This window comes from Castanea sativa, chromosome 6 (genome assembly GCF_040712315.1).
Source record: "Castanea sativa cultivar Marrone di Chiusa Pesio chromosome 6, ASM4071231v1".
NCBI lineage: Eukaryota > Viridiplantae > Streptophyta > Magnoliopsida > Fagales > Fagaceae > Castanea > Castanea sativa.
Window position 1 is genome coordinate 42,836,486 of NC_134018.1, and position 60,948 is coordinate 42,897,433.

Genomic DNA, 60,948 nt, shown 5'->3' on the forward strand with positions numbered 1-60,948 from the left:
ATTTGTAAGTTTCAATTTTCAATTATATCCCTTATAAGTTTTTGCAATTACTCAGTTTTCCTTTAAAAAAATATATGTTGGATAGATATTTGACAAATTTAAAATAAATGAATATTTATTTGTAATACGAGTTAAACAGGTTGTGTTAAGTAGATCATTTCGAGTTGACACAAATAAATTGGCGTGTTAAACGTGTTTATTGCGGGTTACGTGGGTTGACCCGCTTATGACACGTTTCTTATAGTGTCAATTTCAGGTCGACCCATTTATGACCCAAATCCATTAAGGTCCAACCCTAACCCGCAAAAACCTGTGTCAGGTTCGCGTCGTGTTTGTGGATTGGGTCAAACATTGACACTCCTAAATTCGAGTTACAGAATTAACAACATATTATAATTATTTCTAAAAAAACATCGTATTTTATATATTATGCCAATTTTTAATGACATAAATAACACTAAATACACTTTTTTAGATTGTAAAATATTTATAATATAAATCATTGGAACACATCTATTTTCAAATAAAGAGGTTTTGGTATACAACCGTAAATGTTCACTCTGAAGGCCCATTTTCGTAGCTTATGGGCCACAATGTTTCTAGATCAATTAACCCAGCGTTTCAATAACAACAACAGACGGCAGTGCTTCCTTCTTGACACGACTCAAGAGTAAGGGGGGGCCATCTTATTGCGTCTAAAAACGGCGTGTCGTAATGTAATGACACCTAACTCCACTACAACAAACCACAACCAATTGACAAAAAAGCCAGATAGCAATTACTACTCTTTCTCTTTCTTCAGTCTTTCACACTCAAAAGGAAAGAGGAAAAAAACACAATAGTCAACCTCAAGATTCCCCACAAGGATGCCACGTGTCACTTGATGGTACATCTCACAAATATCTTCTTGGCATCTTTCTACCACTCTCTCTCTCTCTTCTGCCTTACTTTTTGTCTTTGATTGCTAGTCTTACCTTCTTTGGCTTTCCCTTCTCTTCCATCCAAGAGGTACGCTCAATTTCTGTAAAAATATTTTGATTGTTAATTTTTATGCATATGGTGGTGAAGATTATTGTTTGCTCATCTGGGTATTCTTGTTTCAACATGTTTTTTAAATTTTTCCTGAACATATTCTAAAACTTCCGTGCAAATCAAACGGTTATGATATTTGTTCTTTAGAGCTCTGTTATCTGTGTATACAAAGTTATGAACTTTAGACTCAGTCTGGAAGCTGAGTAATAATAATAATAATATAAGTTTCAATCTTATGTTTTTGGATGATTTTTGGCTTTATACAGTTGTACTGTTGTACAACTGCGAGCCAATCCTTGTAACTTAGCTGGTTGGCATCGCTTAGTAGCTTAACTGGTTCGCATCATTTAGTATTGACATCCCGGGTTTAAATCCTCCCACCCCAACTTCTACTGAATTATCCAAAGAAAAAAAAAAAAACCAGCAACAAAGCTTTTGTTCCAAAAAGTTTGTGGTTGTCTATGAATAATTGTTCTTTTTTAATCTTAGGTTAAAAACAAAAGTTTCACCTTACTACTTTGTTGTACTCAAAATTATTGTTCTTAACTGCTTATGACTTATTTTAAGCTGATCATGTGCAACATAGTCGCTTTTATGAAACAAATATTGAAATTCATGTTCTAATAGATTACCAAGTTGTTCCAAAAGCTTAAACTGTTAAAAAATAGTCAATACATGGGATTTTTAATTTTTCAAATGGGAGATAGAGTGAAGATAAGGTTTGAACTCAGGACCATCCACTTTGATATTATGGTAAATTACCAATTACCCTAAAAATATAAGCTATTAGGAAATGATGAATTTAATTGTTTAACCATAATTCTAAGATGTGCCACCAAACAGAGCTTAAGATGTGTAGTAAAACGTGACAAAGCATTATTGTTGATTTACTGGTAAACCCTTTTGCTGAAATAATTGCTTATTTAGAGTTTACGAATATTGTTATTTGTGCATAAAAAGTCTTACAGACAAATAGATGTGATAGAACAATTACACTCATTGATGGTGTGTACTGTAATTTAAATATAATTGTAGCAAAATTTAAACCATTTCCCTTGCTTAATCTGCAAGTTAGGTAATGGTGTACTGCATAGATTGTTATCGACTTTAATTGAATCATGTTGTGGCAGGAATCTTGACATTAACAATGAAGATTGCCAAGGGCAAAGTGTCGACGAGGAAGGACAAAAAGGAAGTATCACTGCCAGTTGAGGAGAGGTACTTCTGTTAGCATTAGATTTTGTATGCAGTCAATGTTTTTCTTTTAAATAACTTCATTATTCTAAGTGCAAATTTTTGTCTAATTTTGCAGTATAAGCTTTAAGTCTTTAAGTTCAATTGTTGATTAGGAAGTATTAAAAACATCCTTGTTTCATTTAAGAACCGGGTGTGGTGTTTTTTTAGTGAATCCTAGTGTCATACTGTCATGTATATGTATCCCTTTTTCAGAAAGGTTGGAAAGCGAAAGGCAGCACTTAAGGCTGATAAGAGTCGCTCGAAATGGACCAAGAAAGCAAAATTGGGCAAAAAGGACCCTGACAAACCAAAACGGCCTCCTAGTGCCTTCTTTGTTTTTCTGTAAGTCTCTCCTGATCTCTCCAATGGTTTTGTTATTGTTTCTAAAGACTCACAAAAAATATACTATGGAATCTCTGTAGAGAAGAGTTCAGAAAGACTTACAAGGAAGAGCATCCCAATGTGAAGGCTGTTTCAGCTGTAAGCAATTTACCTAATAGTATGTGTCCATTCTATTTTAAAGTATTGTTACTAATCTAGTTACTGGATACTGTAATTGAAGGTGGGAAAAGCTGGGGGAGAGAAGTGGAAATCCTTGACTAAAGCAGTAAGTACTAGATTGTTTTTGTTGGAAAGTACTTAAACTGGTCAAAATGAATTGAGGACCATAAGTTGTGCAACCACCTCCTAAGCTGGTTACTTTTAACTTTGAAAACCTATGGATTCTGTTTGTAAAGGTGCTGCATTAACCTTGCACTGTTGCTTCCACTGGATCTGGCTTTGCACCAAGCACATGTTCGATGACTTTGGAACTTTGATGGCGTGGCCCAGCCAATGCCAGTCTGGTGTAGACTACAGGTGCCCTAAGCATTTGGTATTGCTTAGGGCCTGAAGAAAGGACTGAATGGTGGAATTTGACATATGCATCTCTTGATTGATGTGGCAAGTTGGAAATTTAGCACATATATGAATTAGTTGATATAACTAGTTATGCAAAGGGTATATTAAATTTGTTAGTGCTGTAAGTTCTATTCTCCATTTTTCAGCTTGATTCGTGGCTACAGAACTGTAGATACTGTCTGCATTTCTCAACTGATTTTTAAGTGGACTGGATTTTGGCAGGAGAAAGCCCCATATGAATCTAAAGCGGCACAAAGGAAGGTAGATTACGAGAAGCTTATAAAAGCATACAACAAAAAACAGGTGAATTGTTTGGTCTTTCTCTTTTGGTAGAATGAAATGTCTCATCCTTTGTGGCTTTCTTTAGTCTCTTGTCTCAATCTTCAACTTAGGAAAGCGTGGTTGATGACGAAGATGAAGAGTCTGACAGGTCAAATTCTGTAGTGAATGATGAAGATGATGAGGAAACTGGGGAGGTAATCTCTCTAAGCTATGGATCCATGCATTGTCAGTTGCATATATAGCGTGTTGTTCAAGTCTTGCATGTGCAGTGGTTTTCGTCTAATAGTAAAATAATTCTTCTCATCTTCATAATTTATAATCATCACCTTAAATTTTTGCTGTTTAATTAGACATAGAATCTTCACCTTAAAGTCATTAATTTACTTGGGAACAAAAGCTGTCCAATTTTTAAGGTATCTTGAACCTTGATGCGCAATGCTGTAGATTTTGCTCAGAGTCCCACAAAATGGAACATGTTTGTTTAACCTTTTCAAAAATAAATAAATAAATAAATTACTGTAAAATGTTTCAATGTCATCAATTATTCTAGATGAGACCTTGCTCTGGAACTCATTGTTCTTCCTATTGTTTACCAAATTATTACCGCTGCCCTATGTACCCTTTTTGGGGGGGGGGGGGGGGGGGGGGGGGCTGTGCTTGCCTAGCCCCACTTTCCCTTAAAATTGCCTCAAGTTTTAAGAATTATCAAATAATTAGCTCTACTGAAATATAAGGCAATCACCTTCTGCCTGTGTGGAGGCTTATGAACTTGTGAACTTCTTTGGCCCATTATTGGCAAACAAATGCATTTGGTGTGTAGTAGCACATAACACACACACACACACACACACACACACACATATTGATTATGTCATACCTAATGCCTGTATATTCTCCTTCCATTTCTTCTTGTTTATGTTTTCATTTGATTTTGTATTGGTGGCTCTTACTTATGTAAAGGGTGAAGAAGATGATGATGAGGACGATGACTGAATCAGGCATGCTTTGGAGTTCCAATGCACAAGTTCTGGACTTTGTGCGATTGTACATTTGGTCTATGTTATATTTGGTTGGTTTTCCTGAAATTGAGATTGCAGCTCTTACAAGCTGCTAAGTAGTATATGTTACTTGGAAGTTTGTTTCCATTACTAAGTACTAACGATAAGTGGTTCTTGTATTGTATCCATGTTCGTCATCTGTTTCTTATATCTGGTAGTTATAATTTGTCATAGCTTATATATATGTTAAAGCTATGAAATGATTACGACTTTACAAGAGCTCAATAACTTTCAAGATCCTTTTTCAAAAAAATGTATTTATATATATATATATTAAAAATGTTTTCCTAATTTTAAATTTAAGCAGGCCTGAGCCAGTGAAATCAAAGCTCATCGCCACATGAATCTAACTTTCTTTTCATTGTTCACTATTTTCAACCATTTTATTTGTAAAAAATGGTTTTAGCTGCTAGAGAATTACGTGAACAGCATGCATCTCTTGATGAATGCGTTTGGATAGGAGGCTGCGTCCACGTCTGGCCAGTTTTTTTTTTTTTTTTTTTTTTTTTCCACGCGCATGTGTCACTGTTCATTGGCCATGAACAGTGATTTTAGGCCAATGAACAGTACTTTTTGGGATGAACAGTAATTTTTACACATTAAAAAATTATTTTTGTACAGTATTTTCAGTTTTCAGTTTTCAGTTTTCAGCAATAAGTTCTATCCAAACGGACTCGATATGTAGGTTATTTTAATGTCAGAGTAACGTTCAGATTAAAATTGAATAGAGTTCCAATTTTGTTCAACTTAATCAAGCATAACACAACGAGTGCATCATCATTTTATTGGAGTGGTTTGTCTTGCACAAGCACAGAACTCAAAGCACAAATGGATAGATTCTTATGTACTAGAATAGAAAACTATTGCATATTTCATGTACTACCATTGAAGAAATGCAGGGACTGAATTCTGCTGTCATGTCAATTTGTAATGTGAAATTGAAACCAGTAATGCCTCCACAGGTTGAGAATATTGAGAAATGACAATACTACCGTGAAAACTAGCATTCTATTTTCTGCCCAACTGTAAAAATCGTCATTCCTATTTTTGTTTGATCGTGAAATTCATCATTCAAATAAATACACAACAAAGATGTGTATCGCTAGAAGTAGGCACAAGTATTGTTCCTTTTGCTGTTTAAATAGTTCGACTGGGTCATGGGAAGTCCATATAACCCATAAAACATGCTCAAGGTACTAAACCCATCTTAGATTCAGTGTGGGTCTTTCCTTGTGAAACAAATGAAAACTTCAAATTCTGACCCTCCCAAAAATAAGAAGGTATCTCGTGTAATCAAATATAAATACATATTTCTTTTATGAATCTTAAATAATTGTGGGATTTACAGTTTATACGCTGTGAGAGAAATGATGTATATATTGAATGTAAAAGACAATTATTACTCAAATACAAGCAAACAATGCCCAGAAAGTTCACCAAAAAGGAAACCGAAATCGTACAAGACCCTTAAATATAAGATTGGCACTAATCAAATGGCCTAGTATACTTTTTATCTTCAAATTAATTATCCAATATAGCCACTCATGATGCCAGATATTTCTAGCTCCCTGATTTACTAAAAAAAACAATTAGCATTTGATCATCTGAGCTTTTGTTATGGTTGAAAATTTCCATGATTATCCCATGTAGAGGGTTATAAAAAAGAAGAGAGAAAAATTATAATAGGTTGGCATTCAATTTGGATACAAGTTTCATGTGGTCCAGTCCTGAGAAAACTATTCATAGTGAACTCTTATCAATGTCCATGTTTTTGGATCATGGGCTACTGTTAAAAGTTGATCTTCATACAGGGGCGGCTGCACATACATTTCAGGGGGTTCAAATGAACCCCCTGACTTGAAAATTATATATATATATATATATATATAATATTTTTTTGCTAATTTAATTTACTCTTAAAAATATTTTTGCACATCTTGTTCTAAATCTTACACACCCTGATCATATATCAGTTTATCCCACAATCAAACAACAACTTAGTGTATTATTTATGTATGAATGAGTGTAATTGTGTGAGTTAATAATTATATAGTGCATGTGGAGTTGAGTTTTTTCATTTAGTTTAAAATATTTTTATAAAAAATGACAAATATATATCCACAATTTCATAAAAACAAAAATATTATACAAACTTAACAATATAAAATGGTCATACTTACATTGATAATAGATAATAAAAACTGATAATAAACTATCATGAGATGATTTCAAAATATGAAAACTTGTAAAAAGAAATTGTAAAATTTCATGTATTTGTGTGTTTTTTTTTTTTTTGACAACTCAATATATTCAAGTTCTTTTTTTTTAATTAAATTTTTGTTTAATTTAAGTTTCTTAATGACCCCCTACAAAAAATTCATAAAACCGCCGATGTATTCATAGTCCTTATACAGTTATTAAAAGGGCAACCACTTTTGAAGCCATTATTATAATTTAGTTATAGGGCACAATCCAAGCGTTATGAAAGTCTGATCAACAAATAGGCTGTAAAGAAAACAATGATGAGATTAAGAAGAAAAGAAAAAGGAGGGGGTTTTAGCAAAATGGTCATGTGGGAAGCTTAAGAAACCATGATATCACACGTGCCAATGTCGAAACATGTCGCCGGAAAGCGAGAATGTGATGGCCACATGGTCGAGTGGGACAAGCCAAAGTGGACAACAAGTGCCATCATCATCAATCAAAAAGCTAAAGTTAAAGAGAAAGAAAGAAAAGACTCCCACAATCCCAACATATATAAAAAACCTATCTTTAATTTTTTTTTTTTCTTCTGTGTTCTTATGCTAATCATGATTTAACATATTATTTCACTCTTTATCATTGTATCGCATAATCTCCAACATTAATCATTCCCAATGTCAGTTCCAACAACATTGATGGGCCTCTGTTATTAGTAATGAATTAATGAAATATCTTTTGGTGCACTTCTTCATGTCGAAGATTATTACTGTCCTAGCCATTCAAGCGTGCACGTGCGGCAGGGTGAACAGCCCTTTTTCATGGACTGCTGCTGGGTTTAGGGTGGGTTTAAATAAATTGTTGCAAAATGATATTTTGTGTTTAAAATGAGCGCTTGTATAAAAAATCATGAGTTATTATTGAAAAACAGAGTTTTGAGATTTTAAAAATACCTTTTTAGATTCCCAAAACGCTTAACTAAATGGACTGTTAGTCAATAAATGGTACTTGATTAACGAAACTTTGATGTAATATTGTTAACTTTAAAAATGCATTTTACACATTCTTTGAAGTCACTTTTAAATTCTTCTTTTTAACTTTCTAATACGTGTTTAATTTTTAAAACCTGCAATTCATACCATTAATTGTTACAACAATGTTAATTTTATGTCCAAAAATTTGTTTCATTCTTTGAATGAATTAACGGGTTAATAGTTGAGGGTATAAATTGCAAGTTTTGAAAGTCAATGGACTAACTTATAAGTGATCTTTTTTTTTTTTTAAATAGTTTTAACCTATAGCGTTCGATTCTAATAATTGCTCATTATCATCAGACAACAAAATACTCTTACTAACTGAATTAACTAGAATTCACAATTTATAAGTGATCATTAATATAAAAGGGTGTAATGCATTCTAACTTATTGTTAATGGTAAACCCTATATAGTTATAAATTATAATAACCTATGTATCATATATGTAAAATTTGAATACTTCAATTTTTCTACTTCTATTTTAGTTTGAAGGCAGAATAGGAAAAGGAAAAAGTGAGACAGTGCATATGTAGTTGTCATTTTGTCTTGTCTAAAAGAAAATTTGCATGTACCATACTTGCAGAGTAAATCATATGTTTTAGTTCATTTTTCACCCCTTTTCCTTATCAAAATAGCACCTTGCTGGCCATCGAAATAAAGCGAAGCATTTGGAGTCTGAACCTTGTAATGGGAAAGTGGTTGCAAAATGCAAACTGAGGTACTAGGCAGTACTGTTGAAGACACCAACAACAGTAGCATTGTTGAAGAGATGTGATAAGCATAATATTTATTGAAACATTAGCCAAAGAAAAAGGACATGTCGACAATCGATGATTCCTAAAACCTACTCAGCTACTCTGTTTACATATAATTGGCTAGCTTTTGGCCCCTGAATATACAACAAAAAAGTACTCAAAAGAAAAAATAGTAGATCGAAACCGCGTTTTTACTTTTTTCTGTTTCAACCTATCCTTGTCAAGCAAAAAGAGGATTGGGTTGATTATTTTTAGGAAATTAAGCTTAGAAACCAACTAAGTCGATTAGTGAATGATTAGTGAAGGTAAACATAAAACATCCTATGAATTTGCCCCAAGAATTGGTTTAGGCCTTGAGGAGAGGTTTTATTTTTTATTTTTTTTTTATTTGCTTCATGTGATTCACCCATTCAGTAAGAGATTTCTAATAACGTTATTATTTTATGAAAATACATGTGAGTGAAAGAAATGTATAAAAATACGTGTAATGTTATTTAAACACTAAAAACTGTTGTTTAAACAACAATATCAAACACCCCAATATCTCGAGTTTAAATATGTTAACAAACAAAATCTCAAAACAACTCCTAATAAATTTCTCATACATTTAGAGAATTTGATTCGTAATATCTCGAGTTTAAACATGTTAACAAACAAAATCACAAAACAACTCCTAAGAAATTTCTCACATGCCTAGAGAATTAGTCAAATACTCTAATAATGCTAGACACTCACATTAAACCCCCCAAAAAAAAGTGCTTACAATATTCAAACAAATTATGAGACATTAGAGGACAAGAAAGAAGAATTTTAAGTGGGTTTTTGTCTAATTAGACTTGATTGGAGACAAAGCAACCAAACCGCTAAATATTCTAAAGAAAATTGGCCAGCATTTCCCATCAAACTTGTCACAAACCACCTTTAAAGAGAGTTTCCACACCATCAATACTTAATTGAGCTCTAGGTAGGATTTCGCTATGATGCCTTTCCAATAAGAACGTCTCCCACATTTTTGGTACTATGCTTGAAGAATCTCATATAATGATATAAACGTTGCCTAAGCTCTTTTTTTTTTTTTTTTTTTTTCATTTCATTTTTAGTGAATCGACAATCTATTCCGTTGTACCAATAATTCCTTTTCAGTAAGTATACCCTTGAAAGTTGAAACTCGTATAATAAAGGAGAGGTTAACCTCAGGAAAAATATAGTTTTATACTTAAAATTATATATATATATATATATATATATTTGTAATTCAATCACTGAAATTATGAAAAATGAGACTATAGGCACTTACATAATTTTAGAAAGAAAAAAAATTCAATAATCCATGCACATTTTGCAACTTTCTGATAAAAGTTTAGTCTTAAACTTTATCATAAAAAGAATTTTTTTTATTAGTGATAGATTATGAATATTTCTGATTTTCAAATCTTTTTTTCAAAGTAGCCTCTTTTTAATAATCTTTCTTGGTCAGCAACTAATAAATTAAATATAAAGGCCCTGCAAGAGGCCTGGCTTTGAATTCAAATATAATCCAGCCCAATCTTTGACCCCTGACGTACCTACTTGGCATATTGCTAGAGCCTAAAATTCTAAAACCATACATGAACCGGCCCCCCAAAATCAGTTTTTTTTTTTATAAAGAAAAGATAAACAGATATATTCTTTTATAAAAATACTACAAACCATCATTGATTAGAATTACAAAGGTTAGGAATTATTATTTATTTTCACAGCCGGCTTGGGACAGATTCATCATGTCTAAGTCCAAATTTTAAGTAAGAGTTTAAAAAAAAAAAATATATATATATATATATATATTATAATTACATTTTTCTTCTTCTTTTAAATGTAAATTTACTAATTATTTTTTTTGTGGTTAGGTTTTACTAGCATCTTCTTTTCAATTGATAAACAACTAATTGGACTAATCTTCTTGTATAATAATCAGTCTAAACTATGATTTTATCAATCTTAATTTTTAACATATTTCTTTATGCAAAAACAACTCTAACAAGTAATGTAGGTAAAATTCTATAAGGAATACATGCTTAAAATATAGTCTTTTATATAATCAATAATTGCTCTTACAGTTTTGAACAACATCGTAGTTATTTTCATTATTATTTTTATGTTGTAGGGATGACAACAAGGTGGGACAAAATCAGATAGAGGCATTTTTTCATCCCAATTAGGTGGATATTTCTTGGATGAAATAGAGATAAGAGAGAAAGCTGAGGGACATCGATGAGAGTGAATGAGACAATTTTGTTTGGGAGATGATACATACATACATACATATATATATATATATATATATATATATATATATATCAAACTATAGGGTGGAGGAACACGTTAGGGCATGTCCATCTTTGAGGCAGGAAAACCCCGCATATGGAGGAACAAGGTAGGACAGGTTGAGCAGGGCATGGGATTTTCGCCCTTCCTACTATGTTTTATTATTCTATTACATTCTAATTCTTTTTTATTTATGAATTTGCTTTTCATATGTAATTTTTTCATTTAGATTTTCTATTATATATCTTTTATATTACTAGTAACAAATTTATCAAAAAATACTATTTGAGATTCAATTAAATTTCATATTCTTTTGTTTTCCTTTAAGTTTGTCATGGCTAGATTGATATTTTTAGTATAAATTTATAATAACGTATTTAAAAATAAAATAAATGCTATCTTGAATATTAAATTATCATTTGACAATAATAAAACAACATTTAAATTGTATAGTAACATAAACTAATTTATCAAATACAATATTGCAACTTCACTTAACAATATAATCACCAATAGCCTTGACCTACTTAAGCAAAAGTAGTTTCAAAAAAAAAAAAAGATTAATCAATACTAACCAAATTCAACATTCTATTGTCTTATATGGCATCTCACCATTTGGCCAAATCACTCTTGAACCTCATGTTTGGATCAAGGGGGAGAGAATATGAGAGGAGAAGGAAAGGTGACCATATAGTTTACTAAATTTTAAGTATATTTTGGCTACTTTCCCTTCTACCCTCCAGTCCTTGCCCTCCATCTCCTTCCACCCCAAACTTACCCAAACTTATTATACACAAATCTTATATTTTTTCATCACAAATCTCCCATTAATTATAATAGTTCTCAAAATTAAGAATCCAATAATTGAAAGTCAATTTATGTATTATTGCAGCAAAGAATGGAATATTGTTGAATTTATTGCCACACATACTCTCACATTGTTGCACCACCCACACCACCCTCATGGTTTGCACACACAAATCATAAAGGAGAGTGTTATAGACTTATAGTTATCACCAATTTTACTACAAATTATATACAAATGATGTGATAATAAATGTAATTGATATCACTTCAACAAAAAAATGAATGAATTTCTTAATTACTTTTTAATGATTGGCAAGGCTTTAGCTGGTAAAATTTATGTAATAAAAATTGTAATATTTCCTACATAGCCCTTTTTTTTTTTGATAGGTATGAAATTATTATTAAAGACAAAATGGGAGGAACCGGCTCATCAACTTCCTTACAAAAGACCCATTGAGGGATGGAAGAGATGAGCTGAGGTCCCCAATTTGAAGAAAAAGAAGCCCAATGAGCTAGCATATGGGCAAGTTCATTACAAGAACGATAACAAAAAGAAAATTTTACAACCAAGAAGCAAGGGATTATGCTGTGAATATAAGTGATGATCAACAAAATTATCCAAGGGGGATTAGCTAATGAGCAAGTAATAGAATCAATGACAACCTTTGCATTGCCTTCAAAAATCTCAAATTTACAGCCCAGGTTTAAGGCAGTGAAAATGGCCAAGAGGGCAGCTTTGGCTTCGCCCCAGGCAGGGGATTGAGGAGGTTCTTTGGCAGTACAAACAAAAATAATTTGACCATTGGGATCGAGACCTACAGCAGAGATGAAGGAGGCATGTGGGGTAATGGCAGCATCAAAATTGAACTTGATCCAACCATGTGAAGGGGGAGACCATTAAGCAGAGGACGTAGAAGACTTAGACAACCAGGCATTGGAATGAGATTTATAGGCTTGATTAATTTCATTAGCAAGCTGCAATAGCCTGTGATCGCCTTTGGTGGATTTCCTACATCACCTACTCATAAATGAATATGAGATTATCCTATTTATGGTGTTGCCCTTTTGACTATCCAATACATTTTTTTTTTTTTTGCTGAATAAAAAAGAGGGTCTCTAGTGTGGATTCATTGATCCTGTGCCATGTGACGGCAATAGGTAATACCACGTGTACCACATAATCATTGTTAAAGCTATCTTTCGAACTGCTCTTCTCTAGGTGCTGAGATAAGGACTCTTACCATTAAGCCACACTATCGTATGGTAGACTATCCAATACATGATATGATATCTCATACATATATGCATGTTTTCCTTTACAATATATAAACCCACGTAATAGATCCCATATTTTGTGACAGTGGGAATATATTTACCCTGTTCATAATAGGCATGATTCAATTTTAATATGCTTCTATAAATATTTTTTAAAATTTATTGAATAATATGTTTCTACTTGCATTGAAAAGAAGACAAATGTGACATGTGCAGTTGGTTTAGGACCCATTTGGACCCTGCATTTGGAAGGGGCGAAAGAGGACTAGAGGAGGGAATATTAGGAATAGGAAGGAAAAAATGGATAAGAGGGAAGGGAAAATGGGTAGAAGAGAAGGTAAAAGCAACTAGCCTGGGCCCACTTTTGTGATCCGACCATATTGGGGCGGAACCAGAGAGAGGCACTGTAATGAAAAAGTTTTACAAGTACTCTTGACTTTTTGTGGTGGACAAAATTACGTTTCTACCACTATACTTCATTCATTCTTTCTACTACAGGGGCATAAAAATAAATTAACGTATCTTTCATATCTTTCTCTTTGTAAACCAGACAAAAGAAATATAACAATATTCCTTCTATTTCTTTTTTTTTTTCCTATTTTCAAATATGTTAGGATCTTAGTGTGTTGGCTAATTTTTTTCATGTAATTAAAAGTTTTAATGCATTGTATCTTGTATTTTTGTGGATTAAAAGTGTATTGAGTTAGTGAGGTGGAGTGTTGTAAGTGCTGAAGTTGAAGCTGCTAGTTGCATAATTTCACTCTTTCAAATTTAGAGTTGTCAGGTGAGTTGTCAAAATTTGAAAATCAATTGGAGGCGTAGCTTGGCCCACTATTCACCTCTCTCTTCACTTGTACAAAAATTTTCTCACCTGAGAGATTTTAGTTATATTTTTCTCTATTTTTTCAACTCATAACCCACTATATATACTCTCATTTTCCAAAAATTTGAGACATCCAATTCCCATATGAAATTTTAAAGAGAACTCATAAACCCTAGAGCGAAACCTAGACTTACATCTCTATCTTCTCCCTTTCTCAATTGCCAAACTTAAGAGAGGAGATTAAACCCATCACACCTAGCTTTTCCTCTAAGTTGTGAGTGTAGATTGGAGCTTTATGAAGCATTAGAGCCACGACGCCACAACCAAGAAGACTTGGAGATTGTAATTGGAGCTCAATTGCAAATCCAAAACTAGAGTGAAGAAAAGACTTGCAAACCGTTGCTATAAGTTGCTAGCAACGGTTTGGAGGGATCAAGCATATTGTTTGTGTCTTAACTTGGAAGGTTTTGTATGTAAAGGATATTGCAACTATCTATTCAAGTGGGTCAATTTTGGCAATGAGGGTTTTAAGCTCGGTACTTGGGTTTTCCTTTTCGGTAACACATTCATGTGTTGTGGTTGTACTTTGATTGCATGTGTGGGTTAATTATATATTATGTTTTTGGCATGCCTTTAATCCATGATTATATTAATTGGTTAACCACTTTGATAATTGGACTTAATTGTTAAGTCAGCCTAATATCAACTAAACAGTAATTAGAATTAAAATTTGGCAATACTAGCTAGTATGGTAGATCTCTCTCTCTCTCTCTCTCTCTCTCTCTCTCGCTATATATATATATATATATATATATATATGAGAGAGAGAGAATTTTATTTTCTCATTCTTTATCATTTCTTTTCCTTTCCCTTGCAACCAAACACGGTGGTTCGTGACTTGGTTAGATATCAATTGTTAGATTTCCAACTTTGTTCATATGTCACAAACTCAATACATCACCTGTCAGAGGAGGCAAGACGAATCAAACAATATTACAGATTCAATCAAAATCTAAGGTTGAGTCCGACCTTGATTTTGGACCAAGTAGGAGAGGGTGGTTTTAACTTGTTTTCAATCACTTTCGCTTGGAGAGCTAGACGCCAAAAATCCAAGAAACAACCATAAGCCCCCAGACAAATGCTCTAAAAGATTTGCATGTGAACTTGCTACAATCTAAAGACTTATCAGACCCCAATAATGTTACTTCTTGCTACCACACACAAAAATACACACACATTTTGCCACAATTTTTGTTTTACGTGACAAATTGTGCCCTTTGGTGATTCCACCTAAATTTTTTTCTCAACTGCCCACTATTTGTTATATAGAACAGTGAGAACATTTGCATAAGTTTATGCAAAAAATTTTATCTATTTTAATTCAAAAATCTACTTGTTATATTTTATATATTCACTATTTATCCCATATCAAATTATCTATTTTATACTATATTTTATTAAAATATCAAATATTTTTAATTTTTTTAATTTTTTTTTCACACAAATTAAACAACTACAATCAACTATTTTTTTTCATCTTCGAAATACATAAAATTCATACAGTTATTATAACAAATTTTTAAATTTACAGCATCAAATACAACTAAATTTAATTATTTTTAAGTAAAATCATATAAATTTTACACTTTTTTTTTTATTATACATCCATTTGTATTGAGCGCTAATATAATGTTTACATGAAATACTAGCATTATTGACAGACCCCACTAGAAAAAACACAAGTAGCTGTAGCTCTTCTCTCAGAGTCGGTGTCGCTGTCATATTATTAATGGGGTAATGGTACCACACGTGCACATCTGATAGGACATAGGACCCATTCGTGTGAGTGAGAGAGCAGAGTAGCACAAGGCAAGGCATGCAGGAGGCGAGCAGAGAAAGACATAGGGAAGTGTACACACTAAAATCTTGTAGTATCCCAGCAGAGTGTTCAGTGCACACGTGTGCTACAGACCTCGTGTTTAGTAGCAGACCAAGTTGACTAATTCGTACGTCACTATTCCTGCATTTAGTCATGAATGAACTGTGTTTACCATGAAAGGATGCCCTGGCATCCCCGGACCCCAAATCCCAATTGCTCGTGAGGTCACAAGTGTGAAGAGCAGAGAATTTCGTACATGTAAAATTTAATAGCATGATCCAAAATTGTTTTCAATTTTTCACTTAAAAAATAAAACAAAAGAGAGGGGGAGTTAATCTTGGAGATGTTACCACCGTACACTCTTGGTACAATGATTAAGTGTTTGTGAGGTGTGGGGGCAAAGGTCAGGGTTTAAGTTTATAAGAGGAAATTTTACATACATATACACTTAGATTATGTTAGAGTAGAATATATATATATATATATATATATATTTATATAAAGGGTTGGATTTAACTTATACTTAGTGTAACTCTAAGTAATATTGTATTACTCAATAACTTATTATAGAATTCATATTTTGAAATCCTACTATTAAATTATATGTTCTTAACATTCATGCTAATTCTATGTCAATTGGATGTTATTTACCATGTGATCCGTAAACTCATTTTTTATGTATTATTTTAAACTGCAAAAACTTGAATTTAAACAATTAATTGATGACATGACTATTAATCTTTGATCACCTTGAAATTTTGCAAGCATGGAGAATATATGAAGATAATGTAATCTAATGGTGGATTTATCAAAATTTGCATCCAATTAAAAAATATTAAATGATGTAACATTGTTTAGAATTACACCAAGTATAACTTGAACTCAACCCTCTCTCTCTCTCTCTCTCTCTCTCTCTCTATATATATATATATATATTAATAGGTAAAATTTAGAGAAAATTCAATTAGATTCTATAATTGAAGTCCAATTTTGCGTTATGTGTCCTAAACTATTTATTTTTAAAAAGAGCTTTATTTCTTAATTTTAGAGTCAAATGTGAGACCACATCATAAATATCCATCAAAGTGAGTTATTAATTGTGTACAAAAACTAATGAGTCTAGAATTAATGAACATAAAAAATTTAAAAAAATAACAATTTACATTTTTTACCTAATAATATTCTTACAAGACTTTTTAAAGATTTAAAAAACATATAAGAATGACTATTAATAATATTTAAATTATATATGTAATAATTATATTATGCATCTTAATGTATATATTTTAAGTATATCCATGCATATGGATGAAGTTATAAGCTACTAAATCATAATAAAACAATTCAAATATATATTTTAAATGATGAAAGTTTTTTTTTTTTTTTTTTTTTTTATAGAAACAAATGATTAAAGTCATCTCATCACATTTATTATGATATTAAAATTTTAAAGTTTACATAGTAAAATTTATAATAATTTTAGATTCTTATTTTAATTTAATTATTTAAAAGACAGTTTTTTAGAAACTTAATTAAAAGACTCACTAACTTGTTTGTGGTTGGGATTTAGTCAATCAACAATATTAAGAAAAACTACTAGATCTTTGATAGAGAGATAGCTGCATTATATTGTATAGCTATATTGTATTGTATATAAATTGTATTGGATTAGAAGTGTAAGTACACAATTTGTACCCGGTCCAATCACTCGATGGACTCAGGCCCAAAGAGTCTTATACAATAAAATTTGTAGAGTATGGGTTTGAAATCTAGGTTAGGGATATTGGAGAGTTGATAAACAGACTAGAATGCCGCACTATGCAAATAATAAATGAATATGATAAAAAAACTCTCCTCGGACGTAAGCCGAGGACTACTGGTATTGCCTTTCTTTCTCTAAGCAAAAGATTACAATTGATCTTCAAGTTTTTCCTCCCTCCTCTCTTCATACCTCTCCTGTCCTCTTATATCCCTCTTCTTCTCTTCTTTCTCTCCCACGTGTAGCACAGATTTTCCTCCTAGATACTTGTTCCATCCACCACCTTCTTGAAGTCTTCAAATAATAGTTAGAAGGCTGACTATTACTGTTCAGAGGTTATTTCTTCATTAATGCGGCCAGGGAGGTAGATGCAGGGCCTTTAATGCAGTGGTAGCACCTTTTTCCTCAAATATTTCTCACACGTTCCTTCTTCTAACGAGTGCTTGGATCACGCCTCTACCCAACAGATCTTCCAGAATTCTGTCTCTAAATCCTTTAGCACGTCCCATGGCCTTTACTGGGCCCGTCCGAGGAGATACTTCTCATCGGACAATTCCTCTGCCCCTTGTAGCGTGAACTGGCATATGGGCCTCAAAGACTCTGATTGAACAGACTTATACTAACAAACTAGGCCCAAGGCCCAATTGTGCATTTAAACATTTTTACCCCCCACAATAGCCCCTAAAAACTTCATTTTTCCCCCCATCCAAGGAGAGAAATGGAGTTTTGAACCAATAGCGCACCCTCCACACACTTTGCATACCGTCACACGTGTAGGGGTTCTTTTGTTCCTTTAAAACCACCCCTGACGCTTCGAAACTCGGAACACTCGCATTAATGACTACAAGTTACGTCTTGTTCCCCACGTTCAACGGTGAGGTACGCATCCAACAGTCCGGGTTTGCTCTAAAAATTTGGGAGGGATAATTCTGATTTGAAGCCGCCTCCCACACGCCAAAACGCCTAGGAAATCGAATCTCCATCCATCCTTTCAGAAATCAATCAAGTCTAAGAGTTACTCACTCTCTTTCCTCTCAAGAAGCTCGTGAAGAATCGCCTAACTATTTCCTGTAAGTTCTCAACTTCCTTTACTCATTTCTCCTCGGCTTCTGTCCTCGGCCACCAACTAGACCCCGCCCCTTCTCTAAACTTTCATTCTCACCCCCACCAAATGGGTAGATTTAAGTGTTAAGTAGATATCGATGTCGGTATAGAGTGTTTTCGGGCCAAATATCATATTCCCCAAGACGTAGGCTTGAGATATTGCCCAGTAGAAGCCATAGGTAACGCTAGAAGAGAGGGAGAAGTTATCATCCCCATCATTGCATTCCTAGAAGGTGGGATGACCCTTCCCATGAGAAACGTAACCAACGAATACCTATATAACCATAGGTTATGCCCAGATCAGTGCACACCAAATGTGTTTAGAATTTTAGGTTGTGTTGACGCTTTAAATGAACAAATGGGTCTGAACCTCACATGGCACGACGTCGTTTACATGTACAAGTGTCATAAACTTAAAGGCGTAGGATATTACCTTAAATCCAGATCTAACATTGTTAGGCTTATATCCTGTCTTCCCAAATCGAACAAAGGCATGAAAGACGACTATCTTATCGCCTCTGGAAACTGGTCTGACGGTCCTCATTGCCCAGTCGAATGGAGAGACCCAAGTGTGACTCCATAGGAGTTAGATTCCCGAACCTGTGACTTAGTCCCATTAACTTTACCGTTTTTGGTTACATTGCGTATTATTACACCTTTCTTTGATATTCATTGTTGATCTAACCCTACTCGTCTCCTCGGATGTTTTTCACAAATAAACAACACGTACGGCCACGTCTAAGCCTTTGCGGCGTTGCGAACCTCAATTGTGTTCTTCGATCCGAAGTGTTTGTTAGCGAAGACCTATAAGTGAGAGCAGCCCACCTGATATTAGGATACGATCCTTTATCAGACGATTTCCAAGAAATTGACAACGCGATCACCGTAGGAGACCAACGACGCAAAAGGATATATATTTCACGACGAGGCTTCCTTTCTGACCACGAACTCCCAGACGACCCCCCCATCATATTGTATTCTCGCCCCATCGCTGCAGTTCCTCTCTTAGCGCATTCCCAGACGACACAGATCCGAGAAGAACCGTCATCTTCGCAACGATTGCTTGACGAGGAAATTGAACAGTTTCGCCTTGAAGAAGTCGAGAGACCTCAAGGGGATACTCTCGTCATCCTCTCGGACGAAGAGCACGTGCTTGCAGAAACTTCTGGCATAAAGGGTTTAATAATAGCACAACTCGACTCTAGCTCCGAGGAAGATGACATGTCTACTCTTAGGAAGCTGATGTCTAAGAAGGGCACAAAAGCCTCTAAAAAAGGCGCAGTTGAGTCACAGATCCCTCCCCCTTTGCCACCACCCCCTCCTCCTACTGACCCCAAGGTTCACATCCTAGATCCTAAGAAGAAGAGGAAGAACGAGGCTGAGGAGACAGAGAGGGAAAGGAAGAAGAAACTCAAGCAACAACAACAACAACAGAAAGTAGGCCAAGGTAAAACTCACGCCTCTTCAGTGGAGAGTGGGGAGAACCGTGACCTGGTCGAGGTACGCCATACACAGGCCAACTGGTCTCTCGAACTGAAGCTAGATAGGGCCCCAATCTCCTACCAATCCAGCATCAGGGCGTTCCCGCAAGGACACGCTCATCACTTGGCTGAGGCTTTGGAACGGCCTCTTCTCCTACCGAAGGACATGGATGCCCTAGATAAGATGACTCAACCACATCTTTTTCTCTCTCTCAAAAGGGACTTGGCTTTGGTGAGTGTCTCGTATTTACCCCCACCTTACTGCTTTCATTACGTTTTAGCGAAAAAGCGTTCATATGTACCTTGGATTCGTTTGAACAATAATGCATTTGTTTAATACTTTAATGCAGGCCATACAAGAAGTCTTTGCTGCAGAAAGGTGGGTGGAAGACTCTCGGAAAAAGGCTACAGCTGAACTTGAGGCCAAACTGGAGACTGAGAAGGCCTTAGGCCAAACCCTTGCGGAGAACGAGAACCTAACCAAGCAGTTGACAGAGGAGAAAAGGGAGAGAGATGGTGCCGAGGCCAACCTTAAAACGATGAAAACTCAGGTGGAGGGGCAGCGCAAACTTCTATGTCAAAAGGACGAGGACTTGTCCAAAGCCCAACTAGAAAACTCTGACCTGAAGAAGGAGCTTGCTCGAGTGAGGGAAGAGACTTGTACCCTTAAGGAAAGCATGGAGGCTGCCAAGGAGGCTGCTTACAAAGAAAGGGTTGAGACGACGAAAAATCAACTGACAAAGGAGTTCGTAGAGCTATGCCGGGAGTACTGCCAACAAGTGTGGGCAGAAGCCCTGAACGTGGCAGGGATTCCCATGACTTTCGATTTGAGGAAACCTGAGAACGTTTGGCTTCCTCGGGACATCCAAGTGCTCGAAGAACTTCCTCCTATCACACTTACCCCCGAGACAGCGCCTTTAACGCATCCACTCATCATTCAAGAACCCACTCCAACTCTTAAGGAACCTGCTAGTTCTGACAAAGAGAAAGAACGAGGCGACGAAGCCTCCGATGAAGGATGCCGAGCCCAATGCTCCTCCACGAGTGGCAAGGGACAAAGGGAAATAAGTCCAGACCTCATTCGAAGCAAAGCTAAAACAAACGGAGGAGGAAAGCAACGCAGAAGGGGCCACCGGCACTTCCAAACAGGACCCCCCACCAAGGTTTAAGACCTAGGCCAGTTAAAACTCCCGCCCATTTTCTCATGTAATAATTTTTGTATTAGGGCTTTCATTTCTAGTGTATATCTTGACAAAATTAATGAGAAATTTGAAAGGTTTGATCTTCAATTGACTTACAACCTTCAGTACAAAAATACTAATTTGCTTCTCCTTAGAGCAAAATTACATGAGTGGCACAATTAACTCCACCTCCTAATACATAGTAAAGTCTTTACAACATTTCGATTAGCAGTAACTTCAAATAAAAGTACACACACTTAGTGTATATATGTAAATTATGCCTCAAAACCATAATATATGTAATACAGCAATACATAATCTAAAACTGAACTTAGCATTTAGTTTGGGGCATAAAGCAATCTATCAAACTTACTGTGGCTCATCAACACATCAACACTCACGAGGCACGGTTTCTGCTAATTTCCCCGAAGTAGAGGGTTCGAGGACCCGACATAACTAAGGTTCTGTTTAACAGTCAATAGGATATCAATTTCCACGAGGTATGTGGTCCGAGGACCCTGCATGACCAAGTTTCTGTTTGATATTTAGAAATAGGGAATTGAAATGTTAATTTTCCCAAAGTAGAAGGTCCGAGGACTCGACATAACTAAGGTTCTGTTTAACAATCAATAAGATATCAATTTTCCACGAGGTATGTGGTCCAAGGACCATGCATGACCAAGTTTCTATTTGATATTCTGAAATAGCAAATTGAAATGTTAATTTCCCCAAAGTAGAAGGTTTGAGGACCCGACATAACTAAGGTTCTGTTTAATAATTAATAAGATATCAATTTTCACGAGATATGTGGCCCGAGGACCATGCATGACCAAGTTTCTGTTTGATATTCGAAAATAGCGAATTGAAATGTTAATTTTCCCAAAGTAGAAGGTCCAAGGACCCGACATAACTAAAGTTCTGTTTAACAATCAATAAGATATCAATTTCCACGAGGTATGTGGTCCGAGGACTATGTATGACTAAGTTTCTGTTTGACATTTAGAAATAGTGAATTGAAATGTTAATTTTCCCAAAGTAGAAGGTCCGAGAACCCGACATAACTAAGGTTCTGTTTAACAATCAATAAGATATCAATTTTCATGAGGTATATGGTCCAAGGACCAGGTATGACCAAGTTTCTGTTTGATATTCGTAATAAGTAAATCGAACTGTTACATAATGATAATTTGAATAACGAACGACAAAAGTGCTTTTCATTAATAATAATACCTTCGTAGGTTATTTACATTCCAAGGGCGTTGTACAATTTTTTCATCTAGATCAGCTAAGCGATATGACCCTATGCCCGCTACAGAAACGATTCGGTATGGTCCTTCCCAAGTTGGTGCTAGCTTCCCCCACGCTGGATTTTTGGAAGTACCCATGACTTTCCTCAACACCAAATCCCCAAGTGCTAGTGGCCTTAGTTTCACATGAGCATCATATCCTCGTTTGAGCTTCTGCTGATAATAAGCCAGCTAGACCATGGCGGCCTCTCGCCATTCCTCAACCAGATCTAGGCTTTTCTCTAGGAGGCCATCGTTATTTCCCGGGCTGAAAGAACTCGTCCTTAATGTGGGAAACCTAGATTCCAAAGGTATCACCGCCTTAGCCCCGTAAGTCATGGAGAAGGGTGTTTCTCCAGTGGATCTTCGTGGCGTAGTCCGATATGTCCACAAAACGTGTGGCAAGTCCTCTACCCATCTACCCTTTGCGTCATCTAGCCTCTACTTAAGTCCACTGACTATAACTTTATTAACGGCCTCGGACTGACCATTTTCCTGAGGATGAGCTGGAGTGGAGTATCTATTTATGATGCCCAAGTCATTACAATATTTCCTGAAAGCTTTACTATCAAATTGCACGCCATTATCTGAAATAAGTGTGCGAGGTACCCAAAATCTAGTGATAATGTTCTTCCAGATAAATTTCTTGGTGTCCACATCATAATATTTGATAAAGGCTCAGCTTCAACCCACTTGGTGAAGTAATCAGTTCCCACAAGTAGCCACCTTTTGTTTCCCACAGCCCTCGAAAAAGGCCCAACTATATCCAGTCCCCATTGAGCGAATGGCCAAGGATTAGACAAAAGATTAAGGACACCACTAGGCTGATGAATATTGGGAGCAAACCTCTGGCATTGGTCACATTTTCTTGTGTAGTCATGAGCTTCTCTCTACATATTGGGCCACCAATATCCCTGAGTTAGAGCTCTATGGGCTAAGGATCTCCCCCCAGCGTGACTTCCACAAATTCCCTCGTGCAATTCTTCCAAAAGTGCCTCCGTCGCTTCAGGGTGTACACATAGCAGGTATGACCCGAAAAAAGAGCGTTTATACAACTTCTGATCCTCAGACAACCAAAATCGAGGTGCCTTTCGATGAATTTTATCTACTTCAAACTTCTCCTCGGGAAGAACATCGCTTTTTAGAAAAGAAACTATGAGGTCCATCCAGCTAGGTCCAAACCTTATCAGATGGATACGGACGACACTTGCGGTGGTTAAAGTTGGTTTCAGCAAGTATTCGAAGAGAATAATCCTAGGCAAACATTGAGTCGAGGACGTTGCCAAAGTGGCCAACGAGTCTGCATGCGTGTTTCCACTTCTAGAAACATGTGAAAGGATGAAAGAATCAAACTTGGATTATAAACATTTGACTTGGGTCAGGTACTCTTGCATTCTTGGATCCATAGCCTCCATGGTCCCCGTCACTTGGCCCACACCTAATTGAGAATCCGAGGACATATGAACTGCCTTTCCCCCCATTCTTCGGACCATATCCATACTGACTAAGATAGCTTCGTACTCAGCCTCGTTATAAGTGGTCGAGAACGCTAATCTCAATGATTTCTCAAAGGTAATTCCCTCAGGGGATACCAAAACAAGTCCAACGCAAGATCCCCTCTGGTTTGCTGCCCCATTAACATACGCTTTCCAAACTGGAGGCCCTTTGCATGTGATCATGCCAACTGATTTTTCATCCATGTGCGATTCCTTTGCAGTTTCTTCTAACGATGGTTCGGCAAACTCTGCCACCAAATCAGCGAGAACCTGGCCCTTCATCAAGGTGCGCGGCATATATTTGATATCGAAAACTCCCAGAATAGTTCCCCACTTGGTTACCCTCCCCGAGTAGTCAGCACTTCGCAATACTGACTTGAAAGGTAGTTGAGTCAAAACCACGACGGTGTGAGATTGGAAGTAGTGAGGAAGTTTTCGTGTAGCATGGACTACGGCCAGAATTGCCTTCTCTAAAGGCAAATAACGCACCTCAGCTTCATTCAAAGATTTGCTAACATAATAAACCGGTCTTTGTACTCCACCGTCGTCCCTTATCAGAACCAAGCTGACTGCATGGATAGCTACAGCTAAATATGCAAACAGGATTTCATCGACCTCCTGCCGAGACATGTTGGGTGGTTGGGAAAGATATTCCTTAAGTTGCTGAAAAGCTAAAGCGCACTCCTCAGACCATTGGAATCCTTTCCACTTATTTAACAATTGGAAAAAAGGTCTACACCTATCAGCGGACCGAGAGATAAACCTGCTGAGAGCAGCAGTCATCCTGGTCAATTTCTGAACTTCCTTTGGATTCTGAGGTGGTTGCAAGCCCTGAATGACTCTGACCTGTGCCGGATTAACCTCTATTCCTCTATGAGTCACCATGTAGCCTAGGAACTTTCTCGAGCCCACCCCAAAAGAACACTTTGAGGCGTTAAGGCGCAGCTTGTACTTCCTAAGTGTTTGAAAGGTGTCATCCAAATCTTTCACATGTATAGGTACTGTCCTACTCTTCACAACCATATCATCCACATATACCTCAATAGTCTTCCCAAGCTGCGATTCGAACATCTTGGTCATCATCTTTTGGTAAGTAGCCCCTGCATTTTTCAAACCGAATGGCATCACTTTATAGTGATAATTCCCCGTAGGAGTAATGAAGGCAGTCTTCTCCTAATTACCCAACGCCAAAGGTATTTGGTGATAACCTTGGAAGGCATCCAAAAAACTCATCTGAGGATGCCCAACCGTAGCATCCACTAGCTGATCGATGCGAGGCATCGGGAACGAGTCTTTTGGGCAAGCTTTGTTTAGGTCTGTGAAGTCCACACATACTCTCCACTTTCCGCTCTTCTTTTTTACTACGATAGTGTGCGCCAACCATTCTAGGTAGAAAACTTCTTTAATAGCCCCAGCCCTTTTGAGCTTAAGCACCTCTTCCTTGACGGCCTCGGCATGTTCTTTCGAAGAACACCGAGGTGGTTGCCTCCTGGGAATAACAGCAGGATTGATGTTCAAATGATGGAAAATGAAACATGGGTCAACCCCCGGAGCCTTATAGGGATCCCATGCAAAAAAATCGATATTGTTTTTCAAAAATATGACCAATTCCATCTTCTCTTGGTGTGGTAGCCATATCCCAACTTGAAAGAATCTTTCGGGGCCATCATTTATGAGCAATCTTTCCAACTCTTTACACGTGGCCTCCTCTGCTGTCACCGTACCGAGCGCATCCAGAGTTGTTAATTGCTATAAGTCTTCCACTGCCAAGATCAGGGATTCTGATTCGGCCTGATGCAGCACTGCGGCCGATATGCATTGCCTTGCTACTGATTGGCTCTTAAGAATTTCTTCAATCAATCCACCCGAGGAAAATTTCACTTTAACTTGTAAAGTCGAGGAGACAGCACCCAAAGCATGCAGCCAAGGCCTTGCGACGATGGCCGTGTATGGAGAATATGCGTCCACCACAATGAAATCTACATCGACCGTTTCCGGGCCCGACTGTACGGGCAAACAAATTTGACCCTTTGGTACGCAGCCTTCCCTTCAAAGCTTATCAACGGAGAATCATAGGGAGTGAGATCCTCCAGCTCTAATTTAAGCCCCTTGAATAAGTCAGGGTACATAATATCTGCATCGCTACCCTGATCGACCATCACCCTCCTGACGTCATAATTCCTTATCCTTAATGTGACCACCAGGGCATCGTCATGCAGTTGAATAGTCTCAACCTTATCCTTATCAGAGAATCCCAAAATAGGCGCACTTCTCTTGATCCTCTTCGGCCTCGAGCCAGACTACTTGGCCTGGGAAAAGTGACACGGCCATCACCCTTGTAGGACAGGAACCGGTCCTGCTAGGTGCAGCGAAGATGACATTAATCGTTCCCAAGGGTGGCCGAGATGAGTTGTTCTTCTGATTATTTGAACCCGAATGATTTCCTTGTCCGTTGGGTTGATACAGGTGCTGCTTCAATTTTTCCTCACTAACAAGCTGCTCTAAATGGTTCCAAAGGGTCCGAAAATTCTCGGTAGTATGACCCACATCCTGATGATACTGGCAAAAGAGGTTCTGATTCCGTTTCGTAGGGTCCCCCGTCATTTTACTGGGCCACTTGAAGTAGGGTTCCTTGCGGACTTTCTCCAGCAATTGGTGCATTGGTTCTCGGAATACGGTATTAACTACTTGAGGAGTGGCTGAACCAGATTGTCCAGGAAAATCTCTCATCGGCTTATTGTTATGGTACCTGTTTGACCTGAAATCCCTTCTCTCCTGAGGGATAACCTTCGCTTTACCCTTACCTTGTTGTTGATCTTTCTCAACCCTTTTGTACTCGTCGATGCGATCCATGAGGTGACGTACACTCCGCACAGGCTTTTTAGTCAGAGATTTTCTTAAATCATGATCAGTTGGGAGGCCCACTTTGAAAGTGTTAATCGCCACTTCGTCAAAATCGTTGTCGATTTCATTAAAAATTTCCCAGTATCTGTCAGAATACGCTTTCAAAGTCTCACCTTCCCTTATGGCCATGGATAACAATGAGTCCAAAGGCCGAGGGACTCTGCTGCATGTAATGAATCGAGAAGCGAATCCCCTAGTGAGTTCCATGAAAGAATCGACAGACCCCAGCTTTAGTCCGTTAAACCATCTCATAGCAACAGGTCCCAAGCTAGAGGGAAAGACTTTACACATCAAGGTTTCGTTCTGAGAATGTACCGTCATCCTCTGATTAAAATGGCTCACGTGTTCGACTGGGTTTGTCCTGCCATTATAGATGGTGAAGGTGGGCTGAGTGAATCGCTGTGGGAGCCTTCCCTTCTCGATCCTACATGAGAAGAGTGACTTGGAGAGTTGGTGCAACGCTCAGCTCATAGCATCGTTTCCCAAGCCCCTGAAGGGAAACTTCTTATGCTTACGACCTGGAAGCTCATCCTTCTTGTAAGTGAAGGTTTCGCTAGGGGGAGTCTTGGACCTTGGACTGTAACTGCTTCCCTGGGACCCCTTAGAGGAAGGATTGGACGGAGGTGAAACCCGCCTTCATCTGACACGATGTAGCTTTTTCTTAAGGTGGTCAATCTCCCTCTGCATGGCCTCGGCATCATCCTCATGGGTGGCACTGCTTCCACCATGCGAATGGCTTGCATCAGGGTGTACTGTATTCACACTTCCCTCTTGATCCCTTCGACGTTCAAGACGCTTAAAATGATCTTCGTGCTAGGACCCCTGTGACTCTGCATGATGCGAGCCTAAGCCTACCATGATGTTCCAATTCCTTCAACACTAGATCCCCACAGATGGCGCCAATTGTAAGTGCATAATTTGTACCCGGTCCAATCACTCGACAGACCCAGGCCCAAAGAGTCTTATACAATGAAATTTGTAGAGTGTGGGTTTGAAATCTAAGTTAGGGATATTAGAGAGTTGATAAACAGGCTAGAATGCCGCAATCTATGCAAATAATAGATGAATATGACAAAAAACTCTCCTCGGACGTAAGCCGAGGACCACTGGTATTGCCTTTCTTTCTCTAAGCAAAAGATTACAATTGGTCTTCAAGTTTTTCCTCCCTCCTCTCTTCATACCTCTCCTGTCCTCTTATATCCCTCTTCTTCTCTTCTTTCTCTCTCACGTGTAGCACAGATTTTCCTCCTAGATACTTGTCCCATTCACCACCTTCTTGAAGTCTTCAAATAATAGCTGGAAGGCTGAATATTACTGTTCAGAGGTCATTTCTCCATTAATGCGGCGAGGGAGGTAGATGCAGGGCCTTTAATGCGGTGGTAGCAGCTTTTTTCCTCAGATATTTCTCACACGTTCCTCCTTCTAACGTGTGCTTGGATCATGCCTCTACCCAACAGATCTTCCAGAATTCTGTCTCTAAATCCTTTAGCACGTCCCATGGCCTTTACTAGGCCCGTCCAAGGAGATACTCCTCATCGGACAATTCCTTTGCCCCTTGTAGCGCGAACTGGCCTGTGGACCTCGAAGACTCTAATTGAACAGACTTATACCAACAAACCAGGCCCAAGGCCCAATTGTGCATTTAAGCATTTTTACCCCCCACAAGAAGCATGTGCTAAGATTGTATTTAGACATGTGCTGATTGTATTAAGCATGTGCTGATATCCTTGGCAGTTAGGTAGTTAGTTAGTTGCTTGGTATTCATTAGTCAGTTACTTGGTAGTTAGAAGGCAAGGCATGGGAGTATAAGAGAGGATTGTAATGTGAAGCCAAGATTAATAGATAGTATGATGCATTCTTAGTTACTTAACCATTCATAATCTCCACCCTTTCTTGAGGAGGCCCGGTTGTCCTTGAAATCAACTAGAAAATTCATTTCTTAGTGTTAAATCATAGATAGCTTGAAGAGTCCTAACAATCTTTCATAGTATTGTTGATGTATACTTCATACTAATAAAAAACATAAGTGAAGAAAATTAATTCACCAAAAAAAAAAACATAAACTTAAAAAATCATGTGGAATGAATTAAGTTTTGTAATATAGATAGATTGTTCTTATTGGGATGAAATCTCACATGGCTGTAATTTTAGAATACTTAATAATTACCCAACAAATTAGATTAAAAAAATCATGTTTTTAAATCGCAACTCATTTGGTGTTTTGTAAAATTATTATTTATAAAGAATAACTGCATTTCGTATGAAACTTAATTTTAAACATTTGGATGAAATAACATTTATTTCATACGAATGTTATCAAGTGCCCAAATTGTAACACTTATTTTAAAGTTTAAAATAAGTGTTATTTGTTGTTTTTTCAAAATGCACATTTTAAAATAACTAATTCAAAAACCTTCTTGTTCGCCATGTTGTTGAAACAACATCATTTGATGTTGAATAGCACTCACATTAAACGAACCACATCAATTTTTATTTTTGGATAGAGAATAACATCAATTAATGTATCTAGAAGACTCAATTTTCTATTTTGATCATAACTTGTAAGGTTCTCATAATACTTCATGAGTACCATAAACGCATATTCCTTCCTTCTCACATAATAGTGGATCCTACTAATTAAATTCATAGTAAAATTCACAATTTATATGTAAGAGAGAAGAGTACGCATTTATAATACTCCCAAAGTATTCTATAATTTTTTTTTACTAGAAAGCATGTATGTTTTATGGAAAATGCTAGAGATACAAATTTTTTTTATAAACTACTAATATAACGAGTGGTTATTGGTAAATGAAAAAGTGATATTAGTGATAGGTCTAGATGAAAACTAGTAAAAAGTTGACATCAACAACAATTTGTAAAAATATTGTAAAATAGTTTGTACCTGTTACATTATTCATTTTTATATACTGGTGAATGTTAAAATTGCTTTATTAATTTGTGATCATTTATTAACCAAAAAAAAAAAACATTTTGAACTTCATCTCTCCCTCTCTCTCTCTCTCTCTCTGAGTTGGAGCTCAAGAAGAGCACGTAAAAGAGGAAATTAGTGATACCAAGCCAATAAAGTTGGATGTATAGAAAAAAAAAATCTTTCATCAAATAACATCCATGATTATGAAACTCCTCGTTGCCCTTTTATGATGTGTAAGTAGCAACTCTCTCATACGATAGTAAATTGACAACTCAATGAACAACTTTAACCTGATGAATTTAATCATGATTGGACGGGTTAGTGGCCATCACATTGCATTATCGTGTGACGGTCCACAAAGAAAAATGTCCACTTGAAATTTATATTCTCTCTTTTTCTCAGACCAATACTTATGATGATTGAGAAGTCGACAATCAGGGACGGAGCCAGACTTTCAACCAAAGGGGGGCAAAAGTTCGAAGGAAAAAAATCCTGAAATTCTAAACTAGCATATTTAGTGTTAACAGACAATAAAGTAAAATATACAAAATAGCCATTTTTTAAAACATTGCACTGTAATTATTTATCAAAAGGTCTCAATGTCTTTTAAATTTCAAAAGTTTTTAATTACTTATTTCGTACTAAAATCTCGGAAGTTTTTCTTGCATTCAAACTAGCATCTCTTCCTTTTCAAAAAAAGAAAAATCAAATATTATAATTGATTAGACTAAGAGCATCCGCATCAGTGGGTGGAAACTCTTCTAAAATACAAAAACTCTCTCATTTTACACATTTTGGCCAAAAAAACACCCACATCAGTGGGTGTAAAGCTGTGTAAAGTTGCTCAATTATTTCCATGAGCTACAGTAACCGTGTATATATACATGGTTACTGTAGCCTTTCTATACATTATTTTAATAATTTCTAATTTCACTTCTTGTTTTTCATTGTTGTTATTGTTATATATATATATATGTGTGTGTGTGTGTACAAAACCACAAATCCACACCACAAATCCATTATCACCCATTTAAATAATACACTATTGTACTATATCATTAAATTAACCAATCAAGTGGCCGCACTTTACTATTTTTACTGTTAAAACAAAAGGCAATAACTTTACTTGCTGTAAAGTCAAAACATATGGAGATAGAGTCCGAGATGGGAGAGATATCAAATTTTGAGAATCTTTAGATTTAAGAGATAAAGAAACAAGAAACAAAGGAGAGAGAGTCAAAGATGGGAGAGATGAAATACCAAAGAAGGAGAGCAAGTTGACGCATACGGTATATCTAATCAGATATCTCCAATTAGTTTTGGTGGCCAGGGCACGGTAAGACTATGCCTGCTGTTGCTGGTGGCAGTGTGGCATCACAGTCTAGAGCAAAGGAGGCATGACTCATGAGACACAAATTTCAATTTAGGGTATTTTTGTGTGGTAAATTTGAAGAGTTCTTACAGACTGGATTTTTTTGTTTTTTTGTTTTTTTTGTCTTGTTTTTGAAAGGCTTAAAATATGAGTTGTTGATAAATTTTTGTTGTTGTTTGGGCTATTTAGATTCATTTTTGTGGTTGTTATTTGGGCTATTTTTTGAGTTTAGAGGGTCAAAGAAACTGGGGGGGGGGGGGGGGGGGAATTTTTTTTTTTATGGGCTCAAATTCTAAATAAACCTTAATTATACCTACTATTTTTTAAAAAATAAAAAATTGAGGGGGGCTATGGCCCCCTAAAGCCAATGAATGGCTCCGTCCCTGTCGACAATTGAATGCCAAACACGTTAACTTGCTCCTGGAAATGTATATAATTCAAAATTGACATGGATTATGAGTCAGCGAGAACAACCTACATGGATATAGTGAGTGAATTATACAAACAAAGGAAAATTTTCAAATAAATAAATGTTTAACTTTTTTAATTTATGATTCAATAATTAAGAGAGAAGGATTTGAATCCTAGAGGTTAGTTGTATTTATTGAAAACACTAAAAAATGTGAGTTAAATTATAAGACTCTTGACATAACTAATGACACATTAATTTGTAAGATTATATATAATAATAAAACTCTTATTATCCCTAACATCAGACTTTCAATTTTCAAAAAATATCTATGACAATTGGGAGTTGATCGTCAAAGGATGTCAAAAATATACATCTAACTACTGGATATATATATATATATATATATATATCCTTGGTGATTGGTATTTCCTGGGGTTTTTTTTTTTTTTCCCCCTGTTTTGTTGGTGGTTTCTGCCTTGTTGGGGTGTGTGTGTGATGGTGGGGTGGTGGTGGTGGTGAATTGGTGGTTGTGCCAGTGGTGGCTGGTCGGTGTTGTTGCGGTAGTGGTTGTTGGTGGCTGTTGTTGCGGCAGTTGTTGCGGTAGTGGTTGATGTGCCGTTGTTGTTGTTGTTGATGTTGTTGATGGTGTTGATGGTGATAACAAGGAGGATATATTATATTATTTTAATGAATAGAATTGAATTATAGAACATCTGATAAATGAGATATTATAAAATGATGTGGTAAATAATAAATTAGGCTTTTAGTATGTCAAAATGACATTTTTTTTTGCAACATATGCTGGATGCTCTTAGGAAGAAAACTTTGAACTTGGAAACATACTGCATTGACAGTAATTGTCATTGTCTCCAAAAAGTCAAAAAAGAGAAAGTGGTACCTTCTGTCATGGTACACGAAAATGTGGTAAGAGTAAGACCCGTATCAAAAACACATACTTCAACACTTGGTAAAGTTGGGGTATGTTATTTTTCTAAAAAATACTACTGCATAATTAAGCAAGTGATATTAGTACTTGGTACATTGTCAAATTTTGTTAAATTAACCAAACTAGTAAAACAAAGCCCAAGATATCTTCATATATTTTTTAAATTAGTACAAAGTTCTTTCAAACTGGTTTAAGGGAATCTTATCTAACCCATTTCGTGATGAATTATAAAATACCATTAACATGTATTAAATCACATAATTTATTAAATTATTTAAATATTTTACCTTAACATATAATTAAAAATATACATAAATAATCTTTTGCATTGTCACGTTGGAGAAAATATTCCTCAGTTTGTAAGAAAACTCTGAACTTGAAAACATACTGCATTGGCAGTATTTGTCATTATCTCCAAAAAGAAAAAAAAAAGAAAAAAAAAAGAAAAAGAAAAGTGAAAGTGGAACGTACCTTTTGTCATGGTACACGAACATGCGGTAAGAGTATAGTAATACTTGTATCATCAAAATTGGCACAATTTTGTGTCATAATTTGTTATATGGTGAGTTATAAATAGTAAAAATATGTCAATAAGTGATGTGAGTATACACTTTCACCAATTACAACTCATTATATAAAGAGTCGTGATACAAAATTATGGTAATTTGGATGATACTTGCATTACTCGGTAAGATTAAGACTAGTATAAAAAACACATACTTCTCGAATTATGAGCTTGAAATTAATTAGCATAAATTCTTTGGTCCCCCTTACAGTCGAATAAATGCGTCTAAGATTTGATCAGATTGCGTGGTCCTTTTTTAATTTTATAAATAAAATGTGCACTAACATATTTTTGTACCACAAAAATGCAACCATCTCAAAAAAAAAAAAAAAAAAAAAAAAGTTTCTTCGTAGTGCCACAAAGTTGCACGAAAATAAAACAAAGAACCTCAAGTAATTCTCATTTCAACTCGTTTTCTCGTAAACCAAATGGAGGAGAAAAGAATTCTGGGAAAAATAAAATACATATATTGCCATATTGCCTCTCTCTCTCTCTCTTTAGAAAAATAGTGTCGGCAAGGATGTAGAATATGTGACACTTAATTGTTGATGTCCCACTTGAATAACAAAGAGCAGCCCCTTCTTTCCTTGGTCAAGAACCAATCGACCTCATACTTGCATGTTTTTTTTAATGATCAATACCTTTCAATATATTGATTGGTATTTTATTTTGTGTATGGTACATGCATGAGATAGTAAGTCATTGAGGAAGGACCAGTACCGACTTGGACTACAAGATTGGTGGGACAATTTGGTTTTTGGTGGACTAGCACATATCTTAGTATAGTATAGATCTGGTTCAGTCTCTCTCTGGTTAGTGCATGCACAATTGGTGGACTTGCATTAGAAAGGGCCTCATATTAATTAAGGGTTTCCAATGAAGGTATTAAATTCATAACATATTAAGTAAGTTATAGGCAGCTTATGATGTATATATAAGAGTATGAGAGGTTGCCTCTTTGAAAAGATAATAAAAAATAATATATAAAAAAAAAAAAGAGGGGAACCTAAATAAATTGCACAGTCTAAATTGCTACGTTTAAGATATTTTCATAATAAATTCTACGTAGTTGTTACTAGTTCTAATTTGAATTTACTATCAAAATTACTTTTTTGTTGAACCAACTATTAAAATTTTTATTATGAATTACTGTGAAAATATTGTGGATATAATATTTATCTAAAAAAAATGTAAATTTGATCAAAGGATAAGTAATTTTGGAGATATACTCTCCAATATTTAAAAAAGAGAGGTTTTTTTTTTGGTTGTTGAAATAAATAAATATATTCTCTATTCTCATAGAAAGAGATAAATCTCTTTTTTTTAATAATAGAAAATATGGGCATATTGTTGTTTGATTTAGGAGAGGATATCTTATCATTAGATATATAAATCTCTAATGTTGTGAGAAGGTCTCATAAAACTATTAACATGTATATTTTTTTGTTGTAATTTAGAGCTCTCTGTTTATAATGTGAACCCAACAGTGGTGCTCTATTAGAAATCTGCCTCCAATTAACGACATAGTTTTCTTTTTTTAAAGTGACTTGAGTGTAGAAAAAAATTATAACCCTTCGGCCATGTTTCATGCGCTAGTCGACACCTCGTATTATTATTAGGCCGCACTCTCTAATTTAAGGATCGTTGACGCACTAATCACTATCAGTGGTATGTAAACTCTAGTGTAGAGCCCATCCGAGCCTAACTCCTCTTATTTCCACATCTAGAGCTAGTGTGTGTGCCGACTCAATCCGAGTGCATCAATTAAGAAAGAAAGTAATTAAAGAAATTATCTCTACTTGGTATTCCCAGTTTTGCTTCCATATATATATGTCTATAATCATTCAAAGTCTGGTGTTTAGTTTTATTAGATATACTGGAATGCATGTGGACACGTGTCTAAAATTAGATACGTGTCGGTATTTCAACATGTCCGGTGGAAGTAGACATTGGACACAAACTCATCCTATCATTCAAATACCATAAATAATTTTGACAACACTTTGAAGATTATATGATACTTTTGTAATTCTTATAAATTTTTAGGACTTAGGTTTTTTGTTGGTACGTTTATAAAAATATAGTTTGGAGTTGGGAAAATGTTCTTACAAATTCCAAAAACTATTCTCAAGCTGCAGGTTTCTAACTGTAATGATTCATCTTGGACCCTAAACAAGTAGTTAATATCGTTTTCTTATCCCATAATCATTCTAGTTATATAGGTTCATAATAAAGAGCTAGTTCATACACATTAGTTCAAGTGTCAAAGAATTAAGCCGAGAGGTGTAATGTTCACGCAGTAAACTTGGCAATGGGGTCAGTCAGACACTAATTAATAAGATTCCCACTATCCAGCATGCATCTATGCTAGAGAGCATCGTAATCCGAATGCTTAATTAAGGCTTATTATAGAGTCTAATTTTGTCCAAATCCCGCAAATCATGCTTCTAATTTGTCTCAAAACAACTAACCTACCTATATATACAACCATTAGGGCCTTTCTTAGATGGATGATGACGTCAAAAAACTACAAGATATGTTTTAAAGATATGTTTTTGATGTAACACCAATAATGGAATTTGAGAATGTTTTAACATGGTTTCTATACAAAGCCTAATTAGTGACCTAAAATTAATAAAAGAAGAAAAAGTGGAAGAAGGCAAAAACACATGAAGAGATTCTCTCTCTCTCTCATGAAGCTTCTTAGAGAGCAATATAAAAAAGCTTCTTAGCTTGGGATCATAATTTTTATGGGGTTGTCTAGTGGGTAGAAAGCTTAATGTCCCTCATGTGGACCATGTGGGGATGAACAATGCTATCATAACCTCATATTAAAATCCAACCCTATAATTGTAACATACTCCTCATTATTCATCAACACGTGGCCTGTTGTTAAACTTGCTTTATATCATATCTCTTTAGAAGCTTCATTTGTATCATATCACCCATCTTGGCTTGGAGCTAGTTTTCCAGGCTAATGAAAATTTGAGTTGATAATTATTAATTATCATCTAAAGGAAGGATTTCAGTGATAATTATTAATTTTTATTTGATAAAGGTAGCAAACATTGTGAATTAGGTGGGACAATTAAGGCATAATAGCATTAGATGCACAGTTACATCGAAATATACATGTATATTTGTCTGTAATCTATATATGTCCCATCTTCTAAAACTAGTTTATTCGTTTATTTGTTGAAAATTGGTTAGATAATTAAAAAAAAAAAGTTTTAAAAAGTAATTTAAAACCATAAAACACAAAGTATGGAATTCAAAACTAGCTAGATTACACAATTACCATTTTTAATTCTCTTAAATAACAACTCGTGCTCATCAAGTGCTTGGATTGTGATTGTGAGAACCAATTGTGGAAAATTAAACTGGCTTTGTCAGAATGATAAGAAAATGCTCTTCTTCTTGTGTCTATTTAGTGTGGGCCAAGATTTCACATGCGCATTGGAAGGAAATTGTAGCAAAACGTAAAAGAACGTAAAAGTGAGAGGAATGTATGTGCTGCAAAGTGGAAACTTTCCCAAATTTCTTTCTCTTTCTGTAGAATGTCGCATATACTTTCTCTGATTTCTGAGTATGTGGAAATAGAATCACAGATTAACGAGGGCCACATAGTGGTTCCTGTCTATTTCATTGTACTCACAATTTTTGCATTACAATCCAACACATGCCGGAAATCTAGATCACTAGATTGAATTTCTTGTTTATTTTTATGGGCCAAATGATCAAATCACTATTATTATCGGCAACCAAAAAATGATAGACTCTCTGAATCATCAACTCATTGATTCCCATTCTCACGATGTGTAGGGCCTATAATTTCATCTCATCCATTGGAGTTTTTGTTTAAACATCACATTCATGCTAGAGAATGTCGCAATTATAAATCTTGAAACACATACTATCTTGGAATTTCGAAGTGTGGATCAATTAGCAAGCCCGCTTTATCGTTCAGCAAGACGTGTATATAAATATAATTATATATTGTTAATCTCATGCATGAGTTAGTGCCCTACAAGGCTACAATGGTTTTGTGGCTTGCTATTTAAGTAGATATAAAATATTAAATTTGGAAACTCACATTTAATTGTCACAATCTGTTTACATCTTTTAAAACTTTGAAGAATTATTTAACAATCCGGTTGGCCGATCCAATCTAAAGTCTAAACTCATCTCAAATTTATTACACTTTATAGAAAATAGTTAGAGGGGAAATCTTGGCTACAGTTTTTGCTTTTTAAATTTCCAAATTTAATTTAATCTTTTGGTTGAATTGACTTAAATATTGTATCTTAGATTACCCTAATTTTTTCCTTTTGATAATTCATTCATGAGAAATGAGAAGAAGGGTTTAATCTTCTTTTTTTCTCCTAGTAAAAAGTAAGATGCAATGCCACTGAACTATGATATTATCATGTGGTTTATTAGTCATACCACATTCATATTTAATGTTACATGCAACAAATATATGCATTCATAACATATAATAATAAATTCAATATGAACATGTAATTGAATTTAATTGAAGAATATAAAAGTGTTGGTAGTAGGTAATCTATAATAAGAAAAGATGACAAAATAGGTAACTAAACCCAAAAAAACACCCACATCATATTAGTTATTTGGCTCATATGATGAGTTTTATGAATAGTGGCTCCTTATCATTAGGGAATGTTGTTCATTCCCTAAACCCATTGTTTTATTGTTTTCATGTCTTGGCAATTGTGAAAGTAAAATAAGTGTTTTAAAAAGTAAGAAGAATAAAAAATAAAAATAAAAAGAATGAAGAAATAATATTTAAATAAAATAGAATTTAAAATAAAAAATTTGAAGAGGATGAAACAAAAAAGTAATTAATTAAAATAGGAAAATTAGATTTTTATCTTACCATTCAATAAAACATTGTCACCTATGCAAGTGTGATGAGTAAAAAGATAAAAAGAAAAAGTGTATAGGTGACAATGTTTTATTGGTTCTTCTAAAAGGGAGAAAAATTTTAGTCAAATTGCCATTTATGCTCTAAAATAAGCATCCCAAGTTTTATCAAAAAATTAATGGTTGCCCTACAAATACTGGTTTAGGAAATATTTTTAGAAAATTTTAATGAGAAAGTTACATTTTTTTTAAAAATATTTTTCATAAAAGTAGTATAATTTTTTATATATAAATGAGTCTTAATAATGAGTACTCTAAAAACAATTGTTAATAAATTATTTTAGGAAATTTTTTACACTATTTTTATGAGAAATATAAAAAAACCGTTAAAATAATTAATTTTTTGAAAAATTATTATGTACTTTCGAAGTATCATAAATACGTATTTTCTCCTCTTACATGAATGATGGGTCCTACTATTTAAATTCATAGTGAGACCCATCATTCATGTAAGATGATAGAATATGCATTTATGGTACTACAAGAGTACCTAACAATTTCCCTAATTTTTTTCTCCTAAAAATTTGTTTCAAATAATTTCTAAATCAATACCTTTAAAGCTTCTTTTTTTTTTTAAATAGTCAATTAATAAATATTTTAACGAAGGTAATCTGACTCAATATAATTACCACAACTACACAAATATCCCATGAAACAGTCAAAACACACACACAAATTTAACCCTCTTAAACTGTACACACATTCACACTTGAACACCCCCCACTCTCTCATCTTTCCGACACACCAAAAAAAAAAAATTCTCTCTTTCCCATTTCTTCCCCCAAAGTCTTATCCTCAGAGACAGAAAGAGAAAAGAAAGTTTTTTTTTGGCTGAAAAGAAAGTTGTCAGATTCCAAAATATCCAGACATTAATTTCTTCCCTTACAACCTTCTCTTTTTCTCTCTAGATTCATAGATAACCCAGATACCCACCCGTGCGCTCCTTTTCTTTCCTCTCTTTCTCTCTCACCCATTAATGCTCTCTTATTGATAACTTCAACCCCTTCTTAAAAACACTTCCTATATATCCCACATGTGTTACCTACACCAATTTTCACTGTAAAAACTGAAACTTTTTCATGGCGGTCTTTCTGTACTCACTTCTCTTTGTGGTTTTCTCTACCACCCTTTTCTTCTTTCTTCGTTCCTCACGTTGCCGGAGGCTAAGATTGCCACCTGGGAATCTTGGGCTTCCCTTTATTGGTGAGACCCTGCAGCTTATTTCAGCTTACAAGACTGAGAACCCAGAACCCTTTATCGATGAGAGGGTGAACCGGTTCGGCCCCATATTCACAACCCATGTTTTTGGCGAACCAACAGTGTTCTCGGCTGACCCGGAAACGAACCGGTTCATTTTGCAAAACGAAGGGAAGCTTTTTGAGTGTAGCTACCCGGCCTCGATATCAAACTTGTTGGGGAGGCACTCTTTGTTGCTCATGAAAGGTGGTCTTCATAAGAGAATGCATTCTCTAACCATGAGCTTTGCTAACTCGTCCATTATTAAAGACCATCTTTTGGTTGATATAGACCGGTTGATACGGCTCAATTTGGATTCTTGGTCCGGCCGGGTTTTTCTCATGGAGGAGGCCAAGAAGGTACGTACAAAGAAATGGGTTTTTAGCTTTTCATGTGATTAGTATTTTGGAAGTACTTTTTTTTCCTTAAAAATTTGTTTTCAAATGTGTTTTTTTTTTTTTTTTGGGTGTAAAATAGTTGTACCGAGTTAAAATTGTAGTGGAATATTATTATAGGAAATTCCACCTTCATAATTCAAATCGGGTACAAGGTGCATATTATATTGTTTTTTGACAAACAGGTGCATATTATAGAAATTATTGAGAGGACATTTTTCAGAGTTAATTTGTGTATAAATGACGGGGTGTGTTATACACTTATACTACATGTTTAAACAATTGGAAGTGACTCAGATTCCATGTCTAGTGGGTGACAATACATACGTGCCAGTACTGCACGTTATAGCATGTAAAAAGTTTACGGCTAAAAGTCACTCTTTAGGTCATCATATGCGCATCTCTAAAATAATATGTTCCTCTCTCTCTCTCTTTTTCTCTATTTCTTTCTAAGTGTGATATGTTATGCTCTCGCTTTCACTTCTTCTTTGCTTTTTTTTTTTTTTTTTTTGGTTGTTGTTGTTGTTGTTTACTATGGGTTTTAACTCTAAAAGAAGTGGAAGGGATATTCAAACTGGAGAGACTTTTTTTTGCTTTATTAGTTTGTTTTTCAGGCTATATATAATATGCAAATAAGTAATATTTGTGTGTTTTATTTTAATGTAGATAACGTTTGAGTTAACGGTGAAGCAATTGATGAGCTTTGATCCTGGTGAATGGACTGAGTCACTAAGGAAGGAGTATGTACTTGTAATTGAAGGCTTCTTCACTGTTGCTTTGCCTCTCTTCTCCGGCACCTACCGCAGAGCCATCAAAGTACTATGTTTCTCCTAATTATGTGACACTTATTTATTTTATTTATTTATAAAAACCCTTTATTTGGTTTTCGAGGAAATTGATGAAAGAAAAAAAGCAAATTTTTTTTCTCCGATCTTCTTATTCTCTTTACACAAAAGACATACAGAATAAACAAAAGACATGGTGGATATTTGATTACAAAATATATGTAGACACAAACAACAATGGCTAGATAACATCACATTGAAAACATTATGTTTAAGAATTATGTTATTGAAGTAGAGAAAATTACCAAGAAAATAACAGGATCACATAAATTTCCACTCACTTCACTCTGGCCCACTTGAATGAGAGAGAGAGAGAGTCTATGATTCTTTTTGATGATTTATTCGACATCCAAGTCTAAAACGCAACAAATCTCTTTTAACATTTTTCACTAGGATGTGACTAATGTGTCATAAGTCATACAAGTAAAGGTTCATAAGTCATACAAGTAAAAGTTAAGAATGGTCACAGTAAAAATGATGTTGTACTGCTTATCACTTTTTATCACTTCAATAAGTTGTAAGAAATAAAGAAAAAATAAATCAAATTTAAGTATATGGGTTGTAAAAATAATCTAGAGGATTGAGTTTTGTTAATCATATATCTTAATAAGTTCTGTACAATCATTCTGTGTTGAAGGCTAGGACTAAGGTGGCAGAGGCATTGAGCTTGATAGTGAGGCAAAGAAGGAAAGGGAGTGAAGCAGGAGAGAGAAAGAACGACATGTTGGAAGCCCTATTAGCTGGGGATGATGGATTCTCAGACGAACAGATTGTAGATTTCTTGCTAGCTCTTCTTGTTGCAGGCTATGAAACCACCTCTACTATTATGACTCTTGCTGTTAAGTTTCTCACTGAGACACCTCTTGCTCTAGCTCAACTCAAGGTTTGTTCTTTTTCTTTCTCTCTCTCCCTCTCTCTCTCTCTCTCTCTCTGCCGCCACGTTTTTATTTTTTTCACTTTATCTTTCGGCGGTTTATTCTATGTTGCCAATAATTCACTATCCTCATGGGCCTATAATAAGCCCCCACAAAACAAAAAAAATGCATACATGCTTTGCTTCACTATGAACCTCATTTTCATTATCTAAATTCTCATCCATTCACTTTGGACGCGGTTACAAAGAGTTGAAACAAAATGAAAGGTAAGAATTAAAACGCGGTAAAGATAAAAAGAGCTACACCTACACAGGGTTCTTTCACTGTTTGTGCTTGACAAATCAAACTAGTACTTGAGCATGTCTTTATTACTTTTTGGGTTTATGACAACACCGCACGAGCTTGGCTAGTACGAAACGTTGATTTTAAAAAAAATTTGTTTGGTTAGTACGAAAGGTTGATTCTTTCCACTAATTACACTGCAATATGCATCTTATTATCTTGGTAAAAAAAGAAGGTAAAATGATGCTCTTGCCACTTAAGAGTTAGGAGTAGGTGCATTTAGGCATTTGGATGATTTCTCTTTAGCACATCATTGTGTGATTCAATATATATTAGTATTAATTAAATATTATCTTTTTACAAAGTAACTTATTACAACTTTAGTTAGAATTTTTTTAATCAAAGATTATTATACTTGTGAGTGAAAAGAAAACTGAAACTTCATTGTTAACAGTTCTTAAATTTTAAAATATTGCTCACTTTATTTCTTTTTTTTAGAACCCTACTATCCAAAACAATAATTAAGGCATAGTTTATTTAAAAAATAACTTAAGTAAAAATACAGGTATACAACAACTAAACATTAATCCTAAATTTCTTTATCTCGACCGACCTGACCTAACCCATGTTTCTTATTTGCTGTTTTTTTTCTGTTCTTTTTTTTTTGGAAGGGGGGGGGGGTGGGCATGAAAACTTCCATCAATGGTTGTTTGGCTGTTTGCTCCATTTTTAAATATGTAGTGATTAATAATCATTTCCAAAACATACAAAATCTAACATTCTTGCTTTTTGATAGGGCAAAATGTAACATTATGAGATGTGCTACTCTAATAATTTCATGATTAAAAAAAAAACCAAAATTTATGGAGCATTATGTGAGGTGTAAAGCAAAAGGAGATTAGTAGATTACCACCTCCAATCGAATGACATAATAAATAAGGAAATTAGATTATACTTTTTAAAATTTTTCTAGTAAAGTGTGTAAAATGTTGGGAAGTGTTACAACTACGTGGTCAAAAGTAGAGGAGTGGGCAAAGTACAAATGGTGAAGTCAAAGTAGTAGAAGAAACATTCGTCTAACCAACGGACAAAATGATAGCTTCCCAAGCTGCACGCCTCTCTCTCTCTCTCTCTCTCTCTCTCACACACCTTCAAGGCTTCAACTTCATCTTCATCTTCAAAGATGCGCTGTTTCAATACCCAGACCGTGTCAGTATCAAAGATCACACTTGTACCCTTTTGACCAAATGGGCCTTTTCACCTTTAAATAAATAAAAATACCCATCCCTCACGTGCAACTAGTAGGGGTATTTCTGTCATTAATTATCTCTCTGAGTCTTAAAAGCATACTGTTGGGTCTCCTAGTGGGTCATTGGAAAACGTTTGGTACTGATTTCGAGGACCTTTGAAAATCGGACGGTGTGAAATCAAAGGCAGATTTTGATGTCATGTAGTAGTCACTTTGTGCACCGCCCTTTAGTGTAGTGTAGCATTTTGATTCCTAGGATTTTGAATTGTCACCGTTGGATTATCAAAGGGCACATATGGTTAATGCTGGGCCTTTTTTTAACTCAAAGTGTTGAATGGGCTTTAAAGACACTGTAGCGTGTAATCAGAAATGGCTATGAGCCTTAGACTAGTAATCTAGTATCTACTATTTCAATCTCAATTTTTCTAGGGAGCATCACAGTTGACAGGCCCACAAAAATATATTAAATAAAGACTTGAATTCATTCCAAATGAGATTGTTCAAGGAAGTAAAAAGAAAAAGTTGGCATTGTGCTTATCCTAATAGAATTACTCTAGGACTAGTCCCATTAATTCATTGTACTATTATCTTACCAATTTTTTAGTTTAAAAAGATACAAAACTTTTTTTCAGTTAAGCAACATTAGACTTCGGGCAGGTCACTTATGTTAAGACTCGAAAGTTAATTTTTGTGAATTCCCACCAATGAAGGTATGTTGTAGCGGGACTTAAATCTAAGTGAGTTAGACGAAGTGTACGAACATTACCAACTGAACTATCCTAAGAGCACTTGCAGCAGTGGAGCTAAATAGCTATATAGCTATTTTAGCTCCACCAAAATACCAAAAAAAAGCATGCAGCAGTTGAGCTAAATCTATATGTTTTTAGTTCATTGCTACAGTGCACATCTATCTATAGATGTGCACTGTTCATGAGAGCTAAAAAAAAAATTAATTTTTTATTTTGTGTTCACATTACCTTTTTATTGTGGTGTTTTTATTGTAGTGAGATGTATTATTTTATTGTGGTAGATATATTATTTTATTGTGATGTTTATATTATTTTATTGTGTTGAAAGCTAAAATAGATCCACTGCTGCAGCATGTGTGTAGGTAAAATAGATAAAGTAACTTTTGGTAGAGCTAAATTGCTAAATTTTTAGCTTCACTGCTGTGGATGCTTAAAAGAAACAAAACTTTGCATAAGCCCTTTTGCTAATAAAGCTATAATATGTTGGGTATGAGCCTATCCTAGTAATCTTTCTGTTTAGTAGTGTAACTAGAACAATAGTTTTCAGTATTTAAATAACATTACACATTTTTTCATATATTTTTTCATTTACACGTAAAAGATACAGACAACATTACTAAAACAATATTACCAAACAAGTTCCTAGTATCTCACAAAAAAATATTAAATAAAGACTTGAATTCAATCCAAATGAAATGAGATTGTTCAAGGAAGTGAAAAGAAAAAGTTGGCCCTGTGCTTATCCTTTCAAATGCCGCATCACAGTTCACATGTGATTTACATCAATGAGTACATGCTTACGTAAATTTTCACAAAATATTTCAAAATTGTGAGTCTTTATTGAATAGGAGATTAAATTTTATAAAGACATGTTGTGAATTCTTTTGTTTACCCACCCCCATTCTCATATTACTAAAAGATTTTGAGGTTTTTATTTTATTTTATCTTATTTTATTTTTTTTGTCTTCTTAGCCTTGCTCATTTATATAACTGGTCTAATGGTCATGTTTATGGTATTTTTGACAGGAAGAGCACGACCAAATTAGAGCGAGGAAGAGTGAGACTGAGGCTCTTGAATGGAGCGATTATAAGTCTATGCCGTTCACTCAATGTGTAAGTACATCGTTTAATGAATCCCACAAACAATAAATAAAGATAGCAACAGTTTGATTTTAATTCGATTGCTGGGGTGCCCTTTTTTTTTAATTTTATTTTTCCTCTTTATGTTTTTTTTTAGGTTGTCTATGAAACTCTGCGGGTTGCAAACATAATTAGTGGGATATTCAGGCGAGCAATGACAGACATCAATATAAAGGGTAAGGAAATCCTTATCATGATTTCTCTTTTTCTTTTTTTTTATCAAGCTAGTGCTGCGTGGTGGGCACAATTGTGTAACATGGGGGGAACTAGCAAGCCCATGACTAAAAGTTAATATTAGGCTATTGGCTAAAGATGCCTTCAACTAGTGATAAGACATAAATCATCAATCAGTAATAAAGTTAATAATGGTGTGGGTTTCAGGCTTGTAGAGTTTTAGTTAATTCAATTCATAAAGTTTCTTTTCATCAAATAAGAGATGAAATTCGAATCTTGTTTACACAAAAAACTAATTAGTGTCTTAGCCTATTGATAAAAAGTATTTATCGTAGAGGAGGGTTGAAATTATATTGTATTATGGAATTAATTAGTAACGAGGGCCTTAAATATCAACTCATATCCAAGCAGGTTATACAATTCCTAAGGGATGGAAGGTTTTTGCATCATTTCGAGCCGTACATTTGGACCATGACCACTTCAAAGATGCTCGCACTTTTAATCCATGGAGGTGGCAGGTAACTCCCTCTACCCCTCACTCACAAACACGCATTTCTTGTTTGTACTTATTGCTAATTAATCATCAAATTTGAATAGAGCAATTCCGGAGCAACAAGCACAGGGAATGTGTTTACGCCATTTGGAGGAGGGCCAAGGTTGTGCCCTGGTTATGAACTTGCTAGAGTAATACTCTCTGTCTTCCTTCACCAACTTGTCACTCAATTCAGGTATAGCACATACAATATCGATGTCCAAATTATGCGTTAGTTTGCCAATGACTTTTAAGCCAAATAGCATTTTCTGATGTTTACAACAGAAACATGAGGGTTCGAATCAACCCTCGTCACCTTAAAATGTATATTTTTTTTTAAACGTGCACTAGGTTTTTTTGGGAACTAATTTGACCTAATGATTGTTGGTAGTTGGGTTCCGGCTGAGGATGATAAGTTGGTTTTCTTCCCGACAACCCGGACGCAGAAGCGGTACCCTATCAATGTGCAACGGCGGAATGTGACTAAGCTGTGTAAAGACTAAGAGCCAAGAAATGTTAAGGAGAAACCCAAAAAAAGAAAAAAAAAAAAATGAAGTCAATATATGTTCAAGACATTAGTACTAATAAAATCAAATTATTAGCTTAGTAGCATATATATGTGATATATATATATATATATATATATATATGTATGTATGTATGTATGTATATGTGGATTATTTTTGTCCAAATGTTTAGAGCAGCGGTATCAATATATTGTTCTGTTTCACTCCCTTATCATGTCGGGTTTGGTTTGATTTTTAGGAAGGTGGGCCTTCATATTATTTGAAAATTAAGAGCTGAGTTTAATCAAATTGATTTGCTCGTACAAAAAGTAATAAGATTCCAGCCCATGAAGCACTGAAACAAAATGTAACCAAAACCTGAAGGTGAGGAAAAGAGGAACCCACGAGTGACAATATGGGCGGTGCTAGTTTAGCTCAATCTTTAACGTTTTTTTTTTTAATAATTGAATAAAACATTTAAATAAAATATTTGAGGTTTGAACATGGCCTATAAACTGATTGATTGGTTTATTGGTTTGTTAATAAAGAACAATTATTATGGAGCCAACATTATATATTGGATTTTTTTTTTTTTTTTTTTAAATCTAAACATGGGAACAGGGGAATATTTTTAAAAAAATTTGCAGACAACATGTTGGAACAAAATATATTAATCTTGTAAGTATTTTTAAATGAGTTGAAATGAGTTATATTTGTGTCCAATGTATGTCTATTAAATAGATAGAACTAAGTTAAGCTACTTAATAAGTATTTACCCTTGTATCATAAGTCATAACATCAACATGACCCTTACCATCTCTACCCATCAAATTAAGATACATAATTGATTTTTGGTGCAGGTGTGAGTGGAACTTAAATCATTTGTTCCACAATAAAGGCACCTTTGTTTTGAATTGCCGCAACAAAACACCGATATATGAACTAAATAATGACATTTACTTGGGTTTCATAGATAGCTTACTGTAGTAGCGGATACTATAAAGACAATTCAATATACAAGTTTAGTACTTTAGAATGTAATGTGTTACAAACAATTGTAATATTTAAAAGATGTCAATTGGAAGCTGAATATTTAACATTTCAACCCAAAAATGTAACATTTTCTTAATTCCCATCTACATTTCTTTTTAAGATTTAAATAGAGAAAAGAGTTAAAAGGCTCACTTGAAAGCGTTTTGGTGGGCTCCAGATCTATTACCGGTGCCATATGTTCTTAGAATGAAGTTTGAAGAATGCATGTTGGCACTTGGTGCCAAGATTGTTGCAAAACATAGACTCCTTCCACCATTAACTCCAAAGTAGCCAGAAAATTTTATTACAGGAAAGGATTAGATTATTATTATTATTAAAAAAAATTTGAGGCAGGAGAAAAATTAAAAACCCTTTTTTGGTTTTCTCATTTATTATTATTATTTTTTGGAAGAGTTTAGTTTCGAGATAAATGTTAAGATAATTACGTGTTTATTATGAGTTTTTGAGTGTCCAATTAATTAATTTAATTCATTGGTTTATGTTATCCAGAAAATAGGGGAAAAAAAGGGTAAAAAGAAACTCCTGTAAATTGTAAAATCATGAATTTTGAAATCATGTTCTAAGGAATGTCATCAGTAATAACGCTCCTACATAAATCATCATATTCCAATCACGTTCTAGCAAGTTAGTAATAACAGGAATTAACATTTCTCAGCAGTAAAGACTGAAGATCAAGGAATTGAAATTTCTCTACAGACTACAAGTCCTATACTCAAAATCCTCTGCCTCTAAAAACATACAGAAATAATCGCTTGAGTTTGAAACAACTTAATAAATTTGTCATTCGACTGTCGCGAAATTCTGCATTGCTAAGTGCAAAACACCCAAGCACCATAGACCCAGAACTGGCTTCTATAATTGAAAAGCATGATCAGAAGGGTAGGGCTGGTTTTAGAATCTGCTGCTTTCGTGGCTTTTCAATGCAGACTCAACAATCTTAACCCTCTTCGAATTCTCACTATTGACAAGTGAAAGTTTCTCCAGTGAGGATTTCAGCTGGGAGATATGGACATCATGGGCAAGATTCTTCTTCCCTGATATTTGCCTTTGTTGGTTCAATAGATTCCCCTTTGGAGATTGTGTGTGCCTTCTTAGCCTTGCAGCTAAAGCATCAATCGAAGAGTGCAAAGCATCCAATTCAACTCCTGAAAAGTGCTCTACATAGCAAAAAAATAAAATTAACCAGAATCATCATTAGTTAGTAATCTATAAATATTATTTACACACACTCATATGTAAACATAAAATTAAAAATTGTAGATATTAAGTCATAGAAAAAGGATTTGATAGGAAGAAACAGCATATGAATTCATATAAGTGTAACCGAAATGAGAAGGTTAGGATGAGTAAGTAAAAATTTTATGATTCGTCTCTCCTTAAAAAAAATTGTGACCACCCTAAATTTTTTTTAGGCCCAACAAAATTAAACTTTGCTCCCCTTTAATAATTTATTAGGCCCTTTAAAACAAAAAGAAAAAGCCCAAGAAAAATATTATTGAGCTAAAATTTGAAAGAGATGTAGCTTGTTGCATTGATAATGAGATTGTTATTAATAATTTCAAACTATGAAAGCTCGTAAAAAGAAATTCTAAACTTTATGTATTTGCTTTATATTTTTTGTTAATATATGAAGTTATATTTTTATTAAATTTTGTATAATTTTAGTTTTTTAATCGCCACCCTGGAAAAAATTCCTAGAGTCACCGTTAGATGTACTTGTGCCTTAATGTAATCCTTGAAGCCTATTATAAAAAAAGGCTCGGGCAGTGGCTTGAAGCAGTGCAATTTGAATATAAATTATTATTTGAGATGTTTCCCTACACTTGGTGGTGAATTTAAGCACCTTTAGGTGATGAAGCCTAGGGTTTCAGGTAGATTCTAAAAGGTGAAACCTAGGACTTGTCTTGTTCTTCTTTTCTGGTCATCCTATGTCAAAAGACAATCATAAATTAATTTCTATCCTCCATTTATCATTCCAATTTTATTAGATTATTTCTATCTTCAATATATCCCCAAAATATTGGAATTATTATTCTTTGTTTCCCTAGGAAAATTTAAGAGCTCAAGTAATTATTCCAGCAAGTAATGTAAGTAATGATAGTTTGAATTATTATATAAGCAACAAAATTGAGCTACCATACTAGGGAAATTCATATTTTTGAACTATTTCTTTCAAAGAATTTCATCCCAGTTATTAAGATGGACAAAAAAAAAAAAAAAAAAAAAAAAAAAAAATTACCAAGCTCAGACTTGAATTCTCGCTCTGCCCTGGACAGTGGTTTTTTGTGAACCCCAGGCAAGCTTCTCAACCGTTGCAAACGCTGCTCCAGAAAATTGTGCAGCTGGGTTGCACGATCAATCCTCTCCTCCAAACTTGATTGCTTATCCTCAACTTTCTGAAGCTTTCGCTGTGCACCGACTAAACGAGCATGCTGGTCATCAATTATCCTCTTCAACTGAGGCCCATGATGCTTGATCTCAAAGTGAACCTAGGAAAATGTGGTTGGGGGGGGGGGGGGGTGGTGAAGGACGTTGATTAAATATCATTCTTGAACTCTCAACAGTTAAATATTGTGCAGCATCTTCTTGCAAAATCAAGTTATTCCAGGTATGAACAATGCAAGACAATGATGAACATTTATGAAATCATAAGTCTCAAGACTACAAAACTGCAAAATGTATGGTATTTTGAATATTGTGACTATACCCCTGATGCCTTAACCACAGCTAGAAAGCACGGACATGGGTTTGACACGGCTGACATGAGCAATTTTTGAAAAATTATAACACGACACGGCGGGTACAACACCGGTACACACGAGTACGACACACCAAATGAAGCGTTCATGCTTCCTAGAACCACAGTTACCAATGCAGTGCCATTTTTGAGGCCATCCTTAAAGCAGTCTTGCAAAAAAGATGGACTGCTTTAGTGATTATTAATAACTGTTTTATTCATCTCCAAGAAGTGTTTAGTCTTAGCTGTAGCTCAACTAAGTTTTGGGACATTATAATCACTGGGTAGTTCATAAATTAACAACCTTCAATTGATATTTTTTGCTTCATTAATGAAAAAATTCTTCTCCATGTTTTAAATGTAGAACCTCACAGAATACACAATATTGGTTTAAAAATGAAGATCTTGAAACCTAATTATGCCCTAAGATCAAGATGAGGGACCAAATATGTTGATGAGCTCCTATTGTAAAGGTATCGGTTTGTCAGAGAAAAAAGTGGTTATTGCATTTTTTTGGTTTGTAAGTTCTTACCTTATGTGCATACTCCACATAATTCTCATGGAAAAGCTTGAAGTACTGATGAAGAGTTTGCCGACCTTCAATAGAGTCAGCAGCAACAGAACGTAGATTTGGTTGGGCTTGTGGAAGAAGAATAGCCTTAGGTCCACGAAGGAGTTCTTTGCTTATAATATCTGGTATATCTCTCTCTTTCTGTTCTTGGAAACTAATGGACTTGTCCATATCAACATGCATAGGCAGCAAAAGGTTCCAAGTTTTCATTTCTAGCACAACACATTCTTGACAAACAGTAACTCCCACAATCCATGAATATCCAAAAGAATCCGATAAAGACACAAAACCACAGAGCGGAGACTGCACAGGGTTTTCTCCTTGACATGTACTTAGAATAGGATGCACTGAGGGTGTTCTCATGGTCTCATCCTTGCCTCTAGTCTGATTGGTAAATGGTAGAAAATGCAACACTATTGAATCTATCCCTCCTTCGTGAAGGGAAAATAATCTTTCTGGCATAAGGGGATCAGCAAACAGCATGATAAGAGAACCACTATCTGTTTCCCTTGGCAGAGCTAAATCCACTATAGCCAGTCTCAACAGAGGGGGTGGATGGCCCAACCAAAAAGTATGGTCAAGTGGTTGATCAAGCTTCACAATAGGAAGTTCCCCTTCAATCGATTCACAAATCATAGCAAGACCAAGAACTTGGTCATTTGGATCAACACGAAGACGAGGTGGACTGTCAAGATTCCAAACTGGCTGGATTTCATCAGCCAGGGCATCTATTTGCAATTGCCCACCACTCCAGGCAGTCACCAGAATTGAGTCTTTACTAACTAAATTATAAAGAAAACTGACAGCACGGCCTTCACATTCAGCACCCCGAACTGCTAAATTTTCATCTCCACCATGACATACCTTCTGCAGAGGCCCCTATAAAATTACAATTATGAAACTCAGTTGACTTCTTGGAAACATTGGAATAAACAAGGCCGAGTTTTAAAGTAGAACTCAATAAGATATCATTTCCTACGTCAGTTACTTATTTGTGCATGATTCAGCTATACTTGAATGAAAGCATAAATTTAGACAGAACTCAGCACATTTCAGGTGAATGTGTGTAGACATAGATCCACTTGACCCATCCAAATTCTCAAAATCTTCCAATGTTAAAACAGAGCAATACTGAGTTCTAAGTCTGATAGCGTCTCACATTTTTAAATATTCATGCAACAAAAGAATGGGTGAAAAACTAGCCCACACAAAAATTTCTAAATTTTTTTTCAAATCTTCCTCTTCCAGGACCTAACCATTAGGTACAGGTCCATCACATCTATCCCATACCCTGTTTGGCATAAGTAATTTACAGATTTTGGAGCATCATGGAACATTGGCAGGAAAGTATAGGTACCTGCAAGGAAATTGATGCATCAAATAGAGCATAAGGATGAGCTCTAAGCATAGACAGATCTCCCCCTTCTGCTTCTGGGTTTGCTAACTCAGGAAACGTTGCTTCCAACCAAGAGATTGCCAGATTAGAATTACTAACAGCTGTTGAATTGGCTGATTTCAGTCCAAATGTATGAGCATCACTGTATATCTCTAGTATAGATTCCCATTTATAGAAACTGTTGCAAAATAAAGCATTTGATCAATACTCAGATTTATATATATATATATATATATATATATATATATATATATATTTTTGATAAGTACTCAGATTTATATATATATAGTCAGCCAGCAGGCAAACTGGAACAAATTTAGTGTATAAGCTTTCAAAAAAGCATCAGGGTATGACAGTCTCATAGATAGCACCGAGGCACAAATATGCAAGGGGAATAAGAAATGTGTCACATAATTCCACACAAGATATAATATGAGCATAAATAGAGCAACCAATATAATAAAGAATTTTCAAATAAGGAAGCTCCTGGGTGGATCATAAAAGGTGCCTCCAACTTTACTGTGTCTCACATAGTAATAGGCAAAATATAGCCCTCAATCTCAAGAATCTTAAATCTCTTGAATGTTTTAATAAACATCCATAACTATCTCTAGAAAAAACTGTAAGCCTTGTAAGTCTGACAAATATTAATAGAGAAAAAACAAAACAAAACAAGTAAACCATAAGGAATCATGTACCTCCCAAATGGAACAACTGGGCAGAGGATGTAAAGTGAACCATCAGTGTATAACACAAAAACCTGCGCATGGCGTAAAAGTGATAACCAATTAAATTAGTAGTTACAAATTAAAACACTACTCTTTGTAACTAAGCACAAGGAACTAGCAACATAACAAAAGATGAGCAGGCTACACAACCATAAACAAGATCAGTTAAAGGAAAATTGTAAGAGTAGTTCAAATCAAAACATACAAAGTCAAGAACAACAGGCAACACATTTGAACATGACATGTGATCATTGATATCAAGAAAGCATTAGCTGAACCACAATGCAAATGAACTCATACATTAAAGTATTAAACACAGAGAATAAGACAAATCGAGGCAAAGGGAGCACTAACGTACTATTAGCATCAGTGACATCTCTTTCTTTATTTTCTGCCCTTTCTTTGAGAGAGGGTGGAGATTTATCCATTACAAAGAATATATGAAGAATCAAATGTCATTATGAGTTTCAACTGAACTTACGCTAAACCTGTCCCATAAGTGGTCACCCCCAAAAGAAAAATCAACAGGACAGATTGATGTGACATTCCTGGATCTACCGGGTTCAACAGGCTGTAGATAATATTCTTGTTCTGGTAGCAGCAGATCTGACGACAAATCAAAAAGTCTAAAAGAAAATGAAAAAAAAGAAAGAAAGTAAATACAATATAAGTCTCAATCAATCCCAGAGATAATTGTTTTTAAAAGGATTGGTCTTAATAAAACAATGCCATGTTTATCAATAGTATGTGCAAGGTGAGAAAGCCACAAGTGTTTTGGAAACTCCAATAATGGTATAAACTTATACACCCTATAAAAGATAAATTATACCAATTGATTTAAGAGTAACAATGTAAAGCAAGCTTAAAAGAGATGAATCAGGCCTTAGTCACCCAAACAAATCCCATATCAGCCAAAAGATAAGCAAACCCACTTTGAACCATGAATACAATTACTTCTTCTGCTCATGGCTATCATTTATAATTTTCAATACAATAACCAATTTTTACAATATCTCCAATTATTAACTATAGTTCATATGCCAGATTATTATGACATTATTTGTTTAACTTTATATAAATTTTTACAGTATATACAATTATTGAGCTCACAATATGTAGTCTAATTTTGAAATTTGGTGAGACGCTGTAATATCTAAAGCCTTTTGATTAAGTGGACTAAAAGAGTGTACATGGAAAGTTTAGTAAAAGTAGAAACATAGATGAAGCGGCAGCAAGACTCGATGGTCAAGAGATACAAAAGAGCAAGACCTTTTGATATCTTGGATCAATAATCTATAAAGATGGAGAGATTAAAAAGAGGATGTGAATCATAGGATAAGGACAGGGTTGATGAAATGGAGAAGCAAATCAAGAGTATTGTATAATTGTAGAATACCTATTAAGTTAAAGGGAGAATTTTATAAGACCACTATAAGACTAGCTATACTCCAAGGTACTAAATGTTGGGCTAATAAGAAGCAACATAATGTAAATGAGTGTAGCTAAAACGAGAATGTTAAGATGGATGAGTAAAAATACATTGAAAGATTGTATTTGAAATGAGAAAATTAGATGGGGGAAAGTTGCTTGTAATGTTTAGTCAAGTGCAAAGGAGAGCGATTAAAATTCACTGGTAAGAGATAGTGAGTTGACTCGAGTGAAGGGAATGAAAAAGGTAGAGGGAGACCAAAAATAACATCAGTAAGAAGTAGTTAAAATGGACGTCTCAATTTAGTAAGTAAACAGACTATGGTTTTGGATAGAATATAATGAAAGACAAGAATACATGAGGCCGACCCAAATTAATCTTGTTGATGATCCATAACCGACCCCAAAAAATTTGGGACTACAGCTTTGTTATTGTTGTAACATGCATGCCGATGCCTATGCTAGGATGTGAATCATCATAAATCTTTAAAAAATAATAATAAATAATACCTGAAAACTGAATCTGAAGAAAGAATTCCCATATGGGTGTCACTATATGGGTGCCATGAAACTTGTAGCATACGTATGGCATTGGAGCCATTGGAATAGAGTTGTGAACCAACAGTAACAGTCCTGTAGATTAGTTAAAAAACAGAAAGGTACGATAAGAAACTTTAAGAAGAAAAAATTATTATTTTTTTAAATAGTAATAGTTCTATTATATCCTAGAACACAGAATATATCACACCAATATGCACATTGTATGAAGTTAACTTTTCCTATTAGAATATGATTCCCCGAATAATATTTCAAAATACAATCGAGGTGCCAGTGTAAGTCACAATTCATTTCACTAAGTGTTGCTTCCAGAAACAACCCAAACACACATGCATAAGAGAAAACAAATGCCAACATCTTGCTAGTACCTGCAAATTATGGCATTCTCTTCGGTAGAATTACGTCCATAAAGGTACATGACACATAAACCATCTGAACCAGCAAGTAATATCGCAGATCCATTCCTATTGATGGAGATTTTATGAACCACAAAGTTGAGCTGCACATCTGCTTGTAATACCTATTAAATTATTGATATTATCAACAAAGCACTGCAAGCTAAATGCAAAAAAAGAATCAACATAGGTATCCAAGCATGTGAGGAAAAAATACTGGGTATTTAAAAAAGACACCTACCAAGAATTTTCACAGCCACTGTGCTTAGCTTAAACAATTGTTTCAAACCAACAATACTGCTCAACTCAACTCTTTAAGACTTTATCCTAAGTTACCTGCCGCTCAGGTCGGGCTGCATGAATTCTACATCACTACTCCACTCTATGTCAAGTCAAGATTGCATGAAATCAGATAGGTCATTCCCTATAGTTTATGCATATTGAACAAGATGGAACTATCTAGTATGTTTAGTCTTCTATGCTTCTACATGCTCAGCTACTTGGTTGTCACTCCTCCCCCTCCACTCCCCTTTTCTTTTTCAGATTTCAACACTTTCAGCATCTTACAGAAACCAAAAAATGGGAGTACTTATATAAAAAATGAAAAACAAAACAAGAACGCACATTTAATTTTAATGGTTCCTACTACCTCATTATGGTGCAATTATTAGCCTACCCCTCCTCTACTTGCACTCACGAATGCCACCCCAACAATCGCTTTACCTTACTTTGTTGCACCATCCCTCTTACGTCTAACTTTAACGGCACTAATATTGCTAAGTCCATATCTTGACTTCCTAGTATTCTATACCAAAACGCCCGCTTAGCCCCACAATGATCCCATAAAACATTAGCTTGAATAAATAAAAAATGGAAGTTACAAAGATAGTCCATTCATGCGATCACACAACAATCAATATTTACTTACATTTGACAAAATTCAGTAAAACCGCACTAGACCTTTAGCTAAAAATAAAGGAAAACGAGTTCAGTTGTTCAACAAGTTTCATGATCCCCCGCACTATACCATACCATAACGAGGAAGCATTCTTGCAATTTAATTCCATAACATAATGAAGACTCCACAACAAGTTTCATTAGATGAGCACAATTTTTTATATCTAATTTTTCTTTTCTTTTCTTTTTAAGATGATTCTTTGCTACAATATACAATACCATAATGGTGTGAATTGTTTTCAATTCTAAACAATTCAACCGATGTGATATGTTTCCATTGCTCATCACATAAACTTATGAGAGTGTTATCAACAGCTGCCGAGTTCAAGCCCTAAAAGTAAACTCCACATTTGATTGCTGTAAAAACGTCTTTAAAATAACTTTAACTTCAAAATTTTCCACACTTTCTATTTTCTCTAATCTAAACTCACAAATAGCTCCATTATGCTGAAAAGATTAAAAAGAAAAACAAAAATATTTTTAAAATTAATGAGAGAGAGAGAGAGAGAGGACCTTAGAGGGAGAAGAGGCGAGGACAGAGGTAGGTTGGGGTTCGCCGAGTCGAATAGAGATGCGATGGAGGCAGTGTTGGTTGGAGTCCCAGAAGTAGAGCCTGGTGGCTCCGTCCCAGGCCACAAGGTTTCGCGGCGATGACGTGGCGGAGGTGGAAGCGTGGTCTTCGGTGGTGGTGGTGGAGAAGATTGGGTGGTTTTGAAGGGGTACCCATTCCACTTCTTCTTTGGGCGTGACGGAACGCCTTTGTGTTAAATTCGGGTCCTGTAAGTCGAAGTTGAACCTCATTTTTTTTTTTTAGGGTTTTATTTTGCTTTTACTCTCTCTCTCTCTCGGTTTCTCTTCTCAGCTGTGCTGTGAGAGAGTGAGACCGCAGGGAGCCCTGGATGATTTTTTTTGTTTTTTGTTTTCAAAGAAAGAAAGAGGTAGAACGTAGAAGAAAGAGAATGAGTTTGCAGGAAACGACGCCGTTGCTTTTTCTACAAACAAATTTATTTGGGAAAAACCGGGAATACAACTTTTAGCATATTATACATACAACTTGCCGTTATCCGTTCTCTTAGAAGACCTTGCAAAAATGGACTCGGATCGGATATTCCACCCAACTCCGAAGGAAAACCATGGAGAGTAAAAAAAAAAATTTCTCTTATTTATGTTGCAAAAAAGACAAATACAATATTATCGAGGTTCCATAGTGGGTTCTTCTCTGGTTCTCAGTTGTCGACCTCCTTTGGACCGTGGTACCCGGGTTTTGTATCGAGCTTTGCTTGTATAGTCGGCCCAGCCCCAGTCCATTAGGCTCAGTTCACCCACATATACTATTATAAGTTTGGTTGTAAAATTTTAATAAAATCTCGTATTTATATATTTTACCTTTTTAAACTTATATATTTTATTTATACCACTATATTTACTCTTGTTGTAAAACCTCAATATCTTAACATTTGAACATGTATATATGATTTGACAATGAAAATAAAAGGTTTTGAATGATAAAAAACATGTTGATGTTTTATTTATTTATTATTTCAACTGTTGTTAAAGTTGTAGTTAATGATGGAGATTTAGACATGAATAACATAACAGTTGAAGGAGTAGATGTCTTTAGGTAAATCACTATTATGATGGAAAATGAACAAAATTCGATTCTTGTATGAGGAACGGAGGTGATTTATGCACACCAAACATGTATTAAATAAATCAAAGTGCCAAGTAGGGATGGCCATATCCATTGAGTAATGGATATCCAACCCTACCCGATCCAAATATTTTGGATAATACCCGGTTCTTTATGGGTAGAGCTTAACCGGATAGGGTATGGATATTATCCGAATTGTTCGGGTAGGGTATGGATATTATCCAAACCCGACCCGTATTAAAAAAAAAAACCTAAACCTCTCTCACCGTCACTCACATTCTCTGCCTCTCCAGACTAGAGCTATTGAGCTACTCTTTTCTCTTCCCAACCCATCCAAGCACGTCTCTTGGTCAGTCATAGCAGCACTAATCCACCACGTCTGTGAATCGCTGATCTTAGCTGCCGCCGACGATTCGTCGTTCTCGTTGTTACGGAGTGTCGAATCGGCTTCTTCTACTTCTAGTTCCACATAACACTCGTCGTCTTTTCTCGATCTTTTCAGATCTGACCCAGACCCGTCTCGATCAGGAATCTTGTTCTCGTCTGCCTCCATGACCATCGGGTCCTGGTCTGGGTCAGGATTTGGATCCGTTGTTTCGAATAGCGACCCCTTCGCCGTCGAGTGGTTGACCCAATAGAGAGTCGAGAACGTTGTTTGCGACACGCGGTTGACTTCCACGGCGGTCCTCTAGGGTTCCAGCGAAATACTGAACGCCTAAAGCCAGCTCCGGCGGTATCAACAACTACGATAACGGCGTCAAATCGTTGACGCTCGATAGCCCAACCTCCCACTCCGTCTCTCTTTCCTCATCGCCACCATTTTCGCCACCCACGAATTCGTACTCGCTCATCTTCATCAACATCAAATCATATCCGAATACTCTTTGAATTTGTGAATTCGATATTTGGATCTAAAAGAAAGAGAAAGAGAGACATTTTCCGTGATATTCACTATTCAGAGCTTTGTTTTTTTCTTTTATAAAATTGGTTAGTTTTTACGTTACAATGTTTTGGATTAAAAAAAAAATTAAATGGGTTTCAGGTAGGGTATGGATATCCATGGATAATATATTCGGGTAAGATTTGGGTATGGATACTAATGGGTATTGATATTCGGGTATCCATGGGCAAACTTTTTGGGTAGGGTATGGGTATACCCGATCCATACCCTACCCATGACCATCCTTAGTGCCAATCTATTATAACCAAGAGCCAAGTAAATATAGGTCTTGGGCTCACATTTTGGTGGGTGTGAACCCAAAATTGGACTTTGTTCTGTGTATCGAGCTTTTATTTAAGAAAAGTGGTATATAAATAACATTTTTACAAATAACATTATAATAAATCATAGGTGGTAAGTTGCTATTGGTTTTATTTTGAACTCACCAATGAAATTAATTTTTATCATCTACTAACAACTTGTCACTTAAAATTTGTTGTGAAAGTGTTGTGAAAATATTATGAACATAACATTTTTATTTATTTAATTGCTAAAAAAAAGGGGAAAAAAAGAAGAAAAAAAAGGTGAAAACTACATTTTTGTCCCTACATTTTCACGCGATTCCCATTTTGGTCCATATCTTTTATTTTCACCGCTTTTACTCCCTATCCTTAAAAACGTGTCTCGTTTTTGTCCCTGCCCTTACATCAGAAACGGTAAATTCACATGTGGCAAACAGCATAAGTTAAAAATATTAAAATAATGTTTACAAGTCTCCATGTGGCTTTCCCGCCCTTTAGTTAGTCATGTGGCAAACACGTGACATTCTTTCTAAACCAAAAAACCCCCAAATCAACTAACAACTTTACCCTAACCTCTTACTCATCGCTCAAATCACCATAGACCACAAAAAAACCCCAAATCAACAAGCACAGTCCCTAACCTCTTACCCAAATAGCTTCAAAGTGATTGTAGCAGCTCCGTATTTGTGAAAGGCACATTGCAAAGGTTCTATCTCTCTCTCTCTCTCTCTCTCTCTCTCTTATGAATGCTATTTTTAAGTGCAAGGTAATCGGTCTGGGTCTTAATCTCAGCTTTTGGGTTTTGAGAATTTGGGAATTTTGAGATGTTGTGTTTTGTTCTTGCTTTGGGTTCTAAATCTGTTTCTCTTTCTCACTCTCTCTCCCTCTTCCTCTCTCCCTTTATAGCTTTTGTAGTGGACATAATATTGACTGTGATAGTGAAATATTTTTGGGATTTGCATTGTTTGGCTATTTAGCTGTTGTGTGTTAATTTTGTTTATAGCTTTTGGTATTTGCAGCTGTGTTTGTTTTACTTTTTTTTTTTATTAGGGGCCATAATATTGATTGTGATAAACAATGGAATATATTTTTTTGGTATTTGCATTGTTTGTCTATATTGTGTGTCACTATTGTTTATCAGGGCCACTATATTGACTTTGATAAACCATGGAATCTTTGTGTTGGTATTTGCATTGATTGTCTAGATTGTGTCTTGCTTTTCGAGAAGTGGTTGGGTCCATGAGTTCCTTTTGTCTGTATTGTATTTTTTAAAAAATTTGTTTATTAGTTTATTAGCCTAACAAAGTATTGTTAATTTCAGAAAGTGGATATCTATTTTCTTTCCGTGACTTGCATGCAGGATGGATGAGTGTTTTACTCTGCATGTCGACTATAGTGGGCATTTTACGTGGGACCCTCAAGCTTATGTGGGAGGGATAGTTGATATAGTGGAAAACTGTGACCTAAATAAGTGGTCAAAAGTAGAGTTTGAGAGTATCCGTAGGGATTTTGGGTACATTGCAGTGAATAAGCTATGGTTTAAAATGCCTGGTGTGAACCCAGAGTAGGCATATTTCCATGAGGTGGTTGATGATGATGCTACTGTGTTCATGACTGACTTGGTGAAGGGATATGGGGACATTCATGTCTTTGTAGAGCATCCAGTGAATGAACCAGTTGAGTTACCAATGGAGGATTTAAAGCCTTTAGCTGTTAGACCACTTGGTATTGAACCATAAGAGGTAAATGCCTTAGAGGTTTTTGGTGGTGATCAACAAAATGAAGATGTGGTTTATTGTGTTAGTAGTGACAGTGACCTTCAGAGTGATCACTTTTATGAGTATACTGAGTATGAAGAGGATAATGATAATGATGATGATGATGGAGAGTACAGACTTGATTTTTCACAATTTGGAGGCCATGATAATGCTGAAATAAATAATGTTGACCATGGTGAGCCACATGATAATGTTGATGAAGAGTACAAACCTAATTTATCATAGTTTCGAGGCCATGATAATGCTGAAACTACTAATGTTGACCATGGTGAGCCATATGAGGTAGATGTTGAGCAGGTTTGGGCTAGGAGGCCTGGCAAAGCACCAGTTGTTAATGACCAAGTTGAGGAGAGTAGTGAGGCTGAGGGGAGTGACTTAGAAGAAAAGCCACAAATACAACCAATGGACATTGGTGAAGATAGTACTGATAGTTGGGACAATCAAGCTGAAGATGATGATGTTGAACTAGGACAAATGGATGGTGGTTTCATGACTTCT

The 60,948-nt window shown here is 35.3% G+C and overlaps 3 protein-coding genes across 3 annotated transcripts; 2 read left to right on the forward strand and 1 right to left on the reverse strand.

Moving 5' to 3' along the window:
* Nucleotides 1–831: 831 nt before the first annotated feature.
* LOC142639297 (HMG1/2-like protein) lies at nt 832–4,658 on the forward strand. The gene is made up of 8 exons (XM_075813499.1): nt 832–1,008; nt 2,163–2,250; nt 2,482–2,610; nt 2,691–2,748; nt 2,831–2,875; nt 3,391–3,471; nt 3,561–3,644; nt 4,411–4,658. Exons 2-8 carry the CDS (start codon nt 2,180–2,182, stop codon nt 4,441–4,443), a joined length of 501 nt encoding a protein of 166 aa, XP_075669614.1. The 5' UTR covers nt 832–1,008; nt 2,163–2,179; the 3' UTR covers nt 4,444–4,658.
* Nucleotides 4,659–38,684: 34,026 nt separating this feature from the next.
* LOC142641597 (3beta,22alpha-dihydroxysteroid 3-dehydrogenase) lies at nt 38,685–46,062 on the forward strand. The gene is made up of 8 exons (XM_075816048.1): nt 38,685–39,568; nt 40,271–40,420; nt 41,087–41,332; nt 44,631–44,717; nt 44,842–44,920; nt 45,330–45,436; nt 45,516–45,646; nt 45,842–46,062. Exons 1-8 carry the CDS (start codon nt 39,053–39,055, stop codon nt 45,951–45,953), a joined length of 1,428 nt encoding a protein of 475 aa, XP_075672163.1. The 5' UTR covers nt 38,685–39,052; the 3' UTR covers nt 45,954–46,062.
* Nucleotides 46,063–47,576: 1,514 nt separating this feature from the next.
* On the reverse strand, nt 47,577–56,930 carry LOC142640734 (nuclear pore complex protein NUP88). The gene is made up of 9 exons (XM_075814961.1): nt 56,293–56,930; nt 54,796–54,947; nt 54,380–54,502; nt 52,923–53,067; nt 52,412–52,473; nt 51,675–51,891; nt 50,279–51,196; nt 49,249–49,498; nt 47,577–48,166 (listed from the first exon to the last, which is right to left on the reverse strand). Exons 1-9 carry the CDS (start codon nt 56,578–56,580, stop codon nt 47,901–47,903), a joined length of 2,421 nt encoding a protein of 806 aa, XP_075671076.1. The 5' UTR covers nt 56,581–56,930; the 3' UTR covers nt 47,577–47,900.
* Nucleotides 56,931–60,948: the final 4,018 nt, after the last annotated feature.

Excerpts from the sequence above, each read along its gene's own strand:
- LOC142640734 (XM_075814961.1), bottom strand. The coding sequence starts at position 56,580 with ATGAGGTTCAACTTCGACTTACAGGACCCGAATTTAACACAAAGGCGT. Across the intron at positions 53,068-54,379 it reads TCTTCAGATTCAGTTTTCAG|ACTTTTTGATTTGTCGTCAG; the intron begins GTATTATTTATT and ends ATTTTCTTTTAG. Across the intron at positions 51,197-51,674 it reads ATGCATCAATTTCCTTGCAG|GGGCCTCTGCAGAAGGTATG; the intron begins GTACCTATACTT and ends GTAATTTTATAG.
- LOC142639297 (XM_075813499.1), top strand. The coding sequence starts at position 2,180 with ATGAAGATTGCCAAGGGCAAAGTGTCGACGAGGAAGGACAAAAAGGAA. Across the intron at positions 2,749-2,830 it reads ATGTGAAGGCTGTTTCAGCT|GTGGGAAAAGCTGGGGGAGA; the intron begins GTAAGCAATTTA and ends CTGTAATTGAAG. Across the intron at positions 3,472-3,560 it reads AAGCATACAACAAAAAACAG|GAAAGCGTGGTTGATGACGA; the intron begins GTGAATTGTTTG and ends TCTTCAACTTAG.
- LOC142641597 (XM_075816048.1), top strand. The coding sequence starts at position 39,053 with ATGGCGGTCTTTCTGTACTCACTTCTCTTTGTGGTTTTCTCTACCACC. Across the intron at positions 44,921-45,329 it reads GACAGACATCAATATAAAGG|GTTATACAATTCCTAAGGGA; the intron begins GTAAGGAAATCC and ends ATATCCAAGCAG. Across the intron at positions 45,437-45,515 it reads TTAATCCATGGAGGTGGCAG|AGCAATTCCGGAGCAACAAG; the intron begins GTAACTCCCTCT and ends AAATTTGAATAG.